The following is a 70,301-nucleotide window of genomic DNA, read 5'->3' as shown; positions in this document are numbered from 1 at the left end:
CCCCTACCTGGACTCATGACAATCCCTACTCTTGGGGTGCACATGTCATCCTGGTTTGCCTGGGACGGCCCCAGGGCCAGCACTGAAAGTCCTTTGATCAAGGGATCCTCTCAGTCCTAGGATAACCAGGGTGGTTGGTCACCCTTTGTACCACCATCACCTGGAAACTTAGGGAAGAACTTCTTTTGTGAGTTTCCTGAAGGGGGATCCTTTGCCAGACAAACTTTAGTTTGCACACCAACCGTAAGCCCCTAAAGCAGACAAGAGCCCCAGACAGCCAGATGATCAGTAGGGAATGGCTGGCTAGTGTCTTGGTCTTCCAAGGAGACAGCACATTTCCACGGCCTCCTACTAGCTACTAGGTCATGGGAAACACGTGCATGGGCTCACGTTTTAGGGCCGTCTGCATATTCTCCAGCAGGAAGCCCAGACCACTGCTGGGAATATCTGAGGGTCAGCAGACCGGGAGCAGGATTTGTTTCCTTGCCTCAATTTCCTTATTTATAAAATGTTGTAAAATGTGGTGTTTTGTGTTGGGTATTACACCCACTTCCAGTGTGAACACCCTGTATGTTTTCCCCCATAGAAAAAATGGAGGGGCTTCGGAAGGCTGGAGAAGGTACCTTCCCCGCAGGTAAGGAAGCTGCACCAGGAGGACTCTTCAGCGCAGCCCAGGACCACGGACTCAGCGCTGGGGGTGAACTTCCCACCTGGCAGGGAGAGGCACCAGACTATATTCACCCCAGGACAAAGAAAATGCATTTCCCCCCAGGAAATAGCACATATTAAGCTATTCGCTATCTCCTTAGTGAGGGCAAGTTTTTCCACACAAAACCATGTCATTGTGAAACTAGAGACCAGGCAGGGGTGGGAGAAGTGGAAAGTGTGAGACAAGCAACTCAATGGCCAGAGGAACCTCTGAGCGGCCTGAGGCAGCGTGTGGGCGTTGGGCCCGCAAGGGCTCTGGAAAGGGGCAAATTCAGCAGTCCCAGAAGGAAAGGTCCCTAGGACTCTGGCCAGCTGGAGTGATTTATTCCACAAAGCCCGTGTGAGTTCCCCTTATTCTCTGGATACGGGCGTCAGGCAACGGGAACAGAGGGTGTGGGGTCCCGTTGATTCAGGATGTCAGTTCTGGGTTTGTTTTTTGTTTTTTTTTTTTGTCTTTTGTTCTCCTCCTCTTCAAAAAGCACTTATTGCACATCAACTTCCCATGTGCTCTAACAGGCCGGGGAGAAGATGCCTCAACTCCAGGATCATCACCATTGAGGATTATCCTGGTGGGCAGAACAGGCAGTGGGAAAAGCGCCACAGGGAACAGCATCCTCTGCCGGCCAGTGTTTGAGTCCAGGCTGGCGGCCCAGCTGGTGACCAGGACGTGCCAGGCGGAGACAGGCACATGGAACGGGAGGAACATCCTGGTGGTCGATACACCCTCCATCTTTGAGGCCCAGGCCCAGGCCCAAGAGATGTACAAGGACATCGGGGACTGCTACCTGCTCTCTGCCCCGGGGCCCCACGTGCTGCTCCTGGTGACCCAGCTGGGGCGTTTCACGGCCCAGGACATGGTGGCCATGAGGAGGGTGAAGGAGGTCTTTGGGGAAGGGGCCATGAGACACGTGGTCATCCTCTTCACCCACAAGGAGGACTTAGGGAGCGAGGCCTTGAGCGATTATGTAGCCAACACGGACAACCACAGCCTGCAGGGGCTGGTGCGGGAGTGTGGGAGGAGGTACTGCGCCTTCAACAACCAGGCCACCGGCGAGGAGCAGGGGCGGCAGCTGGCGGAGCTCATGGCTGTGGTGGAGAGGCTGGAGAGGGAGTGCGAGGGCTCCTTCTACAGCAACGACCTCTTCCTCGATGCCCACATGCTCCAGCGAGGCAGGGATGGTGCCTGCCACGAAGACTACGAAGACTATGGGCAGTACCTGGCCAAGGTGAAACAGCAGGTGGAAAAGCAGAAGCGAGAGCTCAGAGAGGGGGAGAGGAACTGGTTGTGCAAGGCGCTCCTCAGGGTCGAACACTGGATGGCTTCGCATTATGAGATTTGTGTTGTTGTTGTTTGGTGTAGCTTACTTTTTCTCCTTATTTTCCTAATCATCTTTTACCATCTTTGATTCTTTGTATTTTAGAGCATTTCTGAAGTATCACCTCCTGGATTCACTGTTCTAAGCACTATCCATTCAGAAACGGACTCTTGGGGTCTGTAGAGGACACTGCTTGTTTTCTGTGCAGCTTCTTCCTGACAGAAACCGGTTGGGTTCTGGCCTCCAGCCCTCCCACGTGGAGCCATGTGCCTCAGCTCCAGGGAGCCTGACCTGTTCTCTTTGCCTGTGACGGGTTCAGGCCAGGCCTGACTAGTGCAGCCCAATAAGAAGAGAGTAAAAGTCTTCGGAGGTGTCTCCTTTCCTGGGAGAGACCCAAGAAAGAGACAGTCTCTCTTCTTCTGCTGGGCACTGCTGGGTCTGGGCGTGATGCTTGGAACTTCAGCAGTGATCGTGCCGCCAACCTGAGGTTGAAGGCGGCACTGCGAAGAGGAACCAAGAGATGGAACAAGCCGGGACCCTGGAACCCCCCCGGCCATGAAGCCCACCCTTTCTCTGCATTTCCAGTCATGGTAGCCAAGAAATTTCCTAATTGTTTAAGCTATTTGAGTTTCAGGTCTCTTATCTGCATTTGAAAACATCTGGACTATTCCTTTCTTATCCTGTAAATCTATCAGCACTTCCCTGTGCTCATGCTTCCTTTGAGGAAATGGCGCCCAGGATAAATGAATAGGTTTGTCTTTTCTTGTTCCTGGAATTAGAAAGCTCTCCCTCTCCTACTAAAGTGCTTGCTACATAGTAGACATTTGCTCGACTCTGAATAAAACTAAACACTTTTAGTTGGATTATTTCGACAAATGGGAGTGGGAGAGGGCAGAGGAAATGCGCTCACCTCCGGGCAGGGCTTTCTTGGTTCTTCCTTCGCCATTTGGCAGGAAGCCTGAGAGAAACAGAGCTCACATTTGAACACTCGCCAAGGAATCACTTTGGAAAACATCATGCATGTCCTTGGGTCAACTCTCCAGCTCTGTCCTGCTGGAGGTCAATGGCGGGATGCCAGCTGGGCACCAGGAAGTCTGCTCACAGTGAAGGTAACTCCTGTTCGCTGACTGAGGCCTGGGAATGAACCAGCCAGCCTAGAGGGAGGCCCTGCTCCTGCAGCCGAGCTCCTAACACTTGGGTGGGGCCAGGTTTCCGCCTAGTCAGAATGCCTTCCCTGGAGGGAGGCTGAGCCCAGCCATTGTCCGCTGAACCGATGGTGCCCGGAAGGCTTCACGGTCAGCACACACACACCCAACGTTTGCCTCTCTCTGCTCAACCCACTCTCTCTCTGAAGGGCCACTGCAGTGAAGGGAGCCGTGTTTCAGAGGGTCACCCAGGACAGAACCGGGTCCCCTCCCTGAGGAGTATTGCTGTTGTTTACCATGACGCCTGACCCACCTCCTCAGTGTCCCCATATCTGTCCTCTTTGTCCCCATTGCTGTTATAGCACAGATCCTGATGTTGATATGGCATTCTTTCCCTCTAAATGTTATCCCTGTCTCCAACCACCACACTGCTGCCACCTGACATTTCCAAGGGACACCAACCTGCCCAATAGCCTCCAGAGATTTCCTGCTATTTAGGAGGTGACCCCCGCCCCTGCCCAGCCACGTCTCTCCCTGCACCCTCCTCCCACATGCTGATTCTCACTCCCCCTCTGTGGCCACGGGCCCCTCAGCCTCTAGTGACTTCCCCTAAGAGCTGAGCACGTTCCTGGTGAGCTGAAGCGTCGTCATCACAGCTAGGGAGCCTCTGCAGAGCCTGCTGTGATCTCCTTTTTGCTGACATCACTTCCAAAAGGAACCTCCTCCTATAACTCCATTTTGATATGCCTTCACCCCCCACCCCACAGTAACTCTTGTGAAGCAGAGACCTGGTAGTCTTTATTTTACGTTCCTGGCACCAAGCACCGACCCTGACACGCAGTACTCGTAATAAATGTCTGTGGAGCTGAATTGTGCTGTCAGGTTTAACACTCCCTGCACGTGTTTGGAATCAGTTCTGTGCTAGACCAGGAGTCAGAGCCGTAGAGACCACGATGGAGCTTCATTCTTAATGGTGGGGCTGGCGAATGACACTAAGAGGCATCATAGTCGAGTTCCTAAGATTCACCCTATACCTAGTCACTTGCCCATCCAGTCACAGGCTGCCCAGGACGACTGCAGGTCTCCCTTCCAGGGCACGAAGGATCAGAGAAGCAAGCAGCTACCTGCAAGGAGAAGGTGTGGTAGGGCTCCCAAGGACTCATCTGATTCCATTTCCACTGAAGCTCAACCTCTGCTCATATTTCACCCCAGTGTCTGCCTTCTTCTCTTTGTTACCATTGAAACATGGAACACCGGAGCTGAGTGCGGTGGTGCCTGCCTGTAGTCCCAGCTACTCAGGAGGCTGAGGAGGGAGGCGCATTGAGTCCAGGAGTTAGAGGCTATAGTGTGCTATGATTGCGCCTGTGTGAATGGCCACTGCACTCTGCACTCCAGCCTGTCTCTTAAAAAAAAAAATGTACCTCTTGTATTATCCTGGGTAGAGCTGGAACCCATTCTACTAAGTGCAGTATCCCAAGAATGGAAAAACAAGCACCACATGTACTCACCAGCAAATTGGTATTAACTGATCAACACTTAAGTGCACACATAGTAATAACATTTGTCAGGTATCAGGCATATGGGAGGGGGGAGGAGGGGATAGGTATATACACACCTAATGTGTGTGTGCACACCATCTGGGGAATGGACTCACTTGAAGCTCTGACTCGGGTGAGGCAAGGGCAATATATGTAACCTAAACATTTGTACCCCCATAATATGCTGAAATAAAAAAAATAAAAGAAATTTAAAAAATGTGGAACACCACCTTTTCCCCCAATTTCTGCAGACATCACAGGAGATTGTACTGGACTGTACTGAGTTTGCGGTTAAAGATGTCGCTTTACAATGTAGCACAGGGAACAATGTAACATTTACTCTGAAACCGATAACAGCACCTGATCCAAATCTGGCCCTCTGCTGGCCTTGTGCAGCTGTGAGCTAAGAAGGACTTTTACATTTTTCAGGGGCTGAAGACTCAGAAGAATAATGTTTCATCTGCCCACATGAAAATTATGTGAAATTCAAAATTTACTGCTCATAAAATTCCTTGGGGACGTAGCATCGCATATCACCTACATCTTCATGGTGGCTTTTGCCTACCAGGTGTGAACAAATGTGAACCTGAAAAAGCTAATCCTTCAAGATGGGTTCCTGGTGGCCAACTGGGCCTAAATTTTAAAATGAGCCAAGCAGCCAGTTGCTGACTAGAGATCACACAGGTTCTCTCAGTTTCCCAAATAACCCACATGGCTGTTTAACTCTGGGACTCCGCAGGGCTCAGCTGTATAGACCAATCAGAACTCAGCTTCAACCAATCAGAACTAAGTAAATTTCAATTCTTCATTTGCACAAATGGACCTGATTGGGAACACCTGGGCGGAACCTCTTGCTATAAAACCCTGGCTCCCTCTTTGTTCTTTGGAACCCATCTTCATACTGGAGGCTGCCTCTCCCCGCTTGGCAAATTGTTCACTGGAATCAAGTCTCTTCCCTCCAAATTCCTTTTCAGAGAACTTTGTTCCCAAAGGGCAGAGTCAAGTAGCTGAGAGTCTACTGCTCTGCTGAGTCCAAGATACCTACAATCTGGCCCTTTACAACTCCTGCTCCAGCACATCCCAGTTCCTGCATTTCCCAGCTGCTCACCCTGCGCTCCTGGAGGCAGAGCCTCACCCTGCCACTGCCACCCTGCTCCCCTTCCCCTACTGTCCAGGGCCCATCTCCCCTGACCTCTTCCACACCTTCAGGACCCCCAGTTGGTTCAGTAGACCCTACTCATCTTCTTTGCTCTAGGAGGTGGGGGTGGTGATGTGGTGGCCTTCTACAGCCCATGATAGAATCGGGATGTTTATGACTAAAATAAGACATTCAGACTGGGCTTGGTGGCTCATGCCTGTAATGTCAGCATTTTTGGGAGGCCGAGGAAGGAGGATTGCTTAGGATCAGGAGGTGGAGACCAACCGAGGCGACATAGTGAGACTCCTGTCTCTACAAAAAATTTAAATAATGAGCCTGGCATGGTGGTGGGCACCTGTAATCACAGCTACTTGGGAGGCTGAGGTGGGAGGATTGCTTCAGCTCAGGAGTTCAAGGCCGTAGTGAGCTGTGAAGACACCACTACACTCTATTGTGGGTCACAGAGCGAGACCCTGTCCCTAAAAAGAAATAGAAAATAGAAATAAGGCATTTTGCTACCAGCTTTTCAAATAACATGTTTCTCCCCTTGACTCTCAGCTGTAGAAAGTAGGGCCCAGAGGCAAGACAGTCTCAGAGCGTAAGAGCCCACGCACCTTTCTTCTTGTGAGCCCCAAGTAGTCCATGGCAGTACCCAGCTGGTTTTGTATCTACCCTCACAATTTTTAACAAAACAAAAGAGAAATTTTTTTCCCTCTGGATTTTATTTACCTAAAAGCACTGAAGGGAAGTGGATGGCACATCTGATGTAAGGAAGAGCAATTGAGAAAGAAATTATGCAAAAAGCAAGCAAAGTGCCGTACACACATAGAGATACTGACGCTGGAAAAGAAAAATGGACAGATTGTAGCAATCACCTGAAAATGCTCAGTTTCCACGAGCAATAAACAAGGTAATTACAATGGCAAGAAAAATCAAGACACATATAGCAATGAAGGCAGATGTTACAATGTGCGAAGCCTTCCAGTGTTCGACTCTGAGGAGCGCCTTGAACGCCCAGTTCCTCTCCCCCTCTCTCAGCTCTCGCTTCTGCTTTTCTACCTGCTGTTTCACCTTGGCCAGGTACTGCCCATAGTCTTCGTAGTCTTCGTGGCAGGCACCATCCCTGCCTCGCTGGAGCATGTGGGCATCGAGGAAGAGGTCGTTGCTGTAGAAGGAGCCCTCGCACTCCCTCTCCAGCCTCTCCACCACAGCCATGAGCTCCGCCAGCTGCCGCCTCTGCTCCTCGCCGGTGGCCTGGTTGTTGAAGGCGCAGTACCTCCTCCCACACTCCCGCACCAGCCCCTGCAGGCTGTGGTTGTCCGTGTTGGCTACATAATCGCTCAAGGCCTCGCTCCCTAAGTCCTCCTTGTGGGTGAAGAGGATGACCACGTGTCTCATGGCCCCTTCCCCAAAGACCTCCTTCACCCTCCTCATGGCCACCATGTCCTGGGCCGTGAAACGCCCCAGCTGGGTCACCAGGAGCAGCACGTGGGGCCCCGGGGCAGAGAGCAGGTAGCAGTCCCCGATGTCCTTGTACATCTCTTGGGCCTGGGCCTGGGCCTCAAAGATGGAGGGTGTATCGACCACCAGGATGTTCCTCCCGTTCCATGTGCCTGTCTCCGCCTGGCACGTGCTGGTCACCGGCTGGGCCGCCAGCCTGGACTTAAACACTGGCCGGCAGAGGATGCTGTTCCCTGTGGCGCTTTTCCCACTGCCTGTTTTGCCCACCAGGATAATCCTCAAGGAGGGTGATGTTGCAAACCGGTTATCTTCTAATCTACCTATGAAAAAAGAAGTTTTTGTATCTTACTAAGTTAGTGATTAAGACTGTTAAGTCATGGATCCCCTGGGTATCTCATGAAAGCTATGGACCTCCTTGTCAGAAAGGCAGGCATATTTACTTGCACACAAAAATGTGCACACAACCTTAGGTGCTTCTTGGATGTAGGAAGTCCCCATTGGCTGCCCATGCTTCGACACATAGGCAGGAGTCAGACCTGCCACACTAGCTGGTGTGCCGAGCACTTCATCTGCATCGTGGCAAATAGGGTCTTTCTGAAAGGAAACCATTCCCTGTGCTTTTCCCTACATGGTGCTTAGGCCAGCTCCTTGGAGAATTGGCTACTAAGTAAATTTTGTGAGTTTAGAAGGAGGCAAGGGATGAAAAGTCACGAATGAGAATATAGGATTCTCTCTCTTCCACCCACAAATTCCCAGGCACACTTGTACAGACGTGCCCAGCACGTTCAAGTGAGTATGCGGGTAAAGGCTGGCAGAGCTACAGTGACTCCCCTGTCACCAAGGGCCAGCTGTGCGTCCCTGGGCCTGTGCTCTTTGGATGGGAAGTGGGAGCTTGAAACTGAGATGATGGAGAGTTGCAGTTGATGTTAGGACAGCATCTGGGGTGCGACCCTAGGGTGCATGGCTGAAGAGGGGGCCCGGTAAGACCACTAGAAGCTCAAGTGTTGGAAAGATCATCTGTTTGGCTGATTGAAGTACAGAAAATTGTAATAGCAGTGGTGATGGAGGGGGCCACACTGAGCCAAGAGCTGGAATCTTCAAGGCACGAAGACTTCTAGAGTTCCTATGAGCCCAAATGAATTCTAAGTGTATTTTAGGATCCTAAGAACCGATTATTTATTCCTCCTCCTCTGTGCTGGTTCCTCCTTTCCCTAAGTATGCTGTGGTGTTTTGTAGCAGGTACAATGAGTACATCTCTATGGGGAACTTTTCTTCTTTTTAGCTGAGAGCAAACAAGGACAGAGAAACCATAGTTACAGTTTGGCTGTAGACCCTCCAACCTTTGACTTGAAGTTTCATTTCCACATTTCCCTCATCCCCTGTGCAGGGGAGAGCATCGTACTGTGGTGTGTGTGTGTGTGTGTGTGTGTGTGTGTGTTTGTATATATGTGTGATGACAATGGTGTGGTGAGGCAGAAGAGGATTGGGAAGGTAAAACCCAGTGATAGTTGCCTTTTTCTTCTTCAGTTGGAAATGACTGGCTTTCTGCCACTGTGTTGGAGGTGGCAGATAGGTAAGGAGACAATTGTTGACTCCCCCAAGCATCTGGAGCTCTTGAAAACTTCATGGCTTTCTTACCTTCAGCTATAGTTCCATATCTGCTCTTCTGGGGCCCTTCCATTCTCTTCTGGAAGAAAAATGGGAAAAAGATAAACACCAAGTGTCCATGTGGGAGCTGGTAGGGCCTGAGAGCACCTCGATTCAGATACCTCAGAATAATTATCTTTAGAAGATCCACTTCCATGGCTAATTTTCTGACTCATATTTTATTTTCAAACATCTACAAGTAACTTGAAGCAAACCAGGCAATGCCAGGTTATACTAACACAATGCCTTGTTGCTTTTCTTTTTTCTCAGCTTACAGAAAAGCAAGAAATGTTTTGAAATAAATCAGTTGATTATCCCCCCCCCAACTTGAAAGGCATGAAATGAAGAAAGCATTCTTTTAAGGAACAAAGAATGGGACATTTTTTTAAAAAGTGGAATCAAAGTATCTCTTGGAACTTGCCAGAATAGAGGAAAAAAAAAATGCCTTGCTGTAAATAACACTGTTTTGTTTGAAGCACTGGGAATTTCCAGTCCCAGAAACTCTTTGTGTCAGGTGGACATTCCATTGTCAAAGAGGAAGGTACGATGTACTTGCCAATGGGACGGTGTAACTGGGGGACTGGGGAGTCCAGTTACTGACGTGAGAGGAAGTAGTGCAGGAGGACCGGGACGCAGCGGTCGCTGGAGAGAAGGTGCAGTAATTGAAGAGAAAGAATCAAGTTCAGGACAAATTCAAGATAAATTCATTTCCTGCTCAGTGCAATAATGTCCAGCATTGTGCAACAATTTATCTGGGATATACATTTCCCACCTGACCTAGATATTGCCAAAGATGACTCCTTGGGGGTGTGTTTATTCATGTTTGTACCAGCCATATATAAGGATTCCCAAAAATCTTCACAGGCACTTGATGACATTGCACTTTTAACTTCTCGTCACCCTTATGTTCATAAATAAGGATATCTTAATTGGTTTAAACTTGTGTTTTACTGATTGCCATTGAATTAAAATAGTTTTCATGGTTTATTTGCTATTTAGGTTGGTTCTGTTATTTCTATCTTTTGCACATTTTTCTATTCATTCAGTGGATTTTCCTGGCCCTCTTTAGGGAAAGCCATCCATTTTCACAGTATCCGGACATATTGTGGCAGCTTGTTCCCTTCCCCTCCCCCTCCCCTTCCCTTCTTTCTTTCTTTTCCTTCAACCCAGAGAAGGGCATTCTCACCACAACCATCTCCCTATACTGTTCTTGCCTCTGGTAAATTATATCCTGGCTTTTGCTAAAACTGCCCCAGTTCTCTGGCATCTTTTCTGTTCTAGATGACATTTTCTGAGGTTTGGAATCAAAACACTGACTAAGCGATAGTGTTGATGATGAACTTCACCATCCTGACAATCCTCTGTGCAGCCAGTTATAGTTTTCAAAGTTCTTTCATGTTCACTATTTTAATTGTTCTCCTAAATTCCCTGTGATATGATCAAGATTAGTATTAAAATTTCTACTAAAATATTAGGAAACAGCATCAAATGATCTACCCAGGGTCATTTGTTTGTCATAGAGCCATTATCAGGAAATAGCTCCTTATGCCTGTGTATTTTCCTTGATTCCAGGGTGTCCAGGGTAGGGGGGCGGGGAGACTCATCCAAATAAGTCAACAAGCGTCTTGGAACACCACATACAATGCTGCCACCCCATGGTCAGGACTCAAATCGATGTTGACGGGCTGGAAGCCTGCCCTAAAACCAACACAGAATTGTACTGAAAATCTTGAGTGCATTTTTTTTTTAATGTAATTCAAAAATAAAATTTCAGAGGGAAGGAGTTGCTCTGAATTGAAGTATTTGAGTTTAACACATTGATGGCCACACTAGAAACAATTTTTTTTCCCTGGGGCCATGGTGTTTTATTAAAACAAAACGATCCTTTCCAATGTGTTGTTTTTTTACTGTTTTCTGTGCCTGAGTTATATGCAACACAACCCACGTTTTTAGGATTAAATTGTCAATATTAATTGTAATGATAAGAAATCAACAAGTAAGATTTTCACGAACCAACGGCAAGGTTTTGCTCCTCGCAGCCCTGAGCTTAAAACTAGCCTGAGTTAAATACAACTCACATGGCAGTCAATGTGTTAAAACAGCCTGTTGTTTTGACTTGACTTGATTCTCCATGTGACCCAAATGGAGCAATCCAGCTGTCACAAAAGCCAACCGAACGCAGTACATTAGCCATGGCACCGCAACAATAGTTCTCAGTAGGTCTCAATAGTTGAGACTGCATTGAGGAATCGATTTTTTGGCAGATATTAACTAATGAGGAAGTGTCCAGGTGGGTCAGCAAGGGTCCTGATGGAGATGCTAACATGAGTCGTACGCAAGGTACTAAAAGGGCAGAATGAAGCCTAGAAAAAGACTGGGGACACATTGCAGGCTGTAGGGATGTGATACGTGTTGATTTGCAGAGCGGACGAGAGTGGGGGACTTGAGAGAGGAGGCAGACTTCTCCTCCAAAGGGAAAATGATGAGTCTCCCCCCACAGGGGACCCAGGTTTGCGAGCAGTCGGCAGGCAGTGTGCCGGCGGGAGCAGCAGCCTCTGCCGGGGATGCCGGGAGGGTCTGGCTTACGGGGGAGGTTGAAGTGAGTGAACTTACTGCACCTTCCGATTTGAAAATTGTACGAGCTTGATTTTACCATGATGAGACCTTATTTAATCAAATCATGACAAAGCAGGCTCTCTCGTGCTACTTTTGAAAAGATAAACAAAAAGATAAAAATATTTCTTGTCTTCCTTGTTTATAAGTGTCCCCTCCACCTGTCTGCCCTCGTCCCTGTATTTCCGGATATTGGAATCATGTGTTTTGCAGTTTGGTCACTGTGATTCTACAACACGTTTAGTTGACAAAGGGCTTGTTCACATGTGCCCTGGACACAAATCTGTTGCCCTAGAGCGGCACCCTACAGCGTGTCATAGGAAAAGTGGGTGGTATCCAGGGGAAAACGGGGAGGAGGTTGTTTCAGAAGGTCAAGGTCATAAGACAAGATCCACTGAGGGGTCTCATTTGGAACACCAGGCTCCCACATTTGCCCCATGGAGGCCTAAGACTCTGCCCTCCACTGCCAGGCCTCTCTGGGACACGCGTGTCTGGCTAGGGTGGGACATGAGAAATTAGGAGGATAAAATTGAGAAGTACGCCCCCACCTCGCTGGGGGTGGGTGGGAAAGTCTTTTGCTCTTGGGAGCTTCAGTTTTCTCATCAGCCCAGCGAATGACAGGATCAGTTCAGCTTTACTCCCTGAGAGTTTCTGGAAAGTTGGCTGGGCCAAGAAACAGGCAGTGGGAGGGAGAAGCCCGCTGCCCTGAGACATGGGACGGCAGCGAGCGCCGGGCAGTGGCTCTGTAGGCCCTGTCCCCCCAGCCACACATCTGCTGCCCGGGGCGCTTGGACCAGGGAACCCAGAAGTACGGCAACTTGTGAGGTCACATCAGAATCAGCAGCTGTGGCCACACTGTGGCTCTTCCAACTCCCAAAGTCTCTGTGAGCATAAACCCAGTTCTCCTTACCAGGAGCTGCTGTCGCGCCCTGTCCTCCCGATCAGCGAGGCTCTGGCAGGCTGGTCCTCTCGGGAAGATGAGTGGCAGCAGAGAGAGCACCCTGGTCTAGGGGAGGCGGTTCACAGGTCCCAGTGACGCTGAGCGGCTGCAGTTAAAGAGCAGCCAGCGGCTGGGGCTGAACGTGGCGCGGCTCAGCTGCAGGAGAAGAAGGAACACGAGGGTTATGGAGAGAGCCCCGCTCCCTGCAGACACCCCTTGGGGTCAGCTGGAAACTGATGAAAACAGGACCCTGAAAACCAGCCGCGTTGCACTGGCTGCGCCGCCTTAACGGTCACTTCCTGTCAGCAGCCTACTGGGGGCGTCGTGCCGCCTCCCATTTCCTTTTGATGACTGTTTAAGCAAGCGGTGTTTGGAGGGAGAGGATGTAGAAGGAATGACAGATCCCCCAGCCCCAGGCTTGGAAACACCCCCTTGTGAGTGGAAAGTTCCTAGGCACAAGCTGCCAGCCCTCTGCACCCATCGCTGGATCACCAACTCCTGACACCTCTCGGCCCCATTTCACAGGCTCTGCTTCTAGAATGTTCCTGCTAACCAGGGTCAGAAAGGCACTGCTGGTTCACAGAGGGCCTGGATGAGGCCCTCTCGGGCTGTGACTCTGGGCTGCTGTGCTGCTGTCCCTTCCCTGCCACGTGACAGAGCCACTTTGTGGGGACACTGTAGAGTTTATGTGTCAGTTCATCCAGCCGAATGTTGGGAGTGTGGCAACAGTACCTCTGTTTTTAGCTGATTGCACATTTAAGGCTGGGGCAGCGACCATAAAGCAGCCATGAGATTGAGACACGTGTGGGTTAGGCACAGACCGGTCCTGTCCCAGACATTCCCACCTTCCTCTCTGTTGACATTTGAAGGTGGGCTTAGAGTCACATCATAACAAATGTCTACTTTTTTTGAGACAGTCTCACTCTGTCACCTGGGCTAGAGTGCTGTGGCATCAGTCTAGCTCACAGCAAACTTAGACTCCTGGGCTCAAGTGATCCTCCTGCCTCAGCCTTCCAGGTAGCTGGGACTACAGGCGAGCACCTAACTTTTCCATTTTTAGTAGAGATGGGGGTCTCGCTCTTGCTTAGGCTGGTCTCGAACTTCTGAAGTCAAGCAATCCTCCCCCCTCGGACTCCCAAAGTGTTAGGATTACAGGCGTGAGCCCCTGAGCCCGGCCTATCTAAGATCTTAGGGGTAAAATAATTTAAAACATTCTCCTGCCAGCCCAGAAAACCTCTCCACAAAAGTAGAAGAGAAAGAAAAAGAAAAAGTAAACAGTTTTATAATTGAATATGCATCAAATCAGACTGTGATCTTAGCTCAGAGCTTGCAAAGACGGACAGAGGTCTCACCTTGTTACATAGCCAGGCACACACCGCCCATCGCACACGTGTCAACACGAGCCACAACTCGTCCTCACGTAAGCGGACTTGACAGCACCATTTTTTTTAATATTCAAAAGAACTTTGTTTATTTAGGTTTGCGCATAGCTTTATTATTTGGTGCTTTTAGGATGCCATTTCCCTAGAAAAATAGCCAAGTATTCCAGTGTCGCTTTCCCAACCTGAATTGAGAGCTTCAGAGAAAAATATAGACAAGATACATACATGGCCGTGTTTACATACATGCTATGTATGTAGACAAAGTACAGTGAGTTGCCTCTGACCACACAGATGACAGGAACATGTAGGTGAAAGGTGGGTTTTAGAGACAGGATTGGGAATGCCTAGGAATGGATTCCTCTCTTCAGTTTTGGCAGGTTCCATGGTCTGCACAGTGGTAAATATTATCAGAGCCCCTTTAGTTAGACAGCACCAAATTTGTCACACATAATTTATCCTAAATTCACCTGGTAACCATCTGTGTTAGCCAATTGCCTTTTTCCAGAGGAAAGGTAAACTTCTCATATCTTTATGACAAGAGGAAGGTCTGCCAGGTGGAGAGAGGTGCCTGGGGAAGGTTAGGCTCCTACGTTAGGCGTCCACTTTCCCAGGGAGATGGGGAGGTGGGGGCTGTCTTCCTGGATGTTTACATTTAAAGGGATGGCTCCTGGTGCTGGAGAAAGATGGTCGTGGGTGGTCCGACTGGCAAACAGCTTTTACAAAGATTTGCATCCCAAAGGACAGAGAAAGAATTTACAACTTTCTAAAGAAAATGCTCTAAGAAGGGAGGGGTAATTCTTTTCTGCTTTTTTTCTCACTATGGAGAATTAATGGCTTTTCCTTATTTCTTATTTTTATTTGCCCTTACACTTTAAAAATTTTCAAGGACTTTCAACTCAGTAGACACTCACAGTCTGTGTGAATCGGGCAAAGCAGGGCAGGCGAGTGTGCAAGGAAACCCGAGTGCGGTGGCCTGGTCAGGACGTAACTCTCATTAGATGGGGACGAGGCACTCTCCCAGCAACCGCCAGAGTCTCTCAAAAACTTGCCTGGCAGAGTTCGCGTCAGTCTTATGAACAGTGAGAGGACACCATGGCTAACTATTCTTATCAATGCAGCCAACCTAAATTCACTGCATTCTAGCCACATCCTGAAATTCCCTCCCTTCTTTGCCCTTGCTTGGCCTAGTCACAGGCATTATGGGCCCTTGGCCCCCAGCTGAGGACTGATTTTCTGCTTTGAGTCCTCCTGTTCCCTGAAAGTCTTATCTGTTCCTTGCTAGCAGTTCCTGGGCTCCTCTCCTGGCTCAGAGACACCCCCAGAGAGTCAAGGACGAACTGCATTAGCTGGTCCCTATCAGCTTCTGGATGGGACTAGGGGTTTCTTAGAGGTCAGGGCTATCTCTAGGTCAGGGTCTTGCCTCAATCCAGCCCTAGAAAGTGCTCAAAAATATTATTGAATAAATGAATACAATGTACAACTTAAATGCTCTATTCCCTCATCTTGCCTTTTATAGTCATACTTCATGCTAGAAGAGCAATCTCGGGTCGCTAGTTTCAGAAGGGAGAATTGTAGAAACTTGTGCGCATCCAGACATGAAAGTAGTTCCAAGATTCTCTCTTTTCCTCACCCTCTCTCTTCCTCTGCTCAAATTTGCAACAGACCGTGAGGTTCCCAGTAAACCTAAGGCCCCTAGGAAATGGCCATTTTCCCTGTCCTTCTGTGTGACACCAGAGTCAATCCCCTTTCCCTGGACTGAGAGAGCGACTGATAATTCCCCTCCCACCTCCTGCCTCCTCATTTCCCATTTCCTTCTCTACCAAACTCCTCAAATAGTACAAAACATGACCAATAATGGCCGAAAGTAGTCATTGTCCATCCCTGGTCCCCTCTGTTCCCCACATTCGCACGTGGTGACTCTCTGCAGGGCACTGAATGGGCGCGGTGGCGGCTGGCGTGCTCTAGTTACAGGAGGGAGGCTCTGGGCTGCTGAGCACAGTGGCCACCTCAGGGCAGACACCCACAGGCTGTTCCAGGAATCAGCTTTTTAAGCCCGGAGGATGCCACAGCCACATCTCTGAGACATTTTGGGGAGGCACCTTTCCGAGGGCTCCTAGGGGGACCAACCATTCCAACTTGCCCAGAATTTGACTGGATTTAGCACTAAAAATCCCACATCGTGGGAAATCCCTTAGTCTCAGTCAAACTGAGGCTGTTGGTCACCAGATGGCCTCCTAACGCTCTTTCCTGCTCGTTCTCCCACTGCCTGGCCTCTGCCTCTTCCTCCTTCTTCTCAACCCATGATGGGAACGAGGCTAGTGGGAAATGTGGATATGAAATCCCAAGTCAGAGTTGGGACAGGCTGAAGCCAAATGCTGAAGTGCGGTTTCTCTTCCTTGTCTATATTCACCCTAAAAAAGGTTCTTTGCAGAAATTCAGGAACGGTGTGCACTAAAGCCCCACCCATCCCCAGAACACCAAAATGCACTTGAGGAGACAGAGAGTAAGCACAGTGTGGAAAATTATAGAATAATTCTTTCAAAGGATAAAAGAACCTTAGATGTCTTTCAGGCCAGATGGCTGGTTTTACAGATGAACAAATTAAACCAAAAGAGATCAAGTGAAGCCCTCCCACATAGTTAGGCAATAATTCCATTGTCACTATTGCTCTTCATTTACGAAACTAATTTTCATGCTCTGAGCTTTAGTTTGCTAATTTGATTCAATGGGAAGGAAATACTTGCCCTGCCTACCCCATCATGCTCTTATGAAAATCAAAGAGAATGTAAAAGACCCTGGAAAAGTATAAAAACGCAGGCATTTCTGTCTTATCAGCATTATTATGTCCTTTGTGTTTGGACGGGGTCATGGCTACTGTTTTTAGGGCTGAGAGGGGCCCAGTAAGGGGTGTCTCCAATTGGAGGTGGGCAGAGGAGCCTCCTACTGCAGAGACCACACATGCCCAGGGTGGGGCGGAGATCATCCGGGGGTGAATCCAGTAGGTCAAGCTGATGATTCAGAAATGTCCAGGTCCAGATGCAGGGAAGCTGTTTGAGCACGTGGTTGACACACAGCATGGAGGAATGAGTAACGATGCCATGAAGCACACTCTAAATATCTGATGTCTCTTAAAGCAAATTTATCCTATTCTCCTGAGCCGAGGCACCGCACCAGGCCTAAAGAGTGTGGTGATTCCAGATAGAACTTGTGGGACACAGAAAAAAAGCCATCCTCCTAAGGAATCTACAGTCCCATTAGAAGGGCAAGACTTAGGCAAATGAAAGACAATGAGTTGGGCCCCAAATGAATGTTTTAGGCCAGTATATTTCATATACCCCATTAGGAGCTTTAAAAAATGAAATAGAATGGAAACTAACAAAGTGAATCACATGAAATGTGTGCATAAATGCTGAGAAGCAGTATAAAGCGTACTGTTTCCTGAGAGTACTGGTCAAAAATTGTGGAAGGCACAGTTTTAGAAAACATATTAAGCAGGGTTTTGGGAAGAAAAGAGACCAAAATGTGCCAACCCCAAAGGAAATGCCCTGAAGTGTGAAGTAGGACTTGGACATTGAGCAGGGTTGAGAGGTGGTAGGGAGGAGGGCCCTTTAAAGTGATTATTTTAAAGGAAGCAGAGAGTATTAGATATCAGGGCAGGACAGGACGGCCCTTGGAGTAGGCATAGGAGCTTGTTATCATGACTTCCAGAGTTTTCTGTGTAGCCGATGTCTACCTTTCTAATTCCATAGCTATGAGTTTAGAATAGTGCCTGCACCAGTTTAGTTAGTCCAAAAGGCCAGGAGCAGCAAGGACTGAACCCAGGCCGTGACGTTCTCCTCTAGTTGTTTATTGGATGGGTTAGATGAGGTCCAGCCCAGATGAGGTGGTCCCTGGAGCCTCCTGGGCTGGCACCTTGGAGAACTGCACTTGCTGAGTCTGGAGTGGGCGTAGAGGTCTAATGAGACCCTCCCTTATCCCCCCGACATTACCATCTGCAACCAAGTGTCCACTGGTAGGGATCTCAGGGTCCACAAGCTTAGATCTTCCTGTCAAGAATACTGTTTCTGATCTCGCTGAGATGTGTCCTTAACAGGCTGATTTCCCTTTGTGTCATTACCTCAGAGCTTCTTGGGCATGGGCTGTAAATCAATTATAGGTTTGTTGAGGTATTTTCCCCCTCAGCCCTCAGGGAGAAGGGAACCCCCCTGCAAGAAAAAAAAAAAAAAAGCGTCTGGAGGCCTGGATCAGTGGCCTTGGGCAGAGGGCAGCCTCATCTGTTTACACGCTGTGCTGTGACAAATGCCACCACATGGACCTTGATGTGAAAAAGTTGGGACGCTCTACCTTTGATGAACAAAGACTAATATACCAAGTAGCGCTGTCCAGGTCTTATTTTCCTTCTGTCTGAAACTGCTGCTAACATTTGACATCATGGGGCCTCCGAATTTCCAACAGGCACATCTGTAGGCCTGGACCAGCCCTCTTGGGGTGCCCATCACCTGTTACCATGTCCCACCGCCAGAGCTCTGGTTCCTGCCCTCCCGAATGCATCAGGCCTCACACAGTCAGGGGCTTGTCAGACTCTTCCCCAGGGGGTGCTCCCCCGCCACCCTCTGGTCTCTGTCTAGACCCTCCTAGTCCCAGGCCATGAGGCTCCTGTGTCCTGGGAACCTAGGCAGGACCACAGTGGCTGCCCATTTGCTTCTTCAGGGAATGGAAGACACAGCACCGGCACCAATAAGAACTAGAGGCAAAGCCCGTTCCTCTGCAGAGAGGATGAGGGGGTTGATTTGCACCAGAGGTGCTAGAAACAGTTAAGTGACAACATAAAAAGTCATACTTTGGTCCATGACCTTTGGTGGCTTTTCTGTGAAACCCACAGCCTATGCTTCTGCCACCAGCCTCGCGGACACTTGTGCACACACACCCGCCACTCGAGTTTAACCCAGAGAGCAACTGAGTTTTGTGGAAGTGAAAGGCAAAAGAGGGCACAGGAGTAGGAAGTGACAGCTGGAAGGCTGTCAGGAACCGTCTAGACCAGTCCTTTCCCCTGTATTACAGAGAAGGAGACTGAGGTCCAGTGTAGAGAAATGGTTTTAAGATCATCACTTCAGTTAATTTTCGTATACGGTGTGAGATACGAGTCAAGATTCTTTTTTTTTAACGTCTAATCTTCACTAATACCTCACTGTTATGATGACTGACACTTTATAGTAAATCTTGTGATTAGGAAATGTGAATTCTCCAGCTTTTTCTTTTTCAGAAACCAAAAAATCCTGCCCAGATTTTGACTGGGAGTACATTGATCTATAGATTAATTTGCAAAGAATTGACACCTGAATAATATTGAATCTTCTGATCTGTGAACATGGTATATATCGTTCCATTTATTTTGGCCTTGTTTGATTTTTCTAATCAATGTTTTGTAGTTTTCAGCATAACAATCTTACGTTTCATTCCAAAGTATTACGATTCTTTCCAAAGTATTTCATGATTTTAATGGTATTGTAAATGATATTGATGATTGAATTGCAATTTCCAGCTGTTTATTACTAGTATACAAAAATATAATTGACTTTTGTATGTTGGTCTTGTATTCTCTGACCTTGCGAAACTAATTTATTAGTTCTAGAACTTTTTTCTTGATTCTTTAAGATTTTCTGGGGCTGGGCACCATGGCTCACATCCGTAATTCTAGCACTGTGGGAGGCTGAAGTGGGAGGATCGCTTGAACCCAGAAGTTCAAGACCACCCTGAGCAAGAGATCCCATCTCTACTAAAAATAGAAAAATTAGCCTGGCGTGGTGGTGAGCACCTGTAGTCTCAGCTAATTGGGAGGCCGAGGAAAGAGGATCGCTTGAGGCCAGCAGTTTGAGGTTTCAGTGAGCTATGATAATGCCACTGTACTCTACCCAGGATGACAGAGCAAGACCCTATTAAAAAAAAAAAAAATTCTACATAGAAAATCATGTCATCTGCAAATAAAGACAGTTTTATTACTTTCTTTCCAATCTATGTGCTTTTTATTTCTTTTTCTCGCCTCCTGTCACTGGCTGGGTCTCTAGTACAATGTTTTTTATGTTTTGTATCTTTTTAATGAGAAAAAGAACCACAGGTCAATCAGATGCTTTTCTTAAGACAGGATTTGATTCTCTTCCGTTTCTCCTGCGTCTGACATAACGATCAGTATCCTTTGTTGTCAGTACCCCCGGGAGAAAACTTCAGTGGTTTGGCTGGAAAGGGATTTGGGGCAGTTGTCCCATCCCCCAGGCGATGTTTTCCGTAATTAATTCCCTTTTTTCCTTGGCAATCCTCATTGTCTCAGTAATTGGCTTTCTGTGTGGCAAGTGATCAGACCTAGGCCAGACCCTCTTGTGGTTCAGTAACAAAATCAGGAATGAAAGACAGAACATTACTCTGAATCTCTACTACAAAGTTAAATGCAAGTGGTGAGAAGGGACACTCTGGTCTTTTCCTGAACTTAAGGGAAAAGTATCCAGTCTGGTGCCTTCTGTATTCTCATGGATTGTCTGTCTACGTGTTTTATGGATCAGTGAGAAAGAAGGTTTAAGGTATCCATGTACAATTTTGGATTGGTCTAATTACATTTTTGGTTTTTTCAGTTTTGATTCATATATATTGAAGCTGTGTTTTTAGGTGCAAACGTTTTAAGGATTGTTATGTCTTCCTGATAAATTAACACATTTATCATTAATGTCCATCTTTACCCTTGACAATATCCCTTACTCCATAGACTGCAGACCTATATCAATGTAGCCACTCCAGCTTTCTTTTGATCAGTGTTGTCATGGTATTTCTTTTACTTTTAATCTGTCTATGTGGTTGTGTAGGCAGAATTTCCAGACAGGCTTCAAGATCCCACCTAGTGGTGTAGAAGCCCTGGATAATCTCCTCCCCTTGAGTGTGGGAAAAATAGGATGGACACCACTCCTATGATTGGTTTGCATGGTATTATAAAAGTGGAAGGGAATTTGCAAATATAATTAAGGTCCCTAAACAGTTGGTTTTGAGTTAGTCAAAAGGGAGATTATTCCAGGTGGGACTGACCTAATAAAAAATAAAGCCGTAAAAGCAAGGGACAGCTGTTCTGGCTTTGAAGAAAGCAAACATCTTGTGCTCACACACAAGCCCACTGTGCCCAGCGCCCCTCCACCTGCTCCCCACTGCTGCCCTCTCCCCCACCCCCCTCTGATGCCTACAATTGGCATTTTACTCACGGACGTCAAGCCTTCCTTTGATCTAAGTATACATTTCTATATGCTGCAGTCCATAAAAGGATTTTAAAATCATAATACTTTTATTTATTTTGAAAATCATATTTGCATTTGCAAACATTTACAAACAATAAATAACACAAACATTGGAGGGCATGTGCGGACACATGTATGTGAGACAATGAAATGACCATTAACAGGTTAACATTAGTCCTGCTGGTAAGCGACCCTCGGCCCACAGCAGCATGTGCTGGTGTGCACGTGGCCCTGGACCACCTCCCTGGACTCCCCCCCTTCAAGGTTGCCCCCACCCTCATCATCGAAGGAGCCCCTCCCTGGCTCGGGGCCCCTGGGTGGGGCCGAGCAGAGATGCTAAAGAAGCTAAAGGTGAGAATTGAGAATGAATTTTTCTGGAGCCACTCACAGAGGCCAACTCACTGCAATTACCATCCAGGCCCTCAGGACCCCTGACCCCTGACCACAGCCAGCTCTAAGCCCTCAGCAACCCCCGTTCCCGAGCCTCCCACGATCCTTAGCGGGACGTGGCATTCGTGACATGCTCATAGACCCCTCCTTCCCAACATGCCACTGGCGAGGACCCGCCTGCGCACAACTCCCTTCCTCCTCCACCGCCCTCTGTCGTGCATACTGCTTCCCTCCTGCACCTGCATTTCCTAACTAGAGGGTGGCTGATTTAAAGATAATGAGTTCCCTAAAGAGTTCTCATTAAGCACAGAAATGGAAATAAGGAAAGCCTATGGTTTGGATTGCACAGCCAGTCAGCATCCGATTTTCTGATGACGTGGTATTCAAGAACCTTCGTGGACTGGCCCGTACCTATGAGTCCCGAGGCTGCAGCCGCCCGGCATAGCATGCTCAGGGGCGCAGCTCTCAGTCTGTGCACCTGCTGCTCTGCCTCTTCTCCGCCGTGGAGAAGAGCTCGAGATAGATACCGTATGCGTATAGATGTGCATAAAAATCTGAGTAACCGCATTGAAGATAGTACATGTTATTTTCCCAACACCTTACTTTATTTTGGAAACACATGAACCATAACACATGCTAGAAAATTGGAAATTGTGTTATTTTCAGTATAGTTACACTGATCTTTTTGATAGTAAATAATTGCACTACTTAATAAACAAACTGATGTGTAAGAAGTAAACATGAACATATATAACCCTGGTGTCTCTTTCATTGATGATAATAAAAGTCTACAAGGATCACAAAGGAACATAGGTATCTATGTGTAAGAACTAGAAAATTATTGAGGAGGATTAGTGTGTAAATTAAAAAAAGAAACAAACTTCAAAATAAAAGTGTTTATTTTCCCTGTGCCATGAATTTGTCCCCACTACAAGGTACTAGCCATTTCACTATCCTTCATGAGAGGAAAGAGGGACCAAGAATACGAAAACATTGAAGGAAGTTTTTAACTTAGACAAATTTATTTTAAAACTCTGCATGCACATAGTTAAAAGTGAGACTTAAAACCTCATAAAATGAACTTTGAGCATTTTCAAAGTTGCAAAGTTGGTGCAGTTCACAGTGTTCTGCACCATTAAAACTGTGTCTGGAACTACAGAATTCCTTTGGAATAACGTTTTAATTTTTCCCTTCAGCTCCAAGAAATTTAGTTCCTTTCTTGCCCAGTTACCTGCAGTTTTTAAGACCTGCAGGCTCTGTCAGCCAGGTCTGACCTCAGCTGCGTTCTCAGACGCGCGCCTGCAGAGCAGCAGGAAGAGCAGGAGCGCGCCCCCCAGCAGCAAGGCCACGGGGAGCCTCCAGCCTCTCCGGTGGGGCTTCTGCCGCCCCCACAGCCTGGCCAGCAGCCAGGCCCCCCAGGGCCGCTGCATGCGGGCAGCCACCTGCTCCGCCACCTTCCGGAGCTGCTCCCCTTGGGACGACCAGTGCTGGGTCTGGTCCCAGATGTACACCTTGTTGGTGTAGTGGGCGCCCCGGTTCTCCCTGACCAGGGCCCCCACCAGCTGCAGCAGCTCCTCTGCCTGCGCCTCCTGCTCCGCGCCGGTGGCTCGGTTGTCGAATGCACAGACGCGGCCCCCGCACGTGGCCACCAGCTCCCGCAGGGCTCGGTTCTCTGTGCAGCGCAAATAGTCCTGCAGAGTGCCCCCGGCCAGGTCCTCCTTCCTGGTGAAGACGAGGACCGTCCGCTCCAGGACGTCCTCCCCGAACATCGCCCTCACCATCCTCACAGCCTGCTGGTCCTGGGCGGTGAACCGGCCCAGCTGGGTCACCAGCAGCAGCGCGTGGGGCCCGGGGGCCGAGAGCACGTAGCAGCGACCTCTCTCCTGGAACCCCGGCTCTGCCTCGGGCCTTTCGGAATTGAAAATGTCTGGAGTGTCAACGACTTCCACGAGCCACTTGTCCCACCTCCGGCTCCCGACGGCGCAGGCTCTGGTCACAGACGTGGCTCCGAGCCTGGAGAGGAACCATCTCCGGCCCAGGATGCTGTTCCCGGTGGCGCTCTTCCCCACCCCCGTCCTCCCCACCAGGACGAGCCTCAGCGTGGGCTCCTGCGGCGCCTGGCTGTCCTCCGCTGACCCTGTGAGACAAAATAGGTATAATCTTACAGGAGTTAAACCAACTTTCTCTTGGGAGCCGGAATCTTGCCTTTAGAAAAAAAAAGGGAAGAATAGAGATTTGAGCTTCAGGTGGTTCATGTCCATCGTTTCCTTCTGTTCGTGGGTTGTCTGGTGCACCTGTAGATGCTCCACCTACGGCTGAACGTTTCAGAAAATGCTTCTTTGTAATTTCAGACCATTGCTTCGTCCTGCATCCTCTCTGGTCATCCACACACATGCAGACCTATTTCACACTTGACAACGTGAATGGGCTCTGCCATATTCTCCCAGATACCAGGAAGAAAGGCAGTGGCGGGGGGTGTGGGGGCGTGAGGGTGTGGTTGGGTGGGGGTGGGTGAGGGCAGTGGGGGTGGGCGTGGGGGTGGGGCCGGAGGGGCAGTACTGCACAAGGGTGAAGAAATTTCTGGAGTCCCAGACACCCTGGTTTGAATCACAGCCCCACCAGGTGCTAGTTGTGTAACCTTGAGGAAGTTGCTTAAGCTGAGTGTTAAACCTCTTCTGCAAAAAGAGGAATAATAATGTAGGGTTTGGGCCAGGCGCAGTGGCTCATGCCTCTAATCCCAGCACGTTTCAAGGCTGAGGTGGATTACTTGAGCCCAGGAGTTTAAAGTTACAATGAGCTGTGATGGCACCACTGTACTCCAGCCTGGGTGACAGAGCAAGACCTGTCTCTAAAAAAGATAAAATGAAAGTAAGAAAATAGGGTTGTTTCTCATAGGATTGTTGAGAGTTAGATAAGATCTCTTTTCTTTCTTCCCACCCTGCCTCTTTCCCTCCTTCTCCCTCTTCCCTCTCTATCTCTTAAACCTGCTGCCTAAAAAGAATACCCATGTTAACCCTCCATACTTATTCTCTAAACATTCTACCTGGTAAATCGTGTTCACTTTTGTCCATGATTTGATACCCTCTGTATCCTCTTTCTTCTGTGGAGATCAGAGTAGGTTTATTATCCTCATTTTACACTCCAGGAACAGAAGGGCAGGCTAGTCAAATAACTTAACATGTCACAGCAGAGATCCAGCTAAAATGCAAATCTTGGGGCTCTTGCTGTTTTATCCCAGGGTGGAGACACCTCTGGGACTTCCCTCTGTTCAGTCTGGAGTAAGCCCCATTCTCCTTACTGTCCTAAGCTCAAGCCCTGGGTGGCAAGTATGCAGTGCAGAGACATGGCCTTACCACAGACACTTTCTTCATCTCTTGCCATCTTCCGTCCTCCCATGCTTACCTGAAAGAGTCCCAAACACAATTTGTTCATTAATTTATTTATTCCTGAAATAGGCATAACCACTCACAGTGTGTCAGGCCAAGTCCGAAGCGAGAAGACGTGGTTTCTGTCTGCAGAGTGCGTGTCTTGGGGGAGGGGCAGGTGGTTAGAGAGAAAACAAGTAAATTTTGTCAATTATAATAAATTGTGCTAATTTCTCTTTTAGGGATAATATCAGAATTTTAGAGAATAACATCAGAAGAGCCAGCATCCTGACCTTGATTTGGAAAGATACTGAGAGAACATTTGGTGAGCTTGGATTTGACTTTTTGGGGACTCCAAATGCAAAAGTAGAGGGTAGATTGTAACATTTACTCTGTGCCAGTGGGTAAACTTTAGATACTAATTTTTTCTGAGGTAATTCTGTCAGTGACATAAGCTATAGATACTAAGTTTTTCTAGGGGACTCTGCAGCCAGGGAAGACTTAGGTAAACTCTGAGAACAAGAGAATTTCCTCAGTGATTTAGGGACCTGCCTTACAGAGGTTGGCCTAGGAAAAAATCAAGAAGAAAACCAGAGTTTTTCCTATGGAAATTGGAAAACAGGCATATCTCCCGAGCAGACCTGGAGTGTCTGACTCCGCCCTCACAAGGCCACATGTCCATTTGCTTGTCTACCTATGGCCTCTGTGCTGCAGAGGCTGGGACACTCCCCTTCAGTCCTGATGTTCGTGTCCCAATCTGAGGCTTTTCTAACTGAAGTGGTTTCATGCTGAATTCTAACATTATTTAATACACTCGAACACTCTGTGATCCGGTTTGGCTCATCACATGAGCACCTGAATGCAACTGCATGTCCCCCCTCAGCTACGCCACCAGCCTCCTATCCAGCTAATCCTCTACCCAGTCAGCTACTCCACAAACAGCAGATTTCAGGGCCTTTCTAGCCACTGTGTGCATGCGAGTGTCTTCTGCCCTGGCCACTCCGGGTACCTGTGTTCTCTTCTGGTGGCACCACACACGGTGGAAGAGCAGAGAGAGGGGCTGGCGGAGTAATTTTTCCCTGGCAAAGGTCCTTGAGAACAGGTTTGCCTCGTACTCAAGCCAAAGCTGCTTCTGTTTCTGCAGGAACTCTCCTGCCAACGCCCCAAAGCCTTCAGTAACGTTCACTCCACAGGCCTTATGTGATGAATTATTTTGTGGGTAGAAATCAGCAGACTCCCACAACAGACACCAGAGCAAAAATGAACAAACAGCCTCAAGACTCAGAGCAAAGAGCAAGAATTTAACCAAAGCAAGAAGTCCTTGTGAAAGATGAAAATGAAAGTGTGCTGCAGGGAATGTGTAGAGCTCTGGGTAGGCCACTGGAACTTTCCACACAGTTTGGAATGGGGTTTGAAATGATTTTATTTTATTTTTTTTTTTTTATTTTTTATTTTTTTTTTTTTGTTGAGACAGAGTCTCACTTTGTTGCCCAGGCTAGAGTGAGTGCCGTGGCGTCAGCTTAGCTCACAGCAACCTCAGACTCCTCGGCTTAAGCGATCCTACTGCCTCAGCCTCCCGAGTAGCTGGGACTACAGGCATGCGCCACCATGCCCGGCTAATTTTTTCTATATAGATTTTTAGTTGTCCATATAATGTCTTTCTATTTTTAGTAGAGACGGGGTCTCACTCAGGCTGGTCTCGAACTCCTGACCTTGAGCGATCCACCCGCCTCGGCCTCCCAGAGTGCTAGGATTACAGGCGTGAGCCACCGCGCCCGGCCTGAAATGATTTTAAATAATTTTTTTTAGAGGAAAGTAAGCTCCAGCTGAAATCTGAGGTGACAAGTGACTCTATTATTGAGAAATGTAAACATATAGAATCCCATATTCTTAATACTTAGAGACCTCAAAATTTATGTAGGTCTTTGCTTCCAACCTTGCTGTTTCTCAGAATTATTTAAGTGTCCTTTAAAAATTTACATTTCTTGGATCCATCCTCAGAGATTCTGATTCATGAATCAGGTGTTTCTGATGTTGAAAACCCAGAGTTTGGAAATTCGTTAAGTTTCCAAACCCCTTCATTGTACAGATGAGGAATCTGAGGTGTCCCTGCAGCTGTGGCTGGAGAGGCTTGAGTTAGGGAGCAGGTGTTTAAGGAACCGTGCACAGAAAGGGGTTGAAGATGAACTTCCTAACCTCAGATGTCTCCTGAGGGCCCCTGCTGCAGACAGTGAGGAGAGGAGAGAGTTCAGTTGTATTCAACTTGTCAGATTGTAACTCACCCCAAGGTTCGATTGCTTATGGGGCCATAGATATATTTTTACTTTTGCTGAATATGCAGCTTGGGGAATGTTTAATGCCTTTTAAACTGTATTTTGTTCCTGGGAGTGGCTCCAGCAAACTCTTCTCTTACCATGTTGAGGGAGTGTGAAGGAGACAGGCTCTAATCCCCAACAAGAATGTGCACGCTCGGGAGCTGCGGAAGATGCTCCTAAAACTTCCTCTGAACTTGATCTATTTGAAACTCAGAATACTCTGAAACCCCTGGAAGCGTGATCTTGACTGTTCCAGACCTGGCTCTCCCGCATGATGTCTGGTAGAAGGCAGGTGCTCAGGCAGACGCTTTCCAGGAACCACGTTCTTTCTGGTTCCCACAGCACCCCCCGCCCTGCCAGCTCCCAGGCTCAGACTCACCTTTCCTGGTGATGGGCTCTGAAGTTGGCTGCAAGAAGCCTGGACCTGCTGCTGTTTTGCCTTTGGTGGTGAGTGCTGTAGGCCCTTTCCTGCCAGCCTGCAGGGGAAGTCGCTCAGACTTCAGAACTCAGGAAGCTCAGGGTGGGCCCAATGCTGATGACTTAAAGAGACAGAAACATTTCTCATCGAATTGTGGGTTGGCAATGTTGCTCCTACAGAATCTACCTCCTGCTGTGACAAGGTGTGTGTGTATATCCAGCAGGGCCCCCGATATCAAATATCTTGCCATACCCTAAGAAGGGAAGGGCATTGCAGGCCCTGAGGCCTGACTTGACTTCTAGATTTGGTTACGGGGCTAATCTTTAGTTGCCTTTGCTCTTTAGGGGCATTCTCCCTTTATAAAATAGACCCAAAGAGTCTCTTGCCCCAGAATAAAGAACATGATAGCTATTCTCATCAAATGTCCATTGATTGGACTTCCATGTGGCCAGTGCAATCCCAGGACCCGACTGCTGGAAAACTATGGAAGTCAAGTCCCACCATTCTCTGAGAAAGGAAGGCTTTGGCAGCTATGGAAGGACTTGAGGCTGGCTGGGATGTTGAGGATGAACCTCTTTGCCCTGTCTTTCAGTTAGCCTGATTAGGAGGCTTAGTCTAGTCATCTGTGTTAGTATCACCAATTCTAGTTATTCTGTCTTCTCTCAAGAGCATCATGAGGTCAGCAAAGGAGCCAGTTGTTGGGCGATGGGAAGGCTACAGAAGGACTGGCTCCATACCTGGTTAGGTCATTAGCTAGCTATGGGACCTCTCCTAACTCACTTAAACTTTCTGGAGTTGACTGTCCTTCTATGGGGGGAGGGGGATAACCTGAGTCTTAGCCTACTGGCTGGGATCTGCTTTTTTACCTCTTTCATGCCATCCCATTTTTTTTTCTCGTAGGGGAAAGACCCAACTTTCACTGTTTTCCACCTTCTATACATCTTCTTCAGAAAAATCTCTATTCAGATCCTTTGCCCATTTTTTAATCAGGTTACTTGGTTTTTTTTGTTTTGTTTTGTTTTGTTTTGTTTGCTATTGAGTTGTGTGAGTTCCTTATATATTTTGGATATTAACCCCTTATGAGATAGGTGGTTTGAAAATGTTTTCTCCCAGTCTTTAGGTTGCCTGTTCTTTTTATTGATTGTTCCCTTTTTTGTGCAAAAGCTCTTTAGTTTGATGTAGTCCATTGTTTATTTCTGCTTTTGTTGCCCGATCTTTTGATGTCATATCCAAAAAAATCATTGCCAGGGCCAAAGTCAAGGAGCTTTTCCTCTATGTTTTCTTCTAAGAGTTTTATGGTTTCAGCTCTTATGTTTAAGTTTTTAATTGATTATGACTTTATTTTTGTGTATGGTGTAAGATAAGGGTCCAGTTTCATTCTTTTCCATGTGGATAGCCAATTTTCCCAACACTATTCATTGAAGAGACTATCCTTTTACCATTGTGTATTCCTGGTGCCCAGGTCAAAATTTAGTTGATCATATGTGTGTGGGTGTATTTCTGGGCTCTCTGTTCTGTTCCATTGGTCTATGTGTCTGTTTTTATGTTAGTACTATACTGTTTTGATTACTGTAGTTTTGTAATATCATGTGATACCTCCAAATTTATTCTTCCTAAATATTGCTTTGGCTATTCAGAGTCTTCTGTAGTTACATAAAACTTTATAATTACTTTTCTTATTTCTCTGAAAAATGCCAATGAAATTTTGAAGTGGGTTATGTTGAATCTGTGTATTGCTTTGTTTAGTATGGACACTTTAGCAATATTAATTCTTCCAACCCATGAACATGCATATCCTTCCATTTATCTGTGTCTTCTTCAATATGTTTTGTCAATGTTTTGTATTATAGTTTTCAGCGTACAGATCTTTCACCTCCTTGTTTAGATTTATTCATTATTTATTCTTTGTGATGCTATCATAAATCAGATTATTTCTTGAAGATTGTTATTGTTGTAAAGAAATGCAACTGATTTTTGTATGTTGGTTTTGTATCCTGCAGCTTTACTGAATAATTTTTTTATTTCTAACAGCTATTTTTTTGTGAAGTCTTTAGGGTTTTCTACATGTAGGATCATGTCACCTGCAAACAGCAATAATTTTGCTTCTTTTATGATTTGGTGATCTTTTATTTCTTTTTCTTGTATGATTGCTCTTGTTAGAATTTCCAGTACTATGTTGAACAGAAGTGGTGGGAGTGAGCATCCTTGTCTTGTTCCTGTTCTTCGAGGAAAAGCTTTCAGTTTGTTCCCATTCATTATGATATTGGCGGTGGACTTTTAATAATGGCCCTTATTGTGCTGGAGAAATTTTCTTCTATACCTATTTTGTTGAGAGTTTTTATTATGAAAGGGTGTTGAACTTTGTTAAATGTTTTTTCTGCACCTATTGAGATAATCATGTCTTTCTAATTTTTCATTTTGTTAGTGTGGTGTATTATATCAATCAATTTGCATATGGCAAATCAACCTTGCATTTCAAGGATAAATCCCACTTGGTCATAGTGTATAATCTTTTTGATGTGTTGTTGAATTTGGTTTGCTAGTATTTTATTGAGGATTTTTGCATCTATGTTCATCAGAGATATTGGCCTGTAGTTTTCTTTTCTTGTGTCTGTGGCTTTGGTATCAGGGTGATGTTGGCCTCATAAAATGAATTTGGAAGTATTATCTCTAATTCTATTTTTTGGAAGAGTTTCAGAATGATTGGAATTAATTATTCTTTGACTGTTTGGTAAAATTGAACCTTGAGTCTTCTGGTCTTGGACTTTTCCTTGTTGGGAGGTTTTTGATTGCTGCTTCAGTCTCCTTATTTCTTAGTGATATGTTCAGACTTTCTGTTTCTTCTTTTTTTTTTTTTTTTTTTTTTTTTTTTTTTTTTTTTTTTGAGACAGAGTCTCACTCTGTTGCCCAGGCTAGAGTGAGTGCCGTGGCGTCAGCCTAGCTCACAGCAACCTCAAACTCCTGAGCTCAAGCGATCCTCCTGTCTCAGCCTCCCGAGTAGCTGGGACTACAGGCATGCGCCACCATGCACGGCTAATTTTTTTTTCTATATATATTTTTAGCTGTCCATATAATTTCTTTCTATTTTTTAGTAGAGGTGGGGTCTCGCTCTTGCTCAGGCTGGTCTCGAACTCCTGAGCTCAAACGATCCGCCCACCTCAGCCTCCCAGAGTGCTAGGATTACAGGCGTGAGCCACCGCGCCCGGCCTCTGTTTCTTCTTGATTCAGTCTTGGTAGGTTGTCTGTTTTTAGGAATTTGTCGCTTTCTAGGTTATCCAGTTTGTTGACATATAATTATTTATAATAGTCCCTTATAGTCCTTTTAATTTCTGAGGCATCTGTGGTAATATCTCCTCTTTAATTTCTAATTTTATTTCTTTATTGTTTTCTATTTTGTCAGTATAGCTAAGGGTTTGTTGGCTTTGTTTTGTTTTGTTTTTAAACTCTTACTTTTGGAGATTTTTTCCCCTCTAGTTTGTCTATTCTCTCTTGGACTTATTTCAGTTCTGATCTTTATTATTTCTTTCTTTCTGCTTCCTTGGGGTTTAATTTGTTCTTTCTCTGATAATTTAAGGCATAAGATGAGGTTGTTTATTTGTATTCTCTCTTCTTTTTTTTAACGTAGGCATTTATTGCTATAAACTTCTCTCTTACTATTCCTTATTATGTATCCCATACTTTTGGTAAGTTGTGTTTTTGTTTTCATTCATCTCATGATATTTTTACAGTTCCTTTTTTGATTTCTTCTTTGACCCAGTGGTTGTTCAAGAGTATGTTTTTTTAGTTTTAAGTATGTGTGAATTTTCCTGTTTTCTTGCTGTTCGATTTCTAGTTTCATTCCATTGTGGTTGGACAAGATACTTGGAATGACTTCAATCTTCTTAAATTTGTTAAGATTTGTATTGTGATCTAAAATGTCACCTATTCTGAAGAATGTTCCATGTGTGCTTGAGAAGAATGTGTGTTTTTTTACTGTTAGGTAAAAAGTTCCGTATATGTCTGTTAGATCCATTTGATCTATAGTGTAGTTCAAGCCCACTCGTTCTTTATTGATTTTATGTTTGGATGTTTTATCCATTATTGAAAGTAAGGTATGGAAGTCTCCAACTATTATTGTATTGCTGTCAATTTCTCCTTTCCAGTCTATCAATATTTGCTTTTTATACTTAGGTGCTCTGATGTTGGGTGCATTCATATTTACTATTTTTATATGCTCCTGTTAAATTGACCCTTTTACCATTTTTTTCTCTAAAGACAGTTTTGTCTGGTATAACTCTATACTCCTGTTTTCTTCTGGTTACAATTTGCATAAAATATCTTTCTCATCTCTTTACTTTCAGCCTATGTGTGTCCTTAAATATATAAAGTGAGTTTTTTTGTAGACAACATACAGTTGGATCTTAATTTTTTAATCCATTCAGCCACTTTGTATTTTTTATAGGGTATTTTAGCCCATTTACTTTTAAAGTAATTATTGATAAGGAAGGATTTACTATTGTCATTTTTTTAAACTATTTTCTCTTTGTCTTATAGGTCTTTTGTCCCTCTTTTCTGTGTTTCTGTCTTCTTCTTTATTTCATTTTTTAATTCCAGTCAAGCGTTCAATTGATCTGAGATGTCGTCAGTCTCCTGCGAAGGTCCTGACTGATACAGAAGCCTCAGAATCAGCTCTCCCACTGTCCTGACAACCCAGGGCTGAGGTTCTCCCTCTCAGGATTGATCTTGGCATCTGTCTATTTATCACCGCTGCCTTCTGTGCTTGCTTATAGCTCATGAGTCTCAGTTTTAACTCCTCATTCTTTTTTATATATATTGTTTGCTTCACCCTTGGAATTTTCCTTATTTTCTGGTGAGCTCATCAATCATAAAAATTCTATTTCTTTTAATAAATTAGGCTGTATTTTCATTTAGCAGGATAATGTTTCAGAATATCCAGTTCACCATCTTGCTCGATGCGTATGTTTCAATGCTAAATTTGAAGGGTGCCAAGGTTAAAATCTGGCTAAGCCCCTTTCAATGTTAAGCAAATTTGATATACATAAAACAAACTATTTTTTATTTCAGCATATTATGGGGGTACAAAAGTTTAGGTTACGTATATTGCTCTTGCCCCCCCCCACCCCCGAATCAGAGCTTCAAGCATGTCCATCCCCTAGACTGTCCGCATTGCACTCATCATGTATGTATACACCCATCCCCTCCCCCGCCATCTGCCTGACACCTGATTAATGTTATTCCTAAATGTGCTCTTTGGTGATGACCAGTGAAAGCAATTTGATGGTGAGTACATGTGGTGCTTATAAAACAGACTATTGATGTGTGAGTGTGTTTGTCTGTTCTTGTTGCTGGGCATGAGTTGGTTTTGTTACAGAGCAAATGAGCCATGTGTCCACTTACCATCTTCTGAGGACAAAATCATGAAGAGAATTAAAGATATGGAATCCTAGAAACTTTAGAGTTTACTTATGATTTTATTGATATTTTTATAGTATTCAGTAGTAATATCAGTATTATAAAGAAGAAAAAGTGTTTTCAGGAACATAAACTGGCTTTAGAGATTTGCAAAGGAGAGAAATTTTATGTTTACAGTTATCAAAAGGTTTTAGTATTGTATTTCAACGCAAATGGTAACTTTTAAAATAATTTGTTTCATTAATAAATGGTGTAATATGTTAAGATTTAACTATTTCACATATTCTCAAATATGACATCAGGCACCACATTTTACAGGGAAGGCACTATTATTCACCACTAAATGACAGTAAGTAAATTACTACTTATCTATAACTATAATCTAGAAGGCCTACATTCTGGCATAATGGTCCTTCTCAAAATTATTATTAACTTTTTGGGTATAATACACAGTAAACTACAAAACAAATTGCACATGCTGAAGAGTAAGGAGTAAAACAAATTGCATATGCTGTGCAATATACAAAATAACAGAATTAGCAATTTGACATATAATTGAATACAAAATAAAATACACAGTTGTGTTCTGATGAAGACTCTTTGTAGGCAATTTGCTTTGGCCATGGTTGTGTGACGTCTCTGAATTTCCATGTACTCTATAAGATTCCCTCTGAAATCCTTTAATTTTTCCTCTGAACTGACAGATCCACATTTTGACCCTTGTGCGAGGCTGTACAGCCCATTAGTATAGTGGCCACTCCTCTCCATCATCAAGCCCTCAATTAAGTCCATCAGCTCCTTCACTTGGTCATTCCGATTGCTCCTTTCAGCTCGGTTATTAAAGCCACAGACTCGCCCCCCACATGCTGCCACCAGCTTGCTGAGGGCTTTGTTGTCTGAGTCATGGATGTAATCCATCAAGGAGCCACCAGCGAGGTCTTCCTTGTGAGTAAAGAGGACAATTGTGTGTCTCATAGCATCTCCTCCAAAGATCTCCTGCATCCTCTGCACAGTCTGCTGGTCCTGGGTGGTGTATCGGCCCAGCTGGGTCACAAGCAGCAGCACATGGGGTCCTGGTGCAGACAGTAAGTAGCACCTCTGCACCTCTTTGTACAGAGCTTCGGAGCAGTCCTTCTCAGAAAATATACCTGGTGTGTCAATAATGACCATCTCTCTCTCTCCCCAGCTTCCCCGACCTTCACTGCAAGTCTTAGTTAAGGTCTGGGCACCCAGCCTCGACTCAAATGCTTGTTTCCCGAGGATGCTGTTCCCTGTAGCACTTTTGCCGGTTCCTGTTTTGCCCACTAGAATGATTCTCACGGCATGTTGGCTGTTTGTATGTGGTCCTGTTAGGAACAAATTTACTGTGTTATTACTATACTGATCATGGCAATGGAATATTTTCAATGACAATGAGGTATTCCTCATTAAGGGAAAAGATACTCTCACAATCTATTGCATTTATGAAATAAAATCTAACTCCATGATCAAATAAAATATATTAACTACAGTTTTTAAAACATCTCAATTTCTCTAGGACTACAGGTAGGCTATTGCCATATTGGATCCTGAAAGAACATACTTAGAGGATGAGATGGATTTGGAAACATATCTCATCATGTAATGCTTGCCTGAATCACTCAGTTGTGGCCCTCTCAAAGACAAATTTTCTGGAGATCAGAGATGTGTAGCCAAGACTGTGGGTTCCATCTCAGGGTGGGCCAAATAACCTGGCTGTGCTCCATGGCCAGAGATTGTTCCTCTGACCGTAGCTGGGCAGAATATGGTCATGACCACCAGGGAAATGGCTGGACCAGAGAAATAACAGCATGAGCAGTTTGGATTATTTTTACTAATAGAGAAACAGCTGATAGTTTACAAATGATATCATAATTTTGCTTAGAAAGGATAGTACAATTTTATATAAAGTAGGCACAGAATATGGTAAATTCCCCTCTCTCCTTCCCTGTATCCCTTCAGCGTGTGTAAGGTTCTGGGGAGAGGAATGAATGGGGACAGAAGTATAAAGGAGTTTGAGGCTTTGAGCAAAAATTGTGTCTCAGAGACATGAAAGGAGAAGGCATGGGAGCCACAGTGCCATTTCTGCTGGTCCATGGGGTGGTGAAAGGAATGGCCTTCTGGAGTGGGTTAGTGGCAGACTCAAGATGCTGCTTTGTGGTGGAGAGAAGGGAGCCATTTAACTTTCAAGGCAGGGTTGAATCTGGCTCCTGAGGGTCAATCCTTTGTTTCCTTTACTGTAAAGGAGGAACATTTGACCTATATGAATGAAACAGAATATTGTAAGAGAAGAATCTTTCTGGCAGTAGATCTTGGAGGGGGATTTCCCAGTGAACTAAGACTCTCCTGCTAGGCCCATTGCCTTAGAGAAAGTTGGAGAAAGGAAGTCTACATAGAGTATAGAATATCAGAGCCAAAATGGAGCATAGAATTCATGAAGGAAATTAGCTTTCTGGGAAGCAGCATGCGGTGGTAAAGCATAAAGAATCTGGAGGGGTATTGCCTAGTTTTCACTGTGTTCCAGTTGCTAGCCATGTGACTTTGGACAACTGCTTAGTTCTCTGCACTTGGAAAAAATGATGGTTGATACCATGTGGTGGTGTTCTAAGGATTAAACAAGTTAATATGCATAAAGAATGCAAAATAACACTGGTGCACTTAATCACTTAGTCAACATTAGGCTAGTATTGTCTAAAGGAGCCTCCTTATAAATGAAGTAACTGTGGCCTACAGTGGTTAAGAAACTTAGACAAAGTCGCCCAGCTAGTTAATAATGGTGATATACACTGTTTGTTGAGCGCTTAAGATGTGCCGGGCTCTGGGCCACGTGGTTTACCTGCATTACCTTATTTGCTCCTCCTAGCAATGGTATGAGTTAGGGTTAGGTACACATGAGGGTTCTTGTTAGGTTCAAATGGCCTCTCTGGCTCACAGGACCGCTTGGGCTTCACTGGGACACCAGTTTACTCAAGGATGGGAAACTTAGCTTATCAGAGGGACAATGTCAGGCTTTCCTCCTAGTGGGAGTCTATGCAGCAGTTCATGGAACACCACATTCCGTCAGCTGGGGACATCTCAGGGCACAGAGATGGCACATTGGGCAGGTACAGAAGCCGCCATGACCCATGGGAGCCACCGTCTCTTGTAACAACTCTGGGGCTTAGCCTCCAGATTCTCTGTAAGGAGCATGAGAGTTACAAGGGTCACTGCTTAGGGAAGCCTGAAACATATCTTCCTACCATGTATTTATAATTCTCGCAGTGTAGTTATGATGCATCCATCATGGGAAATTTTCAACCACAAGCAAAGTTTCTAATAATGTTGTAGACATTTTACTCTTATTAAATTACTAGACAGTCATAGCTGGAAAGTTTAACCAAAGATTAAATTCTCATGCAGAAAGGAAGGGGAAGGGTTTATTAATCTTTTACCCATAGGTTCCTTTTTTTCCTACCTTATTTTACCCTATTTTGCACATAAACCTGCAACTTGCCCAAGAACATAGAGCTATTAAAATTCACAAATTTTGTAAATGGAAAAGCTGGCATTCTAACTTGTTATACGCCTGAAGTATTAGTGCTTTGTCATGTTGCTCTGCCAACCCTTGTTGCAGGTATGTATTTTCTCTCCTAATCAAATATACTGCAATTTGTGGACATCTTATCATATTTTCCCAGTGCAGTTATTGCCTCACAATAGACATATAATAGAAATTTTGCTTAAAAGGAAACAGGCACTAGACATTTTTACATTCTGAAAACAGCAGGCAAACAGTTCCTGATCTACCCCTCCAAGGCTTGCTTAGAGGTGGCCAAACTGCATTTTTGACCTTCATCTAAACTACGAGTAATTGAGGGAATCACTGAAGAGAACTGGTGGGAGTCCCCAGTTGCTGGCCCACCAGGGAGTGCTGTGTCCTTCTCTCCCATGCGGAGGGCACGGGGAAGAAAGCGCCCTCCATCCCGAGCAAGTGAGGGGAGTCTCTGAAACAACCACTCGTGAATATTGTGCATGCCTCACGAAATTGAGAGACAGACATGTCACTTCCCAGATGAATGTTTGCTGAACTACAGAAGCTTGTAAACCTACCCAAGTGCAGCATAGTGAAGAGAATTCTTGAGCAAATTTTTGAAAGAAATAAGTAGATATTACCTGGAGTTTGAGGACATGCATAAACATGGACACAGGTGTCCATTTCCTCTCTGGAGAATTCTAAATTTAGAAGGTTGGCTACAGCCACCTAGGAGACCAGGGCAAGCAATAATGTCCTAACGGGCTTCCCAGGGACAGAATGGATCCTACAGAAAATAACTAGGCACAGCCGTCTTGATGGGACTCTGCCTTGCGTGGCAAGGGAGTGTGACAGTGAGAAGATACGAGGGCTACTGTGAGGGAAGGAGCCGAGGTCCAGTCTAAGAAGTCACCAGAGAGTGTGCAGCTGTGTCAGGGGAGTGTGCAAAGTGTCTGTACTTGATGGCAGTGAGGACCACCCCAGAGACAACAGCAGGGACATTGGGACCCAAGAGCTTTGGCCTCTTTCTCCAATCGCCCCTCCCCCTGCCTGACTGGGAAGGAGGGACCAACAGGAGGGCTGAGGAGGCAGAGCTGGAAGTGACAAGGGATCTCTGGAAGGTTCCAGCGCTCAGGCTGAGGCTGAACTGGAGGAAGGGGAAGCCAGCATAGAATGTAAGTTTGACAGTAGACTGGGCTGAACATTTCAACACCTGACACGTGTCATGGTTATTTTAATAGGACTGTTCTTATAGTCCATGCTCATCAGAAAGGGATCTGCCTGAGACGGTGTTAAGAAGTCAAGATTGCATAATTAGAAGCTGTGTTGGGAGGGAGAGAAGTTGCTTCTCATTTGGGTCTCACAGAGTTCAGCTTATTCAATAAACAAGTTCCAGACACAATGAAGCCACCGACCCCCCTATTCTCACAGGCAGGGGTTATGAGTGAATTGGAGGGGAGGGAGATCTGGGCTCTTCTCGGTGTGAGAGACTGAAGACGGCTGGTGAGGGGCAAGGAGGGGGCAGGAAAGGGGAGGACAAGACAGAGACAGAAACCGTGAGAAACCCACACAGAGGGAGAGCAAGGACAGGTGGGGGAGGGGAGGGATGGGGAAGAGAGAGACATACAGAGAGAGAACCTACAGAAAAGAGAGAGAGGGCAGAGAAGAGTGAATGGCAGGAGAAGGAATATTCCAGGCAGATCTAAAAGATCCGTGTATAAGGGAAAAGTCTGGGTGCGTATTTTGGTTCCTGGTAGAATATTTTAGCAGTTTTGAGCTGGTGACGGTGGTAGTGGTGGGAGTTAGAATAAGGTCCCTTGTCCCCCGCCCCCACCTTTTTAAAATTTTGCCCAGACATCATCAGAAAGAGCCAACCACACAGACACAGAAGTTCCTTTCTCACCGGAACAGCTGCTTTCATTTTGGTCCATTGCTGTTCCTGAGGGACAGAGAGACAAGGGACTTTGTCAGTTCTCAATCATGAAAGACCCTTACATTTCTAGACAACCATGTTTCCTGTGCCTGCTCGTAATGGACAAGGTGGGCAGGAAAAGAATTACTGTTCCCACCTTTCAGGGTTATTGAGTCACTCGCCCAAGCCTCCCGGAGAGCTGGGGAGCCGGTTTCATCTGTGAACCCCATGCCCAGCTCCCCCGTGGTTTTTTCCTCTCACAAATCCTCCCGGTCCCCTTCTTTGGCTTTCTCTGGCCACACACCCTTCACTTTGCTCGGAGTCCGTTCTGGGCATCCCCTCCCCGCATGGGAGGCTCAGTCCTCTCCTCCTTTTCTCCTCCCCTCCTTGCCTCCTTTCTCTTCTCTGCGCTCCCCAAACCCCTCCCTTCGTGTAGAGTCTTTGCTGAGAAACTCAATGAATTAAGAGCATGACTCCTGGAAAGTAGACAGTCTTTAAACCAGACATACACTCATCTGATCCATCGGTTGCTTGAACTTTCCTCATTCCCCGCAGTCACTGGTGATGGAGCCCTTGCAATCCAGTAACTTTCCGTATGCAGTGGAAAGCATCGGCTTATTTGCATCAGACAGTTTCTCTTGCTTAAATCTGGCAGGCACAGAGCAAGCCTACCAGCACAGCAAACTTGGAACCACATGTTAATGCCCAGACTCTTCCTAGTTAGCACTTTTTATTGGCTTAATGCTAAGGAATCTGTTTGCCTGTAATGTCTAGAATGAATTATGTGTAGTTATCCTGTAACCTGGCTTCATTTAAGCTAAAGGAAGTCACTCCAAATTGTTTCCCTTAAAACAAGGCAAACTTGTTCTAAAAAAAAGTTAAAAATTTATGCATGGCCTGGGACCTAGAAACCAACATCAGAACTTTTTGTAAAGGTAAGCCTACCTGATTTACTGTCAAGAGAAACAGATGGCTCTCCGTTCAAACCTGTTACTCTCCCAGCTCAGCTCGAAGAGAAAAAGAAAAGAAAACGAAACTCCCCACCGTCGTCTTCTTTTTATCTCTGCTGAGCTTCTCAGCTGCAAAAGAACTGCGTTTGGAAGTCTCTTTTCTGTCAATATACAAAATAAACAGTTCATATGTGAAAGTTAATCAGTAGTTATTTGCTACCATATGGACTAATCTTCTTTTTAAAAGTGAAAAAAGAGTGTTTGAATGATTTCATCTGGGGAGTAGATGCCAGGGGAGTAGTAGCTTTGATTCCTTCCCACACGGGCTGTGTCCCAACAGTTAGAAATGTGCCTAAATGCAAAAGTCCCTCTGTGAAGGGCTTAAACCTCATCCACGCTGGAGCAGGGACTGTTGTGAAGGCAGGTGCCATTGGGGAAGAGGGAAGAGCACAGGACTGGGGGGCACCTCTGCCAGGCACTGTCCAGGGGAGAAGGGCACAGAAAAGGGAGCCCGAGGGCAGCTGGCGTTGTCTGGCCGTGAGCAGCAATCATTGGCCATCCAGATATCTAGGCGTAAATCACCCATGGCTTCCGGGCGTCCAGGCTGTTTTTTCCTGTCCAGCTCTGTAATTTCAGCGAACGTACCCCAGGGGAGAAATTATCTAGGATATGTCTACAATAATAACCTGTAGGGTTCTATTCAGGAAGAACAACCCAAAGAGTTAAAGTTGAAATTATCCAAATATTTTTTTTCTTATGTGTAAGACAATCACCACAGCAGGGGAAGAGAGAAAATGGAATTTACATTATCTTTAAATACCCTGGATTAGTAGTGACACACGTCGCTGTCTTTCCCAGATCAGGAACAATCACGTGGCCCTAAACTCACTATAAAGGGAGGCTGGGAAATGCAGTGGAGCCCGTGGCACATGGGTGAACACTAGCACCTTTACAACACACTGTTATTGCTTTGTTTTGTATTCTTCCAGGTCCTTTACCGTATAATCTCTTCAGTGTGCTTACAGAATAATACAACATGGGCAACTCCTGCTTAATATCAGTTCCTCTATTCCTAAAAATAAAACATTGTGTTTAAAAACACTAACTGGGACCCATTTCCTTTTGAGTTATTTGTAAAACAAATATAATGCAATATATATCAATCCCAAAGCCCATCAATTTTCTAAATCATATATAAAATTCAGTAAGTACCTATATGTAAGAAAAACTGTTACCTTAAACTATAAAAGCTTAAAATAGTGCATTTCTGAATACCAAAAAAGGAGAGCTGTTGGATAATGTAACAGGAATCCAGGCGGTCTACTTGGCGAATTCGGTGGCTCAGCACCATGACTGACGCTCATCTGTCCCTCAGCTTGTCCATTTTCAGTGCTGGCTGCGTCTTCATTTTGGTAGAAAGATGGATTTATAGTTCCATGAATTATACTCAGATACAACAATGTCTAGAGAAAGAATTATGATCTTCCTTTTCTGTGACTCTCTTTTTAAGGAGAAAGTAAACTTTTTTTTTACAGAAAAACACAAAATGATATATGTGGGTATATCTAACAACAGAGCTTCAAAATGCATAAAGCAAAAATTGTTAGAACTAGAGAGAGAAAGAAACAGATCGACAAATACTTGGAGATTTTAATACCACTCTTTTAGAAATTGATAGAATAACCTGACAAAAAAATTCATATGATATAGAAGATCAGAAAAGCACTATTAACCATCCTGATGTAATTCATGCTTATAAAACATGCCTTATGAAGGCAGAATACATGTTCTTTTCCAAGTGCACATCTGCGTTCATTAAGACAAATACAATGCTATAAAATAGTCTCAGTAAATTTGAAATTATTGAAATTGTACCAAGTATGTTCTCTGACAATTGGATTACATAAGAAATCAATAACGATATGATGTTTAAATTATGTCCAAGTATTTCAAAATTTAAAAACTGATTGATAATGAAAATACAACTTATCATAATTTGTTGGATGCAGTTAAATCAGTGTTTAGAAGGGAATATATAGCTATAAATGCTTTTGCAAGAAAGAGTGAAAGGGAGGAAAGGAGGGAGGGAGGGAAGGTGGAAAGGAAAAGGAAAGAATCCTCGTCACAGACTGGGAGAAAAAATTCACAAAAACATATATCTGGGAAAGGACTATTGTTCCTGATAAAGAGCTCCCATAACTTAATAAAAAAAAGACATAGCCTGCTAAAAATGGGCAAAAATATTGAACAGATATTTCATGAATGACTAAAAAGCATGTGTAAGTGAGCTTAACATCTTTAGTCATCAGAAAAATGGCAATTTAAATCAGAGTAAGGTCGCACTACATCACTCAGAATGGCTAAAATAAAAAATAAACGACAGACGGCTAGCAAAGATTTGGAACAGCCCGAATTCCCATGCACTGTTGATGGGCGTGTAAAATGTCACAACACTGAGAAATGTCTGGCAGTTTCTGTGGCCTGCAGTGGAATATTAAGTCTTTCTTCATACAGAGCAGATACATTTCTTACCAGGTTTGTTCCTGAGAGTTTAACGTTTCATGTTGCTATTCTAAATCAGAATTTATCCTTTTACCCTATTTCTCAAGAGCTTTTATTTTTGTGAAGAGAAATACAATAAATTTTAATAAATTAACTTTGTAACCAGCTAATTCACTTATTTCAGTATTTCAAAATTATTTTTATTTACTTTTGATTGTCTTGGAGTATCCCCAGGTTTATCACAGACTCTGGTGCAAATAATAGTAATTTTAGAGCCCTATTCCCAAACTATCTCATGTTGCTTTCTCTTGTATGACTGTATTTACTGTTACCTTTTAAAAAGTGAACTAATGTTGTGTTTTTACTGTAGGATACCTAATATCTTATTAACACTGGTGCAGGTGGTTGCAATTAATTAGTTTATTTTAAAATCAGCGTATACACACTTTAGTACCATTTCATTAAAGGCTTTTATCTGAGGTGTAAATTTGTAAAAAAAAATTTAATGTTGATTGAGATATTTCCATGATTTTCTCTATTGACCTACTAATATTGTACATTACCTTAATAAGTTTCCCAATATAGGTGATAAGTACATGTGCTTATGTAAAAAATTGGGTTCCAAGGAATGCAGACTGTTGAGAGGAAGATCAAATGCAGGTGAAGGGGGTTGATTCAGGGGTGCTCTCAGGATAAACAAGGGAAGGGAAGGGAAGAACACAGGATCAGGCAGGGAGAAGTTAGACCGAGATGTAGTCACAATGAATGTCAACTCCACCGGGAGCTCTAAAGTTTGGATGGGGCTTCACACAGTGAAGGTGAGAGGCCTGGACTTACGGCCCCCACTGACTGGTTGCGAGCCCAGTTGCAAGCTGCCCCTGGGAAAGACGCTCGACCTTCCAGAGGGCATCTCTCTTCAGCAGAAGCCAATTTCTGGGCAGGGCAGACAGCTCCATGCTGAGGGCTAATCGCTGGGCGTAGTCCCCCCAGCTGGAGGGATAGTTCCTTCCGTTTTTACGCTGTTCCTAGGTTTGGAGACTAAAATATTACTTCTCTCTCTTCATCCTTTGGGCCATCTGAAGAGATGTCCCAGCATGATTTTTAAAGATCTCCCTGATGAAATTACTTCTTGGCCAAGCCTCCCTACTTCTGTCTCTTCTGAACACTGACCCGTGAACATACAACGCCTGCATTCTGTGCTTCTGCAAATGAAGTGACTACAGCTGTAAGTGAGGGTCTGACAGATGTTGGGAGGAGCTGAGGATGGGAAGGGCCATGGCTGAGCAGAGGAGTGTGTTTTATGGTAAACTATGGAATTTACAACAATTCATTTTATTCTCATATGTCAAGGCAGTTCTGGGAAATGGGTCAGGCCATTGTGGTCATACTGAGATGTATTTGACAATCATTCTGTAGTTTCTTGTAAAGGGTTTATTTAGAAAGCAGTATGTTTAAGAGAATATTCTGTGATGATGGAAATGTTCACTATCCGCATTGTCCAACGTGGTAGCCACTAGCCATATATGGCTGTCTGGCACTTGCAGTGTGGCTAGTGTGTTGCAGAAGCTGAATTTTACATTTTTTTCTTTGTTCGTCCCCTCCCCCCCTCTGCTTACACTGCTCAGCCCCGGGACAAGACCTGACTGAGGATGGATTTTACATTTTAATTTTAATTCATATAATGAAATGGCCCCATGTGGCTAGTGGTTACCATTTTGGGCAGTGCAGTTATAGAGTATATCATTTTTAATAAGATGATACAAAACATTGTGTTTAAGAAAAAGAGTGCACAGGCAAAGATATAATGAGAAATTGCAAAGCAAATAAAAAAAAAAGGACAAATGGATTTAACACCCTCAAATTCAAAAACATGGAGTGGGGAGGCTTGTTAGTATGAGTTTAAAATTTACGGTGTCTTGTTTTAGGCATATTTAGCTTCTCGCCCTGCCAGGCAGTTTTCAACTCATCATTATATTTTGGAATAACTAAGAGTTCAGAGGATGTCTAACCTCAAGGTATCCCTCACTATTTGAACTCCCACAATTTGAATGTTTGCTATAAACAACTTGCAAACAATTTCACCCAAAATTCAACATTTGACTTGAAACTGCATGGAAGCAAACCTGGCTATGCACATGAGCAAAGACATAGATGTCAGCTGTGAGTCCAGGGAGAAGGAAGTAGGTGCACTGCAGCTGTCTCTCAGCTGCTTCCCGACAGGATCTTGTCTCCCACCCATATTGTCTAAGTTTATTTTTAATTGTTGGAATTATCTTTTCCACATTAGTAAGTGAAAATTTCTTCTATGAGACAGGAACATTTATGGCTGACTTCCAAAGTTTCGTGGCAATGATAGGTACAAGGCGAAACACCATCACTACCAACAAAAACAAAGAACCCTACTTCCGTCTTTTAAAAGAGTCTTGATTTAGTAATAGGTACTTTGAAAAATATGAAGAACTATTAGCCTTACGTAGCAAAGAATTTACGGCCAAAGAATTCATTCAGACTGGTGATCAGAGTTGTTAGAAAGAGTCAATCTCAGAAAATAATCTTAATGATTAATTGACTAAATTTTTAAATTCGAAAAGTTTTAAAGAAAGTTTAAATCATACAAAAGACATCAACAGAAGCACTCCACTAAAATATGTGATTACAAGCACAATGTCACATTATCAAGAGGTATATGTTTGCAAGCAAAGGAAACACAAAGAGATGGCCCATTTGAGCTTTTCCCATCACACTGCTTTGTCTGTGAGTTTAAATAATGGGTCACAGCCATTTCCTTCTGGAGGGGCAAGTGCAGTGACATAAAGTTTCTTGGAACTGGACACGGGTAAACCTCAGGCACGAATGGTTCTACCCTCCTCCAGCCACTCAGTCCTGCACACTTCACCCCCACTGAACAGCCATGAGGACTCTGGTCTTCCTCTCTCCTCCAGATCTTTTTTAGGCAACTCTGATCGACAAATAAACGTGTTTTACATGGTCTTTTAAAAAAGTTTGTGAGTGAAATTATAAATCGTTATTTGTATGAACCTATTTTTATATTTAACCCATTTTTCTACATGCTTATAGAAGTGCGGTAAAAGAGATTATTTGTATTCATATTATTGTTTACTGTGGACAAACTTACAAGTTTATTGTTAAATAAACCTATGAATAAAAATGCTGAACAATCAGCTGGTTGACATTGAATGGCCTTACATTTTGTAGAAATCCTTGGTGATTGTTATTGTAGTTGCTTAAGAATGTTTTAGGCAATTGTTAGGGGTTGTGAATGTGCTAAAAATATATTGCTGCTTTTTTCCTTTAAATGATGAACTATAGATTCCCTCAATCTGGAATTTTGCTATGTAACTCTTTTTTTTTTTTTTGGATGTATTACATTCAGAACAAGGGATGCCTCTAGTATGAGATATAGTGAGGTGGGAATTCGGAAGTTTCCCCAGGCCATGGAGGAAGGGGGCAGTGGGTGACCATCTCTGAGCATCTGAGGGCCCGTGGCTCACACACAACCTGCTTTCTTGGTTTATGAATCAAACAGTGAATGAAGCTGACAATAGCACCGTTACATTTCTCTGACTTTACAATACTGTGATAAACTTCGGGAGTATAAAACCACCAGGAGCAGAGTGCTGTCACCTTGGTGAAGGAGTGAAGAAGCCATCTGGGACAGCCTCAGCAGATGCAATGTGGAGAAGAACCTACGGACACAGTTGACAACCAGAGGCTCTGCCTGTGGCCCTTGTCTCTCTGTCCCCACTTCTAGAGCCATTTGAGCCACTCCAGCTGAGCTCCCATCTGCATGGAGCAGAGGCAAGTTGTACCCTTTGTGCTCTGCTCAAAGTCTTTTTTTTTTTTTAATTTCAAAATATTAAGGGGGTACAAATGTTTTTGTTATATGGCTTGAGTCAGGGCTATAAGTGTGCCTATCACCCAAATTGTGTTCATTGTGCCCTTTAGGTAGATTTTCGCTCCTCCCTCCACCCCCTACTTGATTTCTGCTGAGATTTACTTCCCTCTGTGCACACGTGTGCTCATTGGTTAGTTCCAATTTAATAGTGAGTACATGTGATATTTGTTTTTTCATTCTTTAGATACTTCACTTAGGATTCTGCCCAAATTCTTGACACACAAAAACATGTTGTTTTATGCCACTGAGTTTTGGAGTAGTTTTTAATGCATCAATAGATGATGAGATCTCCTGAATAGATTTCTAGAAGGAGAATTTCTAGACAATTGGTACATGCATTTGTAATTTTGATAGACATTACTGAATTGCCTACGATAAAAATTTTAACCAAATTAATTTCACCAGCATTTTATTAGTTTCCCCATATGCTTGTTCTTAATTTTATCTTTGCCAGACTTATGGGTGAAAAACTATGTTAGTGTGATTTCCATACACATGATTCAGTATGAATATGGCTGGGTCATCTTTCGTATGTGAAAGAACTATGTCTGTTCCTTTATTGATATCAGTCTTATATATTTATTGCTGTATTTCAATTTAGGTGTTAATCATTTTGATATTGATTTTTAGAAATTCTTTATGGGGCCAAAAGTAATAATTTACCTCTTTTTCTTGAATTAAAAAAAAATTCTAGTATCTATTAATAAAAGAATGTTAAATAAGCACAATGGTAGTAGGACTCCCTGTTCCTAACTTCTGCGGCAATATCTCAATGTTTCCCTTAAAATAGATGCCGGCTTGGAGGTTGAGATATAAATTTTTATTAGAGTAAAAAAGGAGCCAATAATTATATGTCGAATTTTACCAAATTACCTTTCAACAGCTAAGGAGATGATCAGATTATGTTGCTCCATAGCTTCATAATATGTTAAATTATATAGAAACTTTCCCTAATACTGAATCTTCTTTGCATACATAGAACAAATCTTAATCATTTGTTCTTAATGTATTGCTGGATTCTATTTGTTAAGAGCTAATTTAGGATTTGTGCATTGATGTTCTTAAGTGTTTGTCTCCATTTCTAAAACACAGCAATTCTCTCCCTGACTGCCCTTGTTTTAGCTGGGTCTGGTTTCAGGGTCTCATTTTCCTTCTGCTAAAGTAAGTTAACATGGAGACCAGGCCTGAGGAATCCCTGAGCAGACAAAACCAGTTGCACCTTATAAGTGGCCTCAACCTTGCTTGATTTGCAGACATAAGTGAAACTTAACTTGAGCTATTTCTTGTAAATGTTTATATTAAAGAAAAACGGAACTTAAGCTCAATCAGAAGTAGCCAACAAACTTATAATTGTATGACTAGGGACTTTCTAACAAGAGACCAAATAAGCAACTGTATAACTGTATCCAATCTAGTATGTGGTTTGCTTCTCTGTCTGTTCTTTAAAAGCCTCCTCCTCGTGTTCCTTCAGTTCCTGAACCACTTCTGCTTTGCAGTTGCCTAATTCATGAATCATTGTTTGCTCAATAAACTCTTTAAAATTGCATTGTGTCTCAGTTTACCTTTCTAACACTTCCAAACATACCGACCATGATATTGTTCTGAATAGATTCTCCCACCCCAGAAGAATTCTGGTTCCATCTTTTAAGAAAATAAAATTTTCACCAGCACGGCCTTGCCCCATCACTGCCTCCTTTCTCAGGCAAACATGACATTGAACATAGACTTCAGCACGTGAGTGTCATCAAGGAGAACACTAGGATGTTTGGAGGGTGTATAAGGGGTCTGCTAAACTAGTGGTGGGGGTAGTTGAGCAAGGCTTCTTAGAAGTAACGTTGTTTGAGCTGAAATCGAAGAGTGAGTAGAAGTTAGGGAAAGGGATTAGAAGTGTTTCCAGGAGCACATTCCAAGGCAAGTGACAGCATGGAGCTCTCAGGTGACCAAAGGAAGGCAAGTATGGCTAGCGGTGGGAAGTCAGGTTGCATAGAAAGGAGGCTATAGATTCAGGCAGACGATTTGTAATGGGGACTCATCATTAAGTTTGGATCCTGAATGTTTTATTACAGAAAATGGAAAATCACTCCAGGCTTGAATCCAGGTACGTCATGGTCAGATGTGTGTGCATTATGGATTCAAAAGCCCTTTCCCTCAGTGGGCTTTGCATGATCTGAATTTTGGTAGCTTTACTGTGGTCTTCCTCTGCTTCCCCATCCCCCCGCCCCTTACCCCCTTAGTGCATGGGAACAGAGCAATTGCTGTCAAAGTGAGCTGGAGAGGAACGTGGTTGTAACCTTCGAGGTGAATCTGCTGGGACCTCACCCCACTCTGTTTCCTCTGCTCATAACCCTGGCAGCCCCCTCACTTCCTCTCCAACCACTCTCCGTGTAAGACCTTTTCTTTTTCACTTCTTGTCCTTCCTGAGTTTGATCACCCTGGGCCTTGAAAGGAAATTTGTTTCTGGGTGTTTTTGCAAAGTCAAAAAATAACTGTTTCTGTTCTAGTATGTGAAAGGAAACCACAAGACCCAGGGTGCTGCAGAGGCAAGTTCTGTCCTCAGAAAGAGCAGAGAACTGTTTTATCTTGTGTGATCTGAAGGGACGGAAATTCTCTTCGGCCAAAACATGCACCTGCAGCCCATTGGTTTTGAGCTATCTTTCCTCTCTTACGTAAAGGTTTTCCACCAGGACCGTGGTTAGGTAAGGAGAGAATAACACAGGGCAAGACTGAGAAGGAGGTCCAAGGAGCTCAAGCAAAGAGTTAAAGATTCAAGACCTTAAATGCGGGGTGTCCACTGGAAGCTTCCTTTGGTATAGTCCATGGCCTATTACTCTTGGATGGATCACATCTTATAAAAAAAGAGATGACCTCTGTAGGTCTAACTTGCTGCAGATCCTGGGCTTGAATATCACCCATTCCAATAGCAGAGATTGCTCTATTTGCCTGATTCCAACTTTCCCTCTTCCTCTTGCCCTGAAGTCTTCCCACATGCATTTTAACCTACTGAGGCCACCAGTGGCCACATATGGCCAAAATACACCCTCTGTATTCTCAATGGGGTTTTGGAATCAGACAGAACTGAGTTCCAGTTCTTAAAGGGCCACTGACCAACTAAGTGACCTTATGCAAACTTAAGCCTAATTGCCCGCATCTTAAAATGGGAACAAACTATTCAGTAGACTTGTCAAATTAAATAGAAAAATGTATAAATTTTCAGAATTAAACTGAAAAAGCATAAATTCCCAGTGGCTAGCCTAGGGGTTTTCAAGCCTTAGCCTGATCAGAATCACGTGAAGAGCTTGTTAAACTACAGATGGCTGGACAATGTCCCTGAAGTTTCTCAATCAGTAGGTTTTGGATGGAGCCGGAAAATTGCTTTTCTAACAATTCCCATGATGCTGCTGGTCCAGGGACGTCACTTTGAGAACTGCTGCCCTCGGGCATTGTCATCTCTTGCATTGTTGAAGTTGGGTCACCGCAGTGACTAGTGGAATGAGGCCTGTGCCCAACTACAGTTAGAAGTTGGGAGTTTATTTCTGAGGCAACTCCACTTTCAGGGACATTTAGGCTGTTTCCTGATTTCCAGGGGCTCCTCTACATTTTGTTTCTCCTAGCTCGATCTTAGAAGGGAGGGTCCTATGTTAATTTCTCTCACCTAAAACTTTTAAATTTCAGGTGTGCTTTTTCTATTTCTCTTAGGGTCTCCATTTCAGCTGATTTAATCAGAGGTGAAAGCCCTTCTATGGGCAATGCCTTCGCCCAGTGGTTCTCAATCTTTAGGGTGCATCAAGCACAGTCGGAGGGTTTATTGAAACTCTTATTGCTGGACTCCATGCCCAGAGTTCCTGATTCAGTCCGTGTGGGATGGAGCCCAAGTTTTCTAACAAGTTCCCAGTTCACGCTGATGCTGCTGATCTAGAACCACTGATAAATCTGCAAAGTGGCTGATATTTCTAGTTTCCATGCCTCCAGGGACCTCCAGAGTGAGTGGGCCATTTACATGAACTCCAAGTAGAGACCAAAGTCTCTGGTGTGCCTGTCATGTAGCAGAAGAGGCTGTAAGGGGGACAAAGAAGAAACCAGTCTGGCTTCATCTCTATAGCTGTCTTCCCATATTGCTGAGAAGACAAAGCCAACACACCAGGGGAAAGGGAGGCACCCAGAGGCACCGTCTGGCTGACAGGCAGAGGTGAATTAATCAGTGATCTCAAGTTGTGGAGGTTTTCATGGAGGAGTTTTTCTCTAAAGGAAGGGAGGATTTGGACATATTGAGAACTTTGGGGACAGACAAATAGGCAGGTGGAAGGAAACAATATGGATGATGGCTTCAAAGTAAAAATAAGCATTGCACAGGCAGGAAAAAGTAAACAGGTACCTTTCGTGGAGCAGACACGTCTACCATTTATTTAATTATCTCCAGCTAAGCCCTGCGTCCTATGTCTTCCTCTCATTTAATACTCACAGCAACTCTGGGAAGTAGAAATTATCATCTTCGTTTCTAAATAAGTAAAAACAAGGCTCGAGAAAGATGAGTAATTTGACCAATGTTACTCAGAGAATGAATACGGGGTCAGAGACTGGAATCTAACTGTTGGGACCCCAAGCCCATTGCTGTGTCTCTCGTGAAATAGCAGAACTAAAGGAGATGGGGGTGTCGAGACAGTCGGCAGCCTGACATAACAGCCCTCAATTCCAGGCCAAGAAGTGTGGATTGCGACCTGCGGTGATAAAGGCTCTCAAGCTATAGACACCTGATGAATCTGAGATACATAATCTTGATCTGGTAAATGCAGATTAAATTAAAGAAGTGAAACTGGGGACAAGACGGAAGTCCCATCTATCTGGAAACCCTCCCTGTTCTTTCCCCTTCGCTACCTCTCTGCCACTCCCCAACACTGTATGCCACTTTCCCGCTCTTAGTCTGTGCTCTCTCTTTCCCTTCACTTCCTTTCTCTCACTGCTCTCTCTTTCTTGCACAGTGTCCGCTAACAACCCTGGGCACAGCTCCTCACCCTACAATGTCAGGGACTCTGAAATATCCAGCCTCACAGGAACACCTTTCCCCCTTCCCACCCTGCACCAGAGCCAATGGGTCTGGCAGGTTGCAGAGTAGAGCAGAGACACTGGCTTTCCTGGGACGGCCACTCCGGACCCTGCCCGGCTCCTCCCAGAGCCTGCTCCGCGCCCCATGCTGTGAGCACATGGTGTGAACGGCCAGCCCAGCTTCTCCAAGCTTCTCCCACACTCAGGTCTTGCCCTTTCTGAGCTTGGCATCTCTGCAGAGGAATTTGCTTTAGGAGTTCGTTTAATCTGGAGAATAAGCAGTGACTTCTTTTTCTGAGAGACGGAGGAGGCCCGGGCGCTCAGAGATGGTTGCAAGACCCTTTCCCTGTCATCATGGCCCACTGGCCATCAGACATTCTCGTGCTATGACAGGAATTTGGATTTCCACCAAGAGTATTGTAATGAAGTTAACAAAGGGGAGGGAATCAACTTCACGCCCTTGTTCTACTGTATTAAATTATAGAAGGACTTTCCTGCCTGTTTTCTCCTAAGCTAATCTTTTCCCCTTTCCATGAATACATTGGTTCCTTCCTTTCTGAGGGGTACGACAGCACCAGTCAGGACTGTGTCGGTAACATTAGGACTCCTCCGTCAGCACGGTGGCCCTGGTTTCCACAGGCGGCACAGACTCTCCCAGTGGCGCCTTAGCATTTGTGTCTCCCGAAGTCGGTGCACAGCACAGTGGAAACAGCAAGTCTGATGTCAGAAGATGAAGGCTGTGGGCACAATGCTGCCACCGCAGGTCATGCCCTTGGGCAAGACTCACAGAGCCCCTGAGCCTCACTTGTTTTAAGGTTAAAGTGAGGATTGCAGTAAGTGAGCTTAGGTCTCTTCCTACTGCGACATCCCGAGTTCTCCTTTATTTCTGGCCCTACCCAGTGAGCATGAGACCCTGCTCACCCATTAGCCCAGCCCGGCCCGCTAACACGTCAGCACTGACGCAGTTCTCAGAGAGCCGGTGGGAGCACAGCGGGAACTCCACAGCACCTGTGATCCCTGATGGAGATCAGACCTAGTGGCCAGACCAGGGGAGTGACACTGACAGCTCTGGGGGGTGCAGTGGAGAGCCTGGCAGGAGCAGTAGTAGTCAAAGCCCCCTCATCCCGGGCTTCTGACTCCCTGGGTTCAGCACAGAAGCATTGAGTTGGAGAAATCGAAGGGTTGGTACATCAGCTTTGTCCCCCTCTTGCCACCGAATGACCAGGGAGGCAGATTGTGCCGTGAGACGCCGGCACTCAGCCCCTTCTTCCTGCCACTCCAATCCCTTCTCACCCCAGCACAAACCACACCATGCACTCTAAAGCCCCTGAACTCCTACCTATTCCTCACTATCATGGGGGAGCAAAGTCTGCCCAGGAGACCAGGACAAGAAAAAAAGGTGGCAAGACTCAGGAACAGTCCCACCCCCAAGGGCTTTGCCCTTAGGAAGGAACAGTATCTTCTACCATTTTCAGTTCTTCCTTTTCTCTGGCAATGCAACATCTCTTGTTTATAAGCATCATCTATCACCCGCAAGTTTGTGCCACTTTATTAGCCATTATATGGGTTTTTGTTCATGTGCATCTCAGCATGTCCCCAGGAAGTCTGTGTTCTATAACTGATGTTAGCGCATTTCCCAGAACTGTCTCAAATTATGAGAACAAGACTGTTTGTTGTAAACTTACCTGTGGGTGCGGCAACACCACCCCCTGTCTCCGCCACAGCCGTTTCCTGTCTCACCTCCTCTACTTTTACCCTTCACATAATATTCTGGTCCCTGCACAGGATAGAGTTAGAATCGGGGCCCATGTCCCCTCCCCTGCACCTGGGATGGTGCTTGGGCTGGGTTAGCGGGGCAGGCTGGGACAGAGGGGATCTCCCCAGGGAGACCTTGCGGAATGTGCCCAAGCCCCTCTGCAGACCCCTCCTCAGGCTGGTGCTGATCCAGGGATAACGGGAGTTTTTCTCTGAGTCTGAAAACCCACACAAGGCCTCATTCAAACAGTTCCAGCAATGAGCCTTTGACTCCCTTGGGAGCCAGCAACAGGGCCATGTATTTGGAGCAAGTCCTTCCACCCTTACTCTGCTGGGCCAGATCTGACACCCAGCTGTAATGCCTGAACTGCTAACAGTCTTATTTTTTAGAATTTCTGCATTATGTTTTAAAGAAATAACCACTTGACATTTGTAAAAACAAACAAACAAACAAACAAAACAACCAAAGAACTCAAATGCAAACAAAAATCAAGCAAAACAATCTCCACTTCAAACTGTGGGTGCCCACCATGATTCTGTGTAAATATAAACACAGAGATGTGGGTCTTCCATTCCCATTTCGTTCCATTTTCCAAGGTTGGGGGACCTTGGGGTCTCAATAGCAAATCGGCTGTAAGTAATCTGCTCCTCCCTTCCCTAAACACCACTAAGTTGCTTGTGGTAAGGTGACACTGAGAACTGGACAACACTGTCAACAGATTTAACCATCCAGCTGCTGCCACCGTCTGCCCCAATGCAAATCCCGACAGGAGAGTCCTGTGGGTCGGAATCAATTTCAGGAGCTTAGAATATATACTTTTATCAAGCCCCTGTGGGCAGAGCAGGCTGGAAAAAGAAAAGGTCATGAAAAGGAGGAAATTAAAACCCCTTGTCACCCTGGGATTTCATGTGGCCCCTCCTTCCTCTTCTGCAGAGACATCTTCACTTGCAACCTCGGTCTTCACTCCTGCCAGTCCACATACTCATAGCCTCCACCGTGAGGTCCCTCACATGGCCTTTCTAGGCCTCCTTCCTGACGTGTGAACATAGTAGCTCCTCGACTGCCTCTAAAAAGGGGTCCAGGGTCTTTCATATCCCTGGGGTGCAGAGAAGATACACACAGAGTCGTGTGTAGGACAGTTCTGAGTGGCCTTGGATCAACCCAGTTTCCCTGCTTTCTCACCTGTAGTTCTCAAGGATAACTGACGAACGGGCTGGGAACGCAACATTTTGAGATAAGGGGGAGCTGGGACAACTGTTCCAGATCCCACCCCCGCCCAGAATCAGGGTGTCCTTCAATGCTTTATTGCACCAATTCCGGTTACTTCAGGGTATAAAGCCAGGGCGGGCTGCTTTTTGGGGTCCCTCAGCTGCAGTGCAAGTGGGGCACAGGCAGTCAAGACTCCATCCACCACAGGCAGCTTTCCTGAGCCTTGGGAGACCAGCTCACAATGACCTCTAGGCTTCTGTTGTCCCTTCTACCCACCTGCAACTAATAACTCTGCCTTGTATAGCTTGTATATGGGTAGTCTATCTCCCTGGACTCAGACAAATTGGCAGTCAGTGCATAATGAAACTGCTTCCACCAAGGTGAGCCACTGTGGGGAGCAGAGATACGATGCGAGCCTGAGAGTGTGCCTGGGGGAGGCCCAGGGCTCTGCAGGGCTCTCAGCAAAGCTTGCAGATTTTGGTTAGATCCAGAAGCTGCTCCAGGAACTGTATAGTAACTCTCTCGGGGCCAAACCTTGCCAGAAACAACTGAGCAAGCCTGGTGTGTATATCTGGAGAGCGAAGCAGACCACTGCTACTGGATCATGAGCTGCCAAAGGAAGAATTAGGGATAAAGACTTCAGTTTGAATACACTTTAGTAGGGCCAACATAAAATGCTGTTAGTTTGTGCACTTTACAAAGGCACCATGTTTAAGTAGAATCTGTCTGTATCATGGATATTTATTAACTTACATGAGTGTGCTTGAGTGGGCATGAATAACCCTGACCTTCTGATGAATTTTGAAGCTATTGGGGAAGTCTGCTCCTATGTAAACCCACTTTGGCATACGTGAAAGTATAAACTATCTTTTGTCTCTGACCCAGAAGTCTCATGTCTTCTTCCAGTACCTATGAAACTGTCAGTAGGCGAACGTGTTAGCTTAGGTGTAGTGTAAAATCTCAGACCCTTCACGGTTCTTGGCAGTTCCCTGGTCTGATGCAGTGTTAACGTGGGACCCCTTGCCAGTGGACCAGAGACTCTGTAAGCTTTCAGGATGGCAGCACTGGCTGAGCCCCTGCAGGCAGGAGAGGCATGTGAGACATTAAAACCTACATTTTTTGACTCATTATGTGTTTGGATCTATTTGGGATATGATTGATAAAATATAGCTGAGTGCTTGAATGTATAGATATTTCTTCAAGTGTGTGCATGCTGCTTCCCATTTTCAAGATACAGTTCACTATCTTCTGTACTGGTTATATCTTTTATATGTAAGCCAAAAGAATGATGAATACTGCACAAAACAAGAAAATGCAGCCATTTTCACTTATAAGTATCAATGAAAAAAATTAACAGCTATCAGAAATAAAACTCAACACCATATTAAGACATAATATGTCATGACCAAGAAAGTTCTTTCTGGTAATGGAAATATGGATTAATATTAGAGAATTTAACAATATAATTCATCATATTAATAAATGTAAGGAGTAAAATCATTTGATCATCTTCATAGATGCTGATAAGGCATCATTCATGTAAAAACACTCAATGGAAAAGGGATTGATGGCATATTCACTATCTCATGCCACAATAACGCTGTACCACAAACTACCTCCAAGCCCACTCACATGTTTGTCACTCCTATCTGTGGTTTGGGTGAGTTTCAGCCGACCTAGACTGGGTTCAGCTCAGCAGCTGTCGTCCTCACTGCTGTTCTGCGGTGTATTAGTCAGAGTTCTCCAGAGAAACAGAACCAGTGGCATCTGTCCATCTGATCTACGTCTCTGACATATCCATATCTGTATTTGCATCTACATGTGTATCTATCGAGAGAGAAAGAGACAGAGACAAAGAGAGAAGGAGAGGCGACAAGGAGAGATGGAATCAGAAAAAGAGAGAGAGAGGAGATAAGAGATAAAAGATAAGAGCAAAAGAGGGAGATTTATTTTAAGGAATTGCTTACACAATTGTGGGGTCTGGCAAGTCCAAAATCCATAGGACAAGCTGCCAGGCTGGAAATTCAGGGGCAAGCTGATGTTGCAGTCTTGAGTCCAGATTCACTGGTCAAGCCAGGCAGGCTGGAAACTTAGGCAGGTTTTCTGTGTTTCAGTCTTGAGAAAGAATTCCTTCTTCTCTGGGGAACTTCAGTCTTTACTCTTAACTCCTTCAACTGATTGGATGAGGCCCGCCTGCATTATGTATTATGGAGTGTAATCTGCTTTACTCAAAGTCTACTGATTTAAATATTAGTTGCAGCTAAAAAAAAAAAAAAAATTCACAACATCTAGTCTGGTATTTGACCAAAGAACTGGGCACCATAGCCTGGCCAAGTTGATATATAAAATTAAGCATCACTTCACATGTGTATTGGCTCCTGAAGCTCTGCTCCATGTCAACCATTCTCCTTCAGGCATCAGCAGACTAGTCAGGGCACGTTCCTATCTGAGTAATAAATATGTGACAAGGAAATAATGAACTTTATATGGTAAGTGCTAGCCCATGTGTTCTTAAATACTTAAGAGTTAAGAATTTTTATAACATCTCAAAATAAAAACGTTACTTTACTCATCACTTATTGTTTTTGATAAAGAGTATATGGGGTTGGAGGAGGGACTCCTTATGTGATTTCAGATCCTTTGGACCATGGCAATATTCTTTACAGAGAGCCTGTTATTTCTTTCTGTTTCACCCGGTCTGTCCGGAGCCCATGCTAGCTCCAGTGGGATCGTGTGAACCTGTGTGAGTGCTTTAGCTCCCTCCTCATAGGATTGCTGTGAGGATTAAATGAGTTAACGTGTAAAGCACTTAAAACAGTGCCCAGCATGCACTAAGTGCTGTTTAAAATGTTACTTATTATTTTTACAGTCACCATTCTTTTTTGTTAACCATGTGGGTTTGTTTTTTACCTATTTAATTGTAACTGGGACTAATTTTTGTTTCCAAACCTCAGAGCTGGACGGTGTGTCCAAGACCATTAATCCATGTGCTCCTCTCATATCCCAGCCTCCCTTGCAACTAGGTTGGGGCCAGGTGACTGGGTTCCAGTCAAGGGATGAGGTTTAAGAAACAAGACAAACAAGCAGGGACTGTAAATTACACCTCTTGGTAGATATACTATGCTTGAGACATTAGCACAGAGAGGCCCTCCCTCCACGAAACAACAGACTATACTATTTGGCTTGCAGGAAGTGAGTGACAACACCATGTTGGCAAAAACTGAAAAAGTAGTCAAAAAAACACAACTTAAACTGAAATGGGAGCTGTGAGCCATAAACTCAAAGGGAAGGTTGGTAGCCCCAAGGGCAAATGAAGATCTCAGCCATAGTCTCTGGAGCCTAAATTTGTACTCAGCTGTAAAGCGAGTTGTAGATTGGGGGACTTCTGGATTAAGCTAGAGATCTCAGAAGGGGACTTAAGTGGTCTTGATTTAGTAGCACTAGCACCCCTTGTCAGTTCCTGATAAAAATATATGCAAACCCTCTCTAGAGTAAAGCCACCTTGATCTCAGTCCTCAGGATGTCCATATTTAAACTCACAAAGACTGTGAACATTCCTCCAGAAAAGAAATCACCAAAAGTGCGAGCCAGAAAACAAACAAACCAACATCAGATTTACATTCTGTGGCAGTCAGGTTAGGCCAGATTATGCTGCAGTAACAAACACTTCCAAAATCTTGGTGGCTGAATCCTAAGTGAATCTCGTGCCTGCTCAGTGAGCTGCAGGTCTCAGCGACCCTCCAGGGTCAGCCTTCAGAAAATGGCAACCGTTAGAATTCAAAATAGATGGTTAATTTCAGTTATGGGTGGAGTAAAATAACATTCTAATTATGTAGGCCCTGGAAGGAATGGTAAAGACCAACACATGACTTCTAAGAATTATTCATGTTAAGGCATTTACAGCGTAATTTAAAGTAGGACATTGGAAGATATATACACTATGTAATAATTGTCAAAATCCATGGATATCAACTAGAATAGAATAAGAGAAAATTAGAACTACTATGTTAGATCAAGTGGGATTTTTGAGGGGATCTTAACATTTTAAAATCATGTGATAACAATGTCATCACCTATGCTCAAATGTTCTCAATTTCTTCCTTCAATGGCCTCCTTTTAATTAGGGTGGTCAGATCTGTTGGTAAAGTTCTAGAAAATGTGTTTTTGAGGATGTTGAAGTTTTTTCTCCCATTGTCCATGTCTAAAATACCTTTCTCCCCATACAAGTGCTCTTTTTAATCCTACATTTTAGACATTCTTTTGCTCTTCCAGGAGATATAAAAATGGAAATTATCAATGATTTATGCCTTAGAGTGAATATCAGACCTTGTTCTCAGAGAAACAAGGCAGGAGAGGTTAGTGGGAGAAAGTAGGCAATGAGCGTTTGCCCCGGGTACTGATGCAGAGGAGTTCCCTGGGAAGTGGGCAAAGTTCAAAAAAAGAGAACTCAGTAAAAAATCACTTTTTCTGACACAGAGTTTTCTGAGGGATCTGCTGCTGTTTAAGCTTCTGAGTTCTAGTAATCCTGGTTCAGGATAAAAGGAATCCCGTCAGTACTATTCCTGCTTTTTCTATTTCTGAGGCTACAGAGTGCAAACACATGACTTTCTGACCTGGAGGCCCAGCCCACCTGGCCCATGTTCCTGCCCACTTCCTGCTCCTCCTCCCTCACAGCGGATGCTGCTGTTTCGAGAGCAGTTCTCCAGCTGGGATCTCTAGCACGATTTGCTGAAAATTGTAAGCAAACATTGGCCTTGTCTTCCACGCGTTCCTACCCCTTGGTCTTGGAAGCTTTCCTCTGCCTCCTGCGTCTACTTCCACGAGGAGCTTACCATGTGTTGGCCCTAATGGGAGAGACAGGTTCACAAGAGTGCGTGGCACGGGAGACGGGAAACGTGGCCCTTCCTCTTGCCTGTGGGTTGGCCCAGTGGTAAGTCTGAGTGTGTGTGTGTGTGTGTGTGTGTGTGTGTTTACATGTATGTGTGTTTGTGGGAGTGATGTGTGTGTTGTGTATGTATATTTGTCTGTGCCTGTTTGTGATGTGATAGAAAGAGCTATGACCAACAAGTCAGGAGAACGTTGTGCTCTGCGGCAAACTTACTGCTTAATATTTGGCAAGATGCTTCTGTGATTTTTGTTTTCTTTCTGAACAGCACGGCAAGGTTGGTTATATCTGCTCCATCTTCTGAGTTGCAGACAAAAAATACAAAGTGTGACAAATGTGTGACGTGCTGTTTAGGGCGGGGTCTAGGTGGAGACAGTGAGGTGCTTTGATGCAGGCCCGTTTTCTGGGCCATGCAGGGCACAGTCCCTAAACTCTGCTCCCAGGTGCCTCCCGCCCCCAGCCTAGTCCCACCCAGCCACTGTTTTCTGTTAAGCCACCCTTCTTTCTAAAGGGGGAATGAGATTATGTTAGTGAAGAGCTGCCTCAGTTCCCACCAGGCATGTCAGGAAGCCACGGACAAAGAGATGGAGAGGGTCTACAGTTTGCAGGCCACCAGTTCACAGATACAGGAGGCACTGACCTCCCTTTGAAAGGTAAAATACTGTTTCGTCTCAGAACATGGCTGTTCAGGTCTGAGTGAGGCTGTCCACTGGGCCTGCTTCCTCTTCCTGGAAAGTCACCAAGCCTTCCTGGACTGCCTCCATCCCCAGCCTGTCATTTCAGAGCTGACATGTGTTGTATAGAGACACCAGTCAGAAAGCAATATCCACACTGGCCTCCTACTGGCTAGCTCCTGGGATTTGGAGAGGACTGAAGCATTTTCCAGGTGAACAGAGTAGAAGAAGCATCCAACAATGTTGTGGCAATGAGACAACTGTGTCTGTCGAGGTACCCCTGGAGTTAGGCCTTCCCACACCCCAGAGCCTTCATCTGGATTTGTTTCATCTGGCTATGGATATTCTACACATTCTGGAAAAACCGTCATGGGCCATCCAGGTTGCTACCCAATCCCGCAGAGAAAACCAAGCAGATACAACACTATGGGCTCTTGAAATAGAGAACTATGTTAGTCTATGAAGTAAGGATACATTGCTCTCTCACAGGAAGGGTGACAGGAGTTCCTGGTTGGGAATGATGTGAAATCTTTTGCAGAAAGGACTAAGAGTTGCTCCAGGCAGGGCATGGTGGCTCACGCCTGTAATCCTAGCACTCTGGGAGGCCGAGGTGGGTGGATCGCTGGAGGTCAGGAGTTCGAGACCAGCCTGAGCAAGAGCAAGACCCCTTCTCTACTAAAAATATATATAGAAAAAATTAGCCGGGCATGGTGGCGCATGCCTGTAGTCCCAGTTACTCAGGAGGCTGAGGCAGGAGGATCGCAGGAGCCCAGGAGTTTGAGGTTGCTGTGAGCTACGCTGATGCCATGGCACTCACTCTAGCCTGGGCAACGCAGAGAGACTCTGTCTCAAAAAAAAAAAAAAAGAGTTGCTCCAGAAAAATGTTCTAAAATATGTTGGGATCTTGTAGCGGAAGAGACTTTCATGAGCATCTAGTTCAGGCCCAACATCCACACTGATGGCCAAGCTAACCGATGGCTACATCTCCACTGAGCACCGAGGCCTCTGGCTTCCTTCTGGCAGGGTTCTGCCCTCTGAAGGTCCCAGTGGCTGTGATCTTCCTCAGAACTGGCCACCCAGCTCAGCCCCCTGTAGTCCTCACTGACAAGCCTTCTCCGAAGTCTGTCCCCAAGGCCCATTGAGCTATCCTCTCCCAGTGACTTCCTGCCCATTCATGCCCTCCAGGCACACGGCCACATAGACCTTCCTGCTGCTCCTGGGACACACAGGATCAGGATCACACCTGCTTCTGTGCCTCTGTTCCTCCTCCTCCTCCTCCTCTCAGAACAGCTCCAGACCCTCTGTCTACCCGAATTCCATCTGCTCCTCAGGTTCTGGGCCAGTTGCACCTTTCTCCACGAAACCTCTTAAACTCATGATCAAGACCACAGTGGGGCGGCAGCAAGAATAAGGTCCCTAAAGCCCGCAGAGAGTGTCAGCCCCTGCACCCCTCTCCTCATTCACTCCCCACCCCCACCCCTATATTAATGCAAAAAACTTCCCTCTGGCAAGAGAAAGGCAAAAGGCAGGGCCTGTTAAAACTCAGTTGGAAAAATCAATAAAACATATTATTTTTTTCTCCAGATGGAGGAAGAAGAATATGAACAGATTCCTCAGGACAATTGTCCAGGAGAACTGTCTCAGGATCCTACAGGAGAGCTGTCAGGAGGTAACACTACTTCCCTCGCCGAAGGGACACACGAGACAGGTACGGATGGGGATCATTGGATGTGCAGGTGGCACAGTGCTCTACCACCTGCTGTGCCTGCAAGGGCAGCTGATGTGCCCCAGTCACAAAGCTTGACCCACCTCAGCCACCGCTGGAGGGCCTTTGGGGAAGGGCCCTTCTTTACACCACCCAAAAATGAAGGGAAAGACACCCTGATAGGTATGGTGGGCAAAAGGAAGCGAGAAATAGCACCGATTTCTGAATCTCCAAGCCAATCCCAAAGAAAAGGGTCTTCACATTGTGTACTTCCCTCCTGAGGAAAGCAACTGGCCTTGGACTGAGGCTTGGATGCCAACAGATCCTGCGCGGGGGGTTGGCTGGCTCAGACGTGAGTGCTGTCAGGGGCAGAAAGGCTGAAAGCACCTTGGGGACAAGCAGAACATCCTCAGCTGCTGCCTCGGAACTGGGATCAGCCTTCCCAAGGGCTTCCTCCCACAAGGGCTATTACTGCACAGGTTCAGGAGCTTAACTTTTCATGGGCCCAACTTCGTCATTTAACCTGGGAGGCAAAATTTAGGAATGCTGGAAACCCACCCATTTCCTGGCCAGAAGAAATGATTTGTGATTCATTATGTATTTTAACATGAATGATTTTTGACTTTATGAACTTAAATGGTTAACCTACCACCTAGGAAGTTGCCAGTATGTGTGCTAACACCTGTTTTACCTTTTCTTACAGTAATCAAGGTTAGATATTACTTTAAAAATCCTCTCCAGAGCTCAAATGATATATTTGGCTTTAGTTAAAGTCCCTGGTGTGTGCGGGCTCCAGGCTGCTCGGATGGGAGTTACTGTCTTCCCTCACCTTTGCGTTGGCCAGGCGGACAGGGACGAATACCCACCATCCGGGCTTCCTTGAAAGTCCCACCCCTTCCCTCAAATTCCCTTCTGGTCCCCTGGGGAAGCTGGAGGGAGCCAAAGTCATTCAGTCAGGACTGGGCTGTGGGCCAGCCAGCCCCCGGCAGCAGAACCTGTCGGTGCGAAGGAGACTCAGGAGAGGAAGGTGCCCACACTGGCTTGGGGAGGCTTAGTGCTCTGTCATCTGAGACCCATCAATGTATTCAATGGGGACCAGACTTGTCATTTTTTTATGTACTCCAGGTCTTGGGACCTGCAGGGCCAGGAGAGAATGCCCGTCCGGCCTTCTGCCCCAGTCACACCTAAAAATCTTGATACTGAGTTTCTCAGTGTTTGGTTGGCTTCTCCAAGTCTCCTCTCTCAGCTGATGGTGGGGGAAAATGTTCAGCCCCACCTTCAAGGACCAACCCGCCTAGGTTCTTCAGGGCTAAGACCTGAGCCCAGGGCAGGTTTCTTGGCCGAGGTTGGCCTTCGTGTCTCCTGCCTGAACCGAGGACAACCTGCGCCTGAGGCACTGGAGCCCCCAGGGACGCCTGATGAGGACACATGGAGTGGATGGGTGCTAAGCCAGTTCCCTCTGCTTTCTTTCGATGCCCCTAGGTGAGAGGGAGAAACAGCAGACCCCGAGGAGCCTGCGGCTTCTGCTGGTGGGGAAAACTGGAAGTGGGAAAAGCGCAACAGGAAACAGCATCCTTGGCCGGGAGGTGTTTGAGTCTAAGCTCAGTGCCAGACCCGTGACCCAGACCGCCCAGACCGGGAGCCGCGAGTGGGATGGGACGAAACTTGAGGTGATCGACACGCCCGACATCCTGTGTCCGCCGGGGCAGCCGGGCGCGGCCGCCGTGTGCCGGGCCCTCGCCGCCTGCGCCCCGGGGCCGCATGCCGTGCTGCTGGTGACCGAGCTGGGCCGCTTCACGGAGGAGGACCTGCGCGCCGTGACGCGCCTGCAGGAGGTCCTCGGGGAGGACGTCCTGGCGCACACCGTCCTGGTGTTCACCCGAAAGGAAGGCCTGGACGGCGGCTCCCTGGACGAGTACCTGCGGGAGACCGACCACGAGGGCCTGGCCCAGCTGGACTTGGAGTGCTCGAGGCGCCACTGCGGCTTCAACAACCGGGCCCCGGCCCCGGAGCGGGAGGCCCAGCTGCAGGAGCTCATGGGCAAGGTTGAGGCGATCTTGTGGGAGCACGAGGGCGGCTGCTACAGCAGCAAGGCTTACCAACACGCCCAGCAAAACTCTCTGTTCAAACAAGTGCAGCAAAGACAAACAACCCAGGGGCAAGGCTCAGAGGAAGTGCTCCTCCAGGAGTCCTGGCTGGAAGGAAGGGCTGTCCCAGATTCGGAGGAATCAGCAAATTCACCAGCGCCTGCTGGGGAGGGTTGACCCTTTGAGCCTGTGCTGGCCTTGAGCCAGGGGCTCCCTCAGCCCCTGCACCCCTGTGCCCGACCCCTGTTGCTCTCTCTATTCCTTGGAATGCTACCCAGTCTCCAGGCCATAGCGTCTGGCGTGGGGAGAGAGGCAGGGGGCCGGAGGATGGGGTCCAGAGTGCCCAGCTCACATCCCAGGTCCTTCATTCCTTCTTCCAGAACATTTGGGCCCTCCCCGCTCTGTGCTCCAGCAGCACACTGCCCGCATATGGGACCTTCCATCTCATGGTAGTGCATTTCTTGGGGGTGCTTGTCTGTGCCATGACAGAATGAAAGCTTCTTGAAGGCAGGCCTGTGTCTTTTTCTTCCTGTGACTCCCACAACTTCCTGGCCACGGTTGACCCAGCAACTCGGTGTAAACCATTGACCAGCTGACTTCACAGCTCTTGTCCTTGCCTGTGAAGGGGGCAGGCACAATGACTGTTAAGGCACCTGCTGTGTCCTTTGGGTAGAGCGTGGCGGTGGCTCTGAGACATGTGGGGAGGAAGGGATCCTGGGCTGGAGAGGAGAGGGAGCAGGAACAGGGAAGGGGCAGGAGGAGCAGCTCTTTTATTCACTCTTATCCAGTCACAAGCAAGTCCCCTGGGAGCTTCCTAATGGCAAAGATGAGTGAAGTCAGGGGCAGGGTATTCAGCAAGCCCGGCCCTGGTCAAGAAGATGGACCCCTGGCCCTGGCTACAGGACAGGGAGGCCCCTAGAGGTGCCAGGTGGGCTTAGATTGAGGAGGGTGTACATCTGGTACTTCCCCTTCTCCCTGGGCCGCAGGGCCCTCTCGTGATGTCTGCCTTCTGGTGCCAGAGGCAAAGGCTACTCTCCACCTGCCTCCTCTTACCTGCAGCCCCACCCTCTCCCTTGGAAGTGGGGAGAATGTGGGTGGGGTGAGTGTCTGAGTGGACCAGTGGGCTCCCTGGCAAGTATTTGTGCGGGCTGAATGGGAGGAGGCAGGGATGAAAGGTGACCTGCAAAGAAAGCAACTGAATGACTTAAACATCTTGTGGAGCAGCTTGCATGGTTTATGGGAGAACTCTGCAGCCCGTGGGTGTCTTCCTGGAAGGCTGTTCCTACGGACAGGGCTCATAAAAGCAATACGGGACAGGATGGATAGGGAACGGGATGTTGGCCTGACTCGGGCCTCAGATAGGAAGCTGTCTGCCTGCATGAGGAAGCTGAGGCACCTCAGATGCATCTCAACCTTTTCAGGTTCAAGATGTTGCTGGGGAGTTTGACTAATGGATGGGAGGAGGATAGGAGGAAGTGGAAAAATGCCTCCTAATATATCCCTCTTGAAGCTGAGTGGCAGAGGATCTCTATCTAGATACCTTCTCCTGGGAGATTGGGAAGTGGAGGTGGTGGCCGTGCTGGGGGATGGTCAGAAATCAAGAGGACGCAGCTTCAGGTCTGCCTGGATGCCCGTCTGCTGTCCAGCATCCTGCGGCCTCCCGCTCTGAAGCCCACCACCCGTCTTCCCCAGACACAGCAGACGCCTGAGAAAGCTTAAGCATTTCTTTTGCTGAAAGATTCAGAAAAGCATCTCAAAGCAGAACTGAGACATATTTTGGTGTATGCTAAGATAGCCTTTGTACCACAACCATTTATTAAATAAGTGATTGATTTCCCACTGAACTGAAAACGCAACATTTGTCATATATTCCTTTCTCATACTCCCTAAGATTTATGTCAGAATTTTCATTTTACTTCGTGTCTTCTACTTTTCTACTCCTATGTGAATAAAATATTGATTTGATTACAGTGGCTTTGGTTATAATGTGGTGAGCCAATTTTCTCTTTAGTCTATAATTTTATATTTTGTTATTCTCAGTCATTTATTCTTGTATGTGAAAGTTAAAATTGCTTTTCTCATTTCCCAAAAAAGAACCCTATTGGCATTCTAGTTGGAATTGTTTTACATTTATATATTAAGTTTGAGGGAATTGGTATATTTCAAGTATAAGTTAATCAAGGCCATTTTGTTTCTTTTTTTTTTTTTTTTTGACAGAGTCTCACTCTGTTGCCCAGGCTAGAGTGAGTGCCGTGGCATCAGCCTAGCTCACAGCAACCTCAAACTCCTGGGCTCAAGGGATCCTCCTGTCTCAGCCTCCCGAGTAGCTGGGACTACAGGCATGCACCACCATGCCCGGCTAATTTTTTCTATATATATTTTTAGCTGTCCATATAATTTCTTTCTATTTTTAGTAGAGATAGGGTCTCGCTCTTGCTCAGGCTGGTCTTGAACTCCTGAGCTCAAACGATCCGCCCACCTCGGCCTCCCAGAGTGCTAGGATTACAGGCGTGAGCCACCGGGCCCGGCCAAGGCCATTTTGTTTCTAAATGAACAGACTCAAAACCCCAGAGATACTTAAGTAGAAGCTAAAAATCATTTGCATTTCTGTTAGCATAGGAGGTACATTTTTAAAATTTAGATGTTATTATTTTAACTCAATTAGCTTAATTAATTTTGTAACAGAAAATACAAGCTTTGGACCAAATGAGATCCATCTAGTAACTAAATGGCAAGTAGCTCAAAATATGTCATTCTCATGCTCCCTAACATGTCATTCATTAAAAATAGTTTTTAATTACCTCAAATATGATATTTTCTCTCTTTTATGACTAAACAGCAGGGAAGATGCCTCTCAACATCTTAGGAAGAAAGATAGATGTTGCTGCATAGCTATCACTTCCTTAGCCTCAGAGAAGAATGGGGAAGGCCTGTGTGGGAATGTTCTAGAAACTCTGCAGTCCATGTACCAGTAAAAAAGAAGTGGTGGGGTGGGGGTGACCACAGAGGACTGTCTTGGCCAAGGATATGATAATAGCAACCTTTAGAATTTGTTATTTTCTAAAAATATCTCTACACTGGGGTGAAGGATGAAAAACAGGAATTTGGAGAATCCTTTGATCAGTAGAGATTTTTCCTCCTTGATGGGTCAAAGCAGCTGTGAAGGAAGGTTTCCAGCCTCCAACCTTTCTGTGATAACGTTTATAAATTATACAGAAAATGCAAAATAGTGAAGAGTAAAACAATAGCCAGACACAGTGGCTCATGCCTGTAATCTGAGCACTTGGAGAGATCAAGGCCAGAGGATCACTTAAAGCCAGGAGTTGAAGACCAGCCTGGGTAACATGGTGAGAACCCATCTCTAAAACAACAACAACAACTATAATAATGATACTTAATAACTTTGAAGACAGTGGGAAGTGACCAAATGCGGTGAACACTTATAGAGAACTTGACCCCTAAGATGAGGGGACCACACTGGTCCCACCCTGATGCAGCTTTTGCCCTGAGGGCACTAGCCAGTCGTGCTGATGCAGAGATAGCACTAGCCAGAGACTCAGAGGGGCCTGGCGAGTGAGAGGATGGAGTTTGGGGCAGCCAGAGCAGGCAGAGATTGATGAGGGACTCCCCAAAAGAAAAGAGGCACAGACTGGGGTTGGGGGGCACTAAAATCTCTGCACTTGAACTCCCTTTAAGTCCTTGGCTGACCCTGAACTCCACAAGTGCAGAGCAGTCCAGGGGAAAATGTATCTGGAGGCCGACAGAGTTTATCAGAGACATCAGCAGTTGTCCACAACAGCAAAGAGAATTTCATGTTCCAGTGCACCAAGTTAGAGGGCTTTGGTAAACTTGGAGATTTCCACTGAAATACCAAAAAGGTCAGACTTTTGTAGTGAGAACGGCATTTCAGAACTAAAAGATTTGGCCTAGAAGGAAGAGCAAAGTTAAAGCAGATCCTTGCTAATGACATCTAAAATCAAGCCTTCCTAAGGCAAAAGCCATCTGCCAGTAATTTAAGTGCCCGCTAGCACAAACTCAGTATTCTGCAGAAGATAATAGTATCCAGAGCCTCCACAATATATTATCTAGAGCATCCTGTACACTATTTAAAAATTCTTCCTTTCCAATAGAAGAATATAAAGCTATAAAATTTCCACTAGGCGTATTTATCTGTATCTCACAAATTTTCATATATTCTGTTTTCACTCTCATTCAGTTTCAAATACTTTCTGTATCCCTGCCACGTCTTAATTCCCTTATGGATTATTTAGAAGTGCGTGTTTAAAGTCCACATGTTTGAGTATTTTCTAGAAAATACAGTATCCAAATTGCTATTGAGCACTTGATATATAGGGGTGTACCCGAGAAACAGAATTTTTAATTTTATTTAGTTATAATTAAATTTAATTTAAATTTAATAACTGATATAATGTAAAATATTTTACCATGAAACACAGCTTTACTGTTTTGGTGGAAACACATCTTACTCCAACTGTTGCATCATTAAAGATATTACATATGGTACCTGACTTCTGATGGGTTGACTTAAGGTTTTTGGTGCGACTTAACGATTTTTGACTTCACAATGGTGAAAGAAGGATGCATTCAGTACGCCAGCAGTACAGCAAGCTGCAACTCCCCCAGTCAGCCATGCAATCACTAGAGTAAACAATCGGTGCTCTACAGTGCACTGTTACTAAGCTGTGATGTTCAGTAGGTTAGGTGTATTCAGTGCATTTTCAACTAACAATATTTCATCTTATGATGGCTTTATCAGGATGGAGACCCATTATAAGTTGAGGAGCATCTATCTGTATTGCTGCATTGCAGTGAGAATGTATTACCACATGGATTGTTTCTAGCATCGCATAGAAACATCACTGGTCTAGTCAATGTCAATGGATTGATTCAGTGTGAATAATCTTTTCTCACCAGTGATGTAATATTTTTATTTAAATATTTTATATAGACAGCATGAGTTACAGTTCTGTCTACAATGCAAATGCATTTAAATTAAATTTAAATATTGATTATTATCTTATTTATGATACAATTAAATTAATTTTAATTTAAAGATAAGTATGGACAAATTTTTAATCTTAATATGAAGCCATATTACTGATGTAGAATTGAATGGAGATGATTAAGCTAGTACTAGCACAACTGGAACAGGAAAGAGAAATATAGACTGGCAGAAGATATGTTACAAATTTCATAATTAGCATGATAGCAATTGCAATATCCTATAGTGCAGCAAAACCAAAAAAGGCTGTTTGTTGTGTAAAAAAATGGAAAGATAATGAAGCATACTATATTAAGAGACATTTTCAGCAAATACATAGGAAACTTGATAAAAAGCTTTCTTTCAACAATTAAAAACAGAATTGGCAAAATTAGTCCCCTGGCGCCAGAATTAAATGTCCAAAAAAAAAAATTCTAAACAATGTTTAGCAAGATCTCAGTTTGTGACTTGGCCAGCTATAAAACAGCTTGAATTCTTGCATGAATAAGAAAACCATGTTTAGTTTGAGAGAAGGTAAAATATTTAATAAATTATTACTTTGGTTATGGAAAGTTTTGTTGAAAATTGTAGGGAAAAGACTAAAAAAAATAGATGAAACATGAAGGATCTTCCAATAAGGCACACACACACAACAAAATGCCCATAGAGGCAAGACCTTATTAGTAGTATCAAAGATTAATTGACTTAAAATGGAAAAATTTGCAAGTATTTTTCTTTAGCACTAAATGAGAAGTGTGATATGAGATACTTTGGGAATGTTTTGTCTTAAAGTATTTCCAAATTTATGAGAAACATTGCAAATTCAGGCCAACACATGAATTAGTGGTTAAGATGTTTTAAAATCTTTTACATTTGTCAAATGAGAATTTCAGCTAAATATTTGACATACGTCCCTTGTGATATAAACAATCTCACTCTCATATTTCATGACCCAGGTTTATTGGACCATGCTCTGATTCACTTCTGGAGCCTGCCATTATTTTGCCTTCATTATTTCCAAAGAGCATTTCAACTTTCACTGCTTATAGAGAGGATTACAGTAGGAAAACTGAAGCCCACTTAGGTATTATAAGTAGGATGTACTTCAATCCAGGGAATTAGAGGCTGGTGCAATACTTGGAGGGCTGGGAATGCAAAGGTCTGGGAAGCTCACCGGTGCACAGAGCTGGTGGTTTTAGGCAGTCATCTGCTGTGACATGCAGCTTGTCTCTCTTCCTTCTTTTTCATCCACTGTCTAAATCTCAGGCAAATACCTCTTGTTGGCTGACTCTCACCTGGTCCATTTGGGGAAAGGGCTGATGTCATTCCAGGCTCCTTCTCTAAAATTCAGAGAACTTAGGAGAATCAGTGATGCTCCCTAATGATAGTTTCCTTGGCTGTACAGAAGATTTTAATGTGATCAGGTCCCATTATTTATTTTTATTGTTGCTGTGATTGCTTTTGGGGTCTTCTTCATAAATTCTTTGCCTAGGCCAATGTCCATGAGAGTTTTTCCAACATTTTCTTCTAGAATGCTTATGTTTTCATGCCTTAGGATTTAAGTCTATTATCTATCATGAGTTGATTTTTGTGAGTGGTGAGAGGTGCAGATCCTGTTTCAGTCTTCTATATGTGGCTGCTCAATTTTCCCGGCACCATTTATTGAATCGGGATTCTTTTCCCCAGTGTATGTTTTTGTCTGCTTTGTCAAAGATCAGATGGCAATATGAGGATGGTTTTATATCTGGGTTTTCTGTTCTGATCCTTTGCTCTATGTCTCTGTTCTTGTGCCAGTACCATGCTGTTTTGGTTACTATAGCCTTCAAGTATAGCTTGAAGTCTGGTAAATTGATGCCTCTAAATATGTTCTTTTTGCTTAAGGTTACTTTGGCAAAAAGTAACCTTAGTTTTTTTATTTTGTTGAGTAATTTTCTGGCTTTGGTATCAAGGTGATGTTGGCTTTGTAAAATGTGTTGGGAAGGATTCTTTCCTTCTCAATGTTTTCAAGTAATTTCTGCAGGATAAGTACCAGCTCTTCTTTGTAGTTTTGGAAAATCGGGTATGAAAGCATCTGG

The 70,301-nt window shown here is 45.1% G+C and overlaps 5 protein-coding genes across 5 annotated transcripts in view; 2 read left to right on the top strand and 3 right to left on the bottom strand.

Moving 5' to 3' along the window:
* The window catches only part of LOC138377038 (GTPase IMAP family member 5-like), a 4,655-nt gene extending 2,301 nt beyond the window's left edge, over window positions 1-2,354 (top strand). The window contains exons 3-5 of the mRNA XM_069461688.1: window positions 587-634; window positions 1,225-2,046; window positions 2,344-2,354. Of these exons, the coding sequence (XP_069317789.1) occupies window positions 587-634; window positions 1,225-2,046; window positions 2,344-2,354 (881 nt within the window). The remainder of the gene's footprint in view (window positions 1-586; window positions 635-1,224; window positions 2,047-2,343) is intronic.
* Window positions 2,355-6,592: 4,238 nt separating this feature from the next.
* GIMAP5 (GTPase, IMAP family member 5) lies at window positions 6,593-12,639 on the bottom strand. The gene is made up of 3 exons (XM_069461626.1): window positions 12,477-12,639; window positions 8,945-8,993; window positions 6,593-7,626 (listed from the first exon to the last, which is right to left on the bottom strand). Exons 2-3 carry the CDS (start codon window positions 8,985-8,987, stop codon window positions 6,731-6,733), a joined length of 939 nt encoding a protein of 312 aa, XP_069317727.1. The 5' UTR covers window positions 8,988-8,993; window positions 12,477-12,639; the 3' UTR covers window positions 6,593-6,730.
* Window positions 12,640-22,542: 9,903 nt separating this feature from the next.
* Window positions 22,543-27,680, bottom strand: GIMAP1 (GTPase, IMAP family member 1). The gene is made up of 3 exons (XM_069461627.1): window positions 27,609-27,680; window positions 24,903-24,951; window positions 22,543-23,686 (listed from the first exon to the last, which is right to left on the bottom strand). Exons 2-3 carry the CDS (start codon window positions 24,943-24,945, stop codon window positions 22,809-22,811), a joined length of 921 nt encoding a protein of 306 aa, XP_069317728.1. The 5' UTR covers window positions 24,946-24,951; window positions 27,609-27,680; the 3' UTR covers window positions 22,543-22,808.
* A 5,754-nt stretch (window positions 27,681-33,434) lies between these two features.
* GIMAP2 (GTPase, IMAP family member 2) lies at window positions 33,435-38,519 on the bottom strand. The gene is made up of 2 exons (XM_069461687.1): window positions 38,492-38,519; window positions 33,435-34,405 (listed from the first exon to the last, which is right to left on the bottom strand). The coding sequence occupies exons 1-2, from the start codon at window positions 38,517-38,519 to the stop codon at window positions 33,435-33,437; spliced, it is 999 nt and encodes a 332-aa protein (XP_069317788.1).
* Window positions 38,520-58,574: 20,055 nt separating this feature from the next.
* Window positions 58,575-65,116, top strand: GIMAP6 (GTPase, IMAP family member 6). Its single transcript, XM_069461742.1, is given in 4 exon segments — window positions 58,575-58,803; window positions 61,017-61,101; window positions 62,620-63,338; window positions 63,340-65,116. Coding segments are annotated over 3 exon segments (891 nt in total). The 5' UTR covers window positions 58,575-58,803; the 3' UTR covers window positions 63,427-65,116.
* The last annotated feature ends 5,185 nt before the right edge of the window (window positions 65,117-70,301 follow it).

This window comes from Eulemur rufifrons, chromosome 29 (genome assembly GCF_041146395.1).
Source record: "Eulemur rufifrons isolate Redbay chromosome 29, OSU_ERuf_1, whole genome shotgun sequence".
In the NCBI taxonomy this organism is placed as follows: domain Eukaryota; kingdom Metazoa; phylum Chordata; class Mammalia; order Primates; family Lemuridae; genus Eulemur; species Eulemur rufifrons.
Note: the sequence above shows the minus strand (reverse complement) of the source record. Positions and strands in the feature narration are given on the sequence as shown.

What these genes read in the sequence shown, in the direction of transcription:
- GIMAP5 (XM_069461626.1), bottom strand. Translation starts at nt 8,987, where the DNA reads ATGGAAGGGCCCCAGAAGAGCAGATATGGAACTATAGCTGAAG. An exon ending in ATATGGAACTATAGCTGAAG is followed by an intron (nt 7,627 to 8,944) that starts GTAAGAAAGCCA and finishes CTTTTTTCATAG; the next exon opens with GTAGATTAGAAGATAACCGG.
- GIMAP1 (XM_069461627.1), bottom strand. Translation starts at nt 24,945, where the DNA reads ATGGGAGGACGGAAGATGGCAAGAGATGAAGAAAGTGTCTGTG. An exon ending in AGATGAAGAAAGTGTCTGTG is followed by an intron (nt 23,687 to 24,902) that starts GTAAGGCCATGT and finishes TTTGTCTCACAG; the next exon opens with GGTCAGCGGAGGACAGCCAG.
- GIMAP2 (XM_069461687.1), bottom strand. Translation starts at nt 38,519, where the DNA reads ATGGACCAAAATGAAAGCAGCTGTTCCG. An exon ending in AAATGAAAGCAGCTGTTCCG is followed by an intron (nt 34,406 to 38,491) that starts GTGAGAAAGGAA and finishes TGTTCCTAACAG; the next exon opens with GACCACATACAAACAGCCAA.